The sequence below is a fragment of the Rutidosis leptorrhynchoides genome, chromosome 8 (assembly GCF_046630445.1).
Source record: "Rutidosis leptorrhynchoides isolate AG116_Rl617_1_P2 chromosome 8, CSIRO_AGI_Rlap_v1, whole genome shotgun sequence".
Lineage (NCBI taxonomy): Eukaryota > Viridiplantae > Streptophyta > Magnoliopsida > Asterales > Asteraceae > Rutidosis > Rutidosis leptorrhynchoides.
Genome location: NC_092340.1, coordinates 247,684,186 through 247,756,274, shown reverse-complemented (window position 1 = coordinate 247,756,274; position 72,089 = coordinate 247,684,186). Strand labels below are relative to the sequence as shown.

Genomic DNA, 72,089 nt, shown 5'->3' with positions numbered 1-72,089 from the left:
ACTGGCGTATGTGTTTCGGAGTTTTCGGGGTTTCCCACTTTTCAACAGTTTCTATCTTTGCCGGATCCACCTTAATACCTTCTTTGTTCACTATGTGACCGAGGAATTGAACTTCTTCCAACCAAAATGCACACTTTGAAAACTTAGCGTACAATTCTTCCTTCCTCAATACTTCTAACACCTTTCTCAAATGTTCACCGTGTTCTTGGTCATTCTTTGAGTAAATAAGTATGTCATCAATGAAAACAATGACAAACTTGTCAAGGTATGGTCCACACACTCGGTTCATAAGGTCCATGAACACAGCTGGTGCATTAGTTAAACCAAACGGCATGACCATAAACTCGTAATGACCGTAACGTGTTCTGAAAGCAGTCTTTGGAATATCATCTTCTTTCACCCGCATTTGATGATACCCGGAACGTAAGTCAATCTTTGAATAAACAGACGAGCCTTGTAGTTGATCAAATAAGTCATCGATTCTCGGTAGTGGGTAGCGGTTCTTGATGGTAAGTTTGTTCAACTCTCGGTAGTCGATACACAACCTGAATGTACCATCTTTCTTCTTGACAAACAAAACAGGAGCTCCCCACGGTGATGTGCTTGGTCGAATGAAACCACGCTCTAAAAGTTCTTGTAATTGGCTTTGTAGTTCTTTCATCTCGCTGGGTGCGAGTCTGTAAGGAGCACGAGCTATTGGTGCAGCTCCTGGTACAAGATCTATTTGAAATTCAACGGATCGATGTGGGGGTAATCCCGGTAATTCTTTCGGAAATACATCAGGAAATTCTTTTGCGACGGGAACATCATTGATGCTCTTTTCTTCAGTTTGTACTTTCTCGACGTGTGCTAGAACAGCATAGCAACCTTTTCTTATTAGTTTTTGTGCCTTCAAATTACTAATAAGATGTAGCTTCGTGTTGCCCTTTTCTCCGTACACCATTAAGGGTTTTCCTTTTTCTCGTATAATGCGAATTGCATTTTTGTAACAAACGATCTCCGCTTTCACTTCTTTCAACCAGTCCATACCGATTATCACATCAAAACTCCCTAACTCTACTGGTATCAAATCAATCTTAAATGTTTCGCTAACCAGTTTAATTTCTCGATTCCGACATATATTATCTGCTGAAATTAATTTACCATTTGCTAATTCGAGTAAAAATTTACTATCCAAAGGCGTCAATGGACAACTTAATTTAGCACAAAAATCTCTACTCATATAGCTTCTATCCGCACCCGAATCAAATAAAACGTAAGCAGATTTATTGTCAATAAGAAACGTACCCGTAACAAGCTCCGGGTCTTCCTGTGCCTCTATCGCATTAATATTGAAAACTCTTCCACGGCCTTGTCCATTCGTGTTCTCCTGGTTCGGGCAATTTCTAATAATGTGGCCTGGTTTTCCACATTTATAACAAACTACATTGGCATAACTTGCTCCGACACTACTTGCTCCGCCATTACTCGTTCCGACACCATTTGTTCCTTTCGTTCTATTAGCCCCTGGTCCGTAGACCTCACACTTCGCCGCGCTATGACCATTTCTTTTACACTTGTTGCAAAATTTGGTGCAGAACCCCGAGTGATTCTTTTCACACCTTTGGCATAGCTGCTTCTGATTGTTGTTGTTGTTGCGGTTATTATTGTTGTTGGGATGATTGTTGTAGTTGCTGCTGTTGTTGTTGTTGTTGTTGTTGTTGGGCCGTTTGTTGTAGTTGCGATTGATGTTGCGATTGTTGGGATAATTGTTGCGATTATTGTTGTAATTACTGTTGTTGTTGTATTGGTGATTCTTATCACCGTTTTCCTCCCACTTTCTTTTGACTTGCTTCACATTGGCCTCTTCAGCAGTCTGTTCTTTAATTCTTTCTTCAATCTGGTTCACTAGTTTGTGAGCCATTCTACATGCCTGTTGTATGGAGGCGGGCTCGTGTGAACTTATATCTTCTTGGATTCTTTCCGGTAATCCTTTCACAAACGCGTCGATCTTCTCTTCCTCATCTTCGAATGCTCCCGGACACAATAGGCACAATTCTGTGAATCGTCTTTCGTACGTGGTAATATCAAATCCTTGGGTTCGTAACCCTCTAAGTTCTGTCTTGAGCTTATTGACCTCGGTTCTGGGACGGTACTTCTCGTTCATCAAGTGCTTGAATGCTGACCACGGTAGTGCGTACGCATCATCTTGTCCCACTTGCTCTAGATAGGTATTCCACCATGTTAACGCAGAACCTGTGAAGGTATGCGTAGCGTACTTTACTTTGTCCTCTTCAGTACACTTACTTATGGCAAACACCGATTCAACCTTCTCGGTCCACCGTTTCAATCCGATCGGTCCTTCGGTTCCATCAAATTCCAAAGGTTTGCAGGCAGTGAATTCTTTGTAGGTACATCCTACACGATTTCCTGTACTGCTAGATCCAAGGTTATTGTTGGTATGTAGCGCAGCCTGTACTGCGGCTATGTTTGAAGCTAGAAAAGTACGGAATTCCTCTTCATTCATATTCACGGTGTGTCGAGTAGTCGGTGCCATTTCCTTCAAAATAGTTAAATGGAACAAGTTAATCATACAGAATATTAAGAGTAGTTAATAGTATTTCGTAGCATAATATGAACTCATTTATAAAAGCTTTTTCTTCATATTAGCGTTTTATAAGTTTAAATTCGGGTAGTACCTACCCGTTAAGTTCATACTTAGTAGCTAATATACAATTCAACTACTACAATTCTATATGAAAAACTGATTGTAATAATATTTCGCGTTCAAACTTTTATACAATATTTTACAAACTTACAATACCGCTTATTTTACATAAAGCATGAAATATAGCACACAATAACTTTGATACAAGATAGTTGTGAAGACAATTCTAGCTAGTACACAAGTCGTTCGGCAAAGGCAATAAAGACACGTAATTCATACGTCCAGAAACAAGTCATGCATTCTGGTTTTACTAGGACTACTTCCCATCCTTGGTCTTGTGCAACATAACCGTTATGGCCGTTGATAAGACAGCGTGTTGTAACGTCATCAAAGGGACGAGGGTTACGTAATGTCCAACAGTCCCGTAATAATCTAAAAACCTCATTTCTTACCCCAATTACCGACTCCGTCACTTGTGGAAACGTTTTGTTTAATAGTTGTAGCCCGATGTTCTTGTTCTCACTTTGGTGAGAAGCGAACATTACTAATCCGTAAGCATAACATGCTTCTTTATGTTGCATGTTAGCCGCTTTTTCTAAATCACGAAGTCCAATATTCGGATATATTGAGTCAAAATAATTTCTTAACCCGTTGCGTAAAATAGCATTTGGGTTCCCCGCAATATATGCGTCAAAGTAAACACATCGTAACTTATGGGTTTCCCAATGTGATATCCCCCATCTTTCAAACGAAAGTCTCTTATAAACCAAGACATTCTTGGAACGTTCTTCGAATGTCTTACAAACTGATCTCGCCTTAAATAGTTGTGCCGAAGAATTCTGGCCGACTCTAGACAAGATTTCATCAATCATGTCTCCGGGTAGGTCTCTTAAAATATTGGGTTGTCTATCCATTTTGTGTTTTTAAACTGTAAAATAGACAAGAGTTAGTTTCATAAAAAAAATACTTATTAATACAAGCAATTTTTACATATATCATAAAGCATAAGAACACTATATTACATATATTACACCACACGAATACAACTATCTTATTCCGACTCGCTCGTTTCTTCTTCTTCGGTTTTGGTTCGTTTTGCCAAGTTTCTAGGGATATATGATGTTCCCCTAATACGAGCCGTCGTTGTCCACATTGGTTTAGAAAAACCTGGTGGTTTAGAGGTTCCCGGGTCATTGTTACAACTTAAGGACTTCGGGGGTTGACGATACATATAAAGTTCATCGGGGTTGGAATTAGATTTCTCTATTTTTATGCCCTTTCCCTTATTATTTTCTTTTGCCTTTTTAAATTCAGTTGGGGTAATTTCTATAACATCATCGGAATTCTCGTCGGAATCCGATTCATCGGAGAATTGGTAATCCTCCCAATATTTTGCTTCCTTGGCGGAAACACCATTGACCATAATTAACTTTGGTCGGTTGGTTGAGGATTTTCTTTTACTTAACCGTTTTATTATTTCCCCCACCGGTTCTATTTCTTCATCCGGTTCCGATTCTTCTTCCGGTTCTGATTCTTCTTCCGGTTCCGACTCTTCTTCCGGTTCCTCTTCGGGAACTTGTGAATCAGTCCACAAATCATTCCAATTTACATTTGACTCTTCATTATTATTAGGTGAGTCAATGGGACTTGTTCTAGAGGTAGACATCTATCACATAATATCAAACACGTTAAGAGATTAATATATCACATAATATTCATATGTTAAAAATATATAGTTTCCAACAAAAATGTTAAGCAATCATTTTTAAAGAAAACACGGTCGAAGTCCAGACTCACTAATGCATCCTAACAAACTCGATAAGACACACTAATGCAAATTTTCTGGTTCTCTAAGACCAACGCTCGGATACCAACTGAAATGTCCCGTTCTTATTGATTAAAAACGTTCCATATTAATTGATTTCGTTGCGAGGTTTTGACCTCTATATGAGACGTTTTTCAAAGACTGCATTCATTTTTAAAACAAACCATAACCTTTATTTCATAAATAAAGGTTTAAAAAGCTTTACGTAGATTATCAAATAATGATAATCTAAAATATCCTGTTTACACACGACCATTACATAATGGTTTACAATACAAATATGTTACATCGAAATCAGTTTCTTGAATGCAGTTTTTACACAATATCATACAAACATGGACTCCAAATCTTGTCCTTATTTTAGTATGCAACAGCGGAAGCTCTTAATATTCACCTGAGAATAAACATGCTTTAAACGTCAACAAAAATGTTGGTGAGTTATAGGTTTAACCTATATATATCAAATCGTAACAATAGACCACAAGATTTCATATTTCAATACACATCCCATACATAGAGATAAAAATCATTCATATGGTGAACACCTGGTAACCGACATTAACAAGATGCATATATAAGAATATCCCCATCATTCCGGGACACCCTTCGGATATGATATAAATTTCGAAGTACTAAAGCATCCGGTACTTTGGATGGGGTTTGTTAGGCCCAATAGATCTATCTTTAGGATTCGCGTCAATTAGGGTGTCTGTTCCCTAATTCTCAGATTACCAGACTTAATAAAAAAGGGCATATTCGATTTCGATAATTCAACCATAGAATGTAGTTTCACGTACTTGTGTCTATTTTGTAAATCATTTATAAAACCTGCATGTATTCTCATCCCAAAAATATTAGATTTTAAAAGTGGGACTATAACTCACTTTCACAGATTTTTACTTCGTCGGGAAGTAAGACTTGGCCACTGGTTGATTCACGAACCTATAACAATATATACATATATATCAAAGTATGTTCAAAATATATTTACAACACTTTTAATATATTTTGATGTTTTAAGTTTATTAAGTCAGCTGTCCTCGTTAGTAACCTACAACTAGTTGTCCACAGTTAGATGTACAGAAATAAATCGATAAATATTATCTTGAATCAATCCACGACCCAGTGTATACGTATCTCAGTATTGATCACAACTCAAACTATATATATTTTGGAATCAACCTCAACCCTGTATAGCTAACTCCAACATTCACATATAGAGTGTCTATGGTTGTTCCGAAATATATATAGATGTGTCGACATGATAGGTCGAAACATTGTATACGTGTCTATGGTATCTCAAGATTACATAATATACAATACAAGTTGATTAAGTTATGGTTGGAATAGATTTGTCACCAATTTTCACGTAGCTAAAATGAGAAAAATTATACAATCTTGTTTTACCCATAACTTCTTCATTTTAAATCCGTTTTGAGTGAATCAAATTGCTATGGTTTCATATTGAACTCTATTTTATGAATCTAAACAGAAAAGTATAGGTTTATAGTCGGAAAAATAAGTTACAAGTCGTTTTTGTAAAGGTAGTCATTTCAGTCGAAAGAACGACGTCTAGATGACCATTTTAGAAAACATACTTCCACTTTGAGTTTAACCATAATTTTTGGATATAGTTTCATGTTCATAATAAAAATCATTTTCTCAGAATAACAACTTTTAAATCAAAGTTTATCATAGTTTTTAATTAACTAACCCAAAACAGCCCGCGGTGTTACTACGACGGCGTAAATCCGGTTTTACGGTGTTTTTCGTGTTTCCAGGTTTTAAATCATTAAGTTAGAATATCATATAGATATAGAACATGTGTTTAGTTGATTTTAAAAGTCAAGTTAGAAGGATTAACTTTTGTTTGCGAACAAGTTTAGAATTAACTAAACTATGTTCTAGTGATTACAAGTTTAAACCTTCGAATAAGATAGCTTTATATGTATGAATCGAATGATGTTATGAACATCATTACTACCTTAATTTCCTTGGATAAACCTACTGGAAAAGAGAAAAATGGATCTAGCTTCAATGGATCCTTGGATGGCTCGAAGTTCTTGAAGCAGAATCATGACACGAAAACAAGTTCAAGTAAGATCATCACTTGAAATAAGATTGTTATAGTTATAGAAATTGAACCAAAGTTTGAATATGATTATTACCTTGTATTAGAATGATAACCTACTGTAAGAAACAAAGATTTCTTGAGGTTGGATGATCACCTTACAAGATTGGAAGTGAGCTAGCAAACTTGAAAATATTCTTGATTTTATGAAACTAGAACTTTTGGAATTTATGAAGAACACTTAGAACTTGAAGATAGAACTTGAGAGAGATCAATTAGATGAAGAAAATTGAAGAATGAAAGTGTTTGTAGGTGTTTTTGGTCGTTGGTGTATGGATTAGATATAAAGGATATGTAATTTTGTTTTCATGTAAATAAGTCATGAATGATTACTCATATTTTTGTAATTTTATGAGATATTTCATGCTAGTTGCCAAATGATGGTTCCCACATGTGTTAGGTGACTCACATGGGCTGCTAAGAGCTGATCATTGGAGTGTATATACCAATAGTACATACATCTAAAAGCTGTGTATTGTACGAGTACGAATACGGGTGCATACGAGTAGAATTGTTGATGAAACTGAACGAGGATGTAATTGTAAGCATTTTTGTTAAGTAGAAGTATTTTGATAAGTGTCTTGAAGTCTTTCAAAAGTGTATGAATACATATTAAAACACTACATGTATATACATTTTAACTGAGTCGTTAAGTCATCGTTAGTCGTTACATGTAAATGTTGTTTTGAAACCTTTAGGTTAACGATCTTGTTAAATGTTGTTAACCCAATGTTTATAATATCAAAAGAGATTTTAAATTATTATATTATCATGATATTATGATGTACGAATATCTCTTAATATGATATATATACATTAAATGTCGTTACAACGATAATCGTTACATATATGTCTCGTTTCAAAATCATTAAGTTAGTAGTCTTGTTTTTACATATGTAGTTCATTGTTAATATACTTAATGATATGTTTACATATCATAATATCATGTTAACTATATATATAACCATATATATGTCATCATATAGTTTTTACAAGTTTTAACGTTCGTGAATCACCGGTCAACTTGGGTGGTCAATTGTCTATATGAAACCTATTTCAATTAATCAAGTCTTAACAAGTTTGATTGTTTAACATGTTGGAAACATTTAATCATGTAAATATCAATCTCAATTAATATATATAAACATGGAAAAGTTCGGGTCACTACAAATAGCATATATGAACCTAGTTTCAAAATTTTCGAGACTCAACATTACAGACTTTGCTTCTCGTGTCGAAGTTATATAAAGATTAAGTTTAAATTTGTTCGGAAATTTCCGGGTCATCACAGTACCTACCCGTTAAAAGAAATTTCGTCCCGAAATTTGATCGAGGTCGTCATGGCTAACTATAAAAATGTTTTCATGACGAATATGAGTTGGTGAATAGAGTTTTATTACCATTGAGTAATATGGATAAGATAATTCGATTACTCGAAGAATACGAGTGAAGCTATCGTAAAAGAGTGAAATGAGGAAATAAAGTTTCATCATATCTTTTGATGTAGTTACGGTTGAATTTAGAACATAAGGTGCGTCTTAACTTTTGACGTTGTCTTGGTTGAATTCCGGAATTCAAGGGATTTAGAGAAAATCTTCGAAATCTAAAAGATTTGATTCTTCGGCGAATAAGGAAAATAAGATCTCTATAATTAAATATTGTGATCTGCCTCGATTACTCTGTCTGATATTTCCTTTATAAATTTACCTCTTCCGTTCCATTTGTTTTCACCACTTCTATACTTTCCTTCTTAGTTCATACATTCAAAAGATTGTGAAAATGCTTAATCCAGTTCTAACCTTTGATATATTTTTTTTTTTAATCATCATTTCTGTCATCCTTCTTTTCAATCTTCCATCAGAAGAATCTGTTTACTTCTACTATTACCTTGGGGTGATACCAAGGTTGGAGAATTCGGATCTTGGAGAGATCTCGTTTGGACTTTTTTAGGGAGATCTCGGCATCTCGGAATAATCTCGAAGAGATCTCGGACGTTGACTTACGTTGACTTTATAGTTTTTTATACATAAAAACATAAATATATGTATATTTATATACGTTTTTACGAGATTTTATAAAAATATCCAAGAAATGAGCGAGAAAATCTTAGAAATTACGAATTTTACAAGAAAATATTACAAATTAGCAAGAAAAATCCGAGAAATCATGGCTTTGACTAAGTTTGACCCTGTTGACCGATAAATCTCGGGAGATGAACATCTCGTCTCGGTTGCCTTCTAAAAACGAGATCTCGGGGGAGTTCTCGGGGAGATCTCGGGAGATTTACAACACTGGGTGATACTATCTTAATTATACCGTGTCTTTATATTGCTATTCGTATTAATATCCATGATTTGTAATTTCTGCGTTGTTGTTGAATTTTATATCTTCCCTTATATTTCAATGTCCCTGCTTCTGTCTCCTATAATTATTGTCATCCACGGTTAATACTCCCTCCTATTTGCTGCGATTTATACTCCAATTTCTATTTCAGAGCTTTGTCCCTTCGTTTCTTCTTCTGACGATTTGGCATCTCTTGTAATGGTGCAGAATTCGCAGATATAAGTTTCAGAATGAACATTATTAATGTTCTAAATAAGAAGGAACGTAATAGCACGATTTGATTTGTCAAATTACCAGATTCACTGAGAATAGAACTATCAAGAATATACTTTCTTGATATGTTCAGAAGTTAAGTAGAATGACAGAGTTATGTAACATTGCACATGATGACGTTATGATCTGTGAATCATCACGTCCCATTAGAAACTCAGCATGACTTACAGTAATATAATCACGTTGATCAAGTGTCATTATATTATACTAACTCATGCATCAATTCCCAACATTACTTCAATAACATTCATATTTTAAGCTCGAAAGTTTACAGAATATAGAAACTAATAGTTTCTATACGATGTAATACTGATAGCACGAAGAGATTAATGATTTCAGATAAGAATAGTTATAAAAATATCTCCAGAAATATGGAGGATACTTATAATGAAAGATACGATAATATCTCAGAATATCTAAGATCAGAGGATGATAGAAACTATTGTATGCAAGGGTTTAGAGTAAGGAGCAAGATATTCACTAAAGACTTTAGCAGACATTGAATCATTTGGTTTCTTTGAAGTCAAACTTATTCTTTGTGATTTGTCCACGGCTTTCTTCATAATTTCGCATAATCTGCTTTTCGGTACTAAATTTTCTATTGAATGTTTCCAATATAATGATACACAGGAAGCACGTAGAGGTATATAATTTCGGACGGGAATATTTATGAAAATATCCTCAGAAATATCGAAGATATTGATGATGATATTTTGGAATTTCTAAGTTCGATGGTTGATGGAGGAAGATTTTCTGCAAGATTTTAACATGACTTCGGAGCGAGATATTCTCTAAAGATTTCAACGGATCCAGAATTATCTGGATTCTTTGAATATAGGGTATGGTCCTTGTATTTGTCCTAGTCTCCTTCATGGTTAACTCTATCCGTCTTCCAGTTCCAACGTTTCTGAGCTTTTCCAACATATTATTCTCTATCACCAAACTTACGACGATTAAGGTCATTTACGGTTATCTACAGTTTCTGCTGCTTCATTCAGCTTTTTCAAAGTTCAATGTATTAATTCATAGGCTGGGTGCTTTTCCAGATTTCAGAATGGAGGATCATTATTCTAAAATATAAATGTTATACATATAACTGTTGATGTAGATATGCTGTGAGTTTTCAAAGTACTGATTGCCGATTCCTCTACATTTACTGCTACTATATCTGAATCATTAGTTATCGATCTGAGGTGATTTCAAGAGAATTGTGTTTTTAGATGATTAAACGCTGACGGTAATATGGTGGAATATAAAAGGTTCTCCGGTAACAATAAAAGAGCATACATATAAATCAAGGTGATAATAAGGTTGTTTTGAACGAAAAGTCGAAGTTGATTTGCTGGAGCTGTGACAAAATTTGCTACTTTGAAAGGAATTACCAAGTTATTTTGGGTAATAATAACACTAAGGAATTAGCACAACTATGTGTTAAACGTTTACTCAGTTTTCGAGAGTTTTTCAGATGCATAACTAAATGTATCAATCTTTTCTCCAGTAGATGAAGTGCGGTTGATTCATCCTATCGATTGAGGTATTTTCAAGAATCATGAAAGGTTTGAACGCAGATTGTAATTATGATGATACGAATGAGATTTAAAAATGAAATCAAGTGGCAAACTTGAAGATTGTTTAGTTTCATATGTTATAATCAATATTTTAATTTATTTTAATTGTCCAGTGTTGGTAGTCCACAGTTGATAGTCTACAGTAACAGTCCAGTAATTCATATATAATTTAATATATAATATTCGAATTAATTAATACGTTTCGTGACCCTTATACGTCTCAGACTCGATCACAACTCAAACTATATATATATATATATATATATATATATATATATATATATATAGATGGGTCGATATGATATGTCAAAACATTGTATACGTGTCCCGATATTTAAAGTGCGTAAAATAAATAACAGAAATTAAATAACGATAAATAAAGTGCGTAAAGTAAATAACAGAAATTAAATGACAATAAATAAAATTGCGAGAATATAAATTGCGATAAAATAAATTGCGATAATTAAATTGCGATAAATAAAGTGTAATACGGAATTAACAGTTAGCTAGGAACAGTTAGCTAGGATTTTGTTAGCGTGGTTTCTTAATAAAATTTAATATTGTTAATTAGTCTGTTTCTAATCAATTTTTATTGTGTCCATTATTTCTTCATTATGCCACTTGTTGGATTCTGATAGGTCAAAATCCAAATATGAAATTGAATTTGAATGAAAAATAGTTATTCTTTGGTGAACGGATACGTATCTCGGTGGTTGTAAATAGGTTAGTGAATAACTGTTAAATCAGATTCGAAGAATATACAGTGTAACTTATTAATGTGAAATTTAAATATTCCTCGGGTATTACCTACCCGTTAAAATATTTTCACCATTAACAGTTTGTACAAGAGAATTTTTAATTACAATCTTTATGAAAACATATATACATATATATTTTCTTCAGATATAATCATGAATTTAATGAGTTAATGTGATATTAATCTCATTTGAATTACTATTAGAATAAGAATATATAATCTCTAAAACATTAGAGATTACATAATCGCCATGTCGAATGAAAATAGAATAGATAGAACGATACGTAGAACGATGATTATACTCGAGGTACAGAATGAGATGTCGAAGCTGGTGATGCGGATGTTGTTGTTGGTGGTACTAATGCTGTTGGCGCTAAGGTTGGTGATGTTACTGATGTTGGTGATACTGTTGGTGCTTGCAAAGTGTGTACCGTGCTCTCTAAAGTTAACACTCGAGCTCGGAGTTCTTTAACTTCTTCTACTAACCCTGGTTAGTTATCAGTGTGAGGTAGAGATCGGATATCTTCTCTAGTTCCGTTAATGGTAGTCTCAAGACGAAAAATTCTGGCAAAAAGGGTATAAACGGTGTTGGTGAGCGGGTCGAGTACTCCAAGGTTAGGTGGTAGATTCGGTTCATGATATGGAGTACCTTCTTCCCTTTTCCATAGGGTGAGTATGTCGTGAACCCACCCCCATTTTCTCCAGTAATCACGGTAGTTGATTGGTTGGTGTGCTTCTGTCACGCTGTCTTCAGAGTCAGAGGAACTTGGTCGATTCGTAGAGGCCATCTTACACGATCTCAGGAAAGATTTTTGGTATGAAGAGTTTAGTGACAGCAATTCATAGTTGGATGGTATTCTTAATGCATAATTTACATAGATATATATAGTACCAGGATCCCTTAAATTAAGGAGAAATTTAGAAGAGATAACAGGCAAGGTCTACAGTAACAGATACGCTAAGATATGAATTGTCAGATACACTAAGATATGAATTTTGTCTATACACTATTCATGCAGTCAATGCAGTAAAACGTGTCTAGACTAAGAATAATGAGTAAATGATTTCCTAAGGATGATAAGCAGATGATTTTCGACAAAAATGATAAGCAAAACTTTTGACATTTAGACACGGTCGAAGTCCAGACTCACTAATGCATCCTAACGACTATCAGTTAGACTCACTAATGTAAGACCTGGTTCGTTAAGACCACCGCCCTGATACCAACTGTAGAGACCCGTCCTAATCCATCCGGACGAAGTCCATATCGATTATAAATGATTCACAACAGTTGATTACATTGCGAGGTACTTGACCTCTATATGTTACATTTTACAAACATTGCATTCATTTTTGAAAAGACAATCTTTCATTACATCGAAAGTTGACGGCATGCATACCATTTCATAATATATCTATCTATAATTGACTTAATAATAATCTTGATTAACTCAACGACTTGAATGCAACGTCTTTTGAAATATGTCATGAATGACTCCAAGTAATATCTCTAAAATGAGCAAATGCACAGCGGAAGATTTCTTTCGTACCTGAGAATAAACATGCTTTCAAATGTCAACCAAAAGGTTGGTGAGTTCATTAGTTTAGCCTAAATAATCATTTCATAATTTTAATAGACCACAAGATTTCATATTTCCATTTCTCATAAACATACGTCCCATCCATAGAGACAAAAATATCATTCATATGGATTGAACACCTGGTAACCGACATTCACAATATGCATATAAGAATATCCCCATCATTCCGGGATCCTCCTTCGGACATGATATAAATTTCGAAGTACTAAAGCATCCGATACTTTGGATGAGGCTTGTTGGGCCCGATAGATCTATCTTTAGGATTCACGTCAATTAGGGTGTCTGTTCCCTAATTCTTAGATTACCAGACTTAATAAAAAGGGCATATTCGATTAGATAATCCAACCATAGAATGTAGTTTTGATTACTTGTGTCTATCTCGTAAAGCATTTATAAAAGCAGCGCATGTATTCTCAGTCCCAAAAATATATATAGCAAAAGCATTTAAAAAGGGATTAATGAAACTCACCTAATGTATTTTGTAGTAAAAATACATATGACTATATTGAACAATGCAGGGTTGGCCTCGGATTCACGAACCTCAAAAAGGCTAAAACAAGTAACTGCCCGTGACGGAACTCGAACCCATGACCTCTTGCTAGGACGATAACGCCTTGAACCATTACCCTGACTCCGTTTTTCTGATCTACTATGAAACCCATTATATTTAATTCATTCACGTTGACCCAACAGGAAATAAACCTTGGCCCAACAATTGATTGGATCTCGGCCCAAGAAGATGTTTTTTTTAACCCTCGGCCCAAATCAGAATGTCCAGGAAAAAAAAATCGTGGCCTGTATCACTATGATTTACGGAGTATATGTTTCATCAGTTTACATAATTATGTCGTACAGCTCATAATTCCACTTATCCTTCTCACTATACTAACCGACACTTCCAAGAGTAATATTCCCATTGTTTCTTTCACTTTTTAAAACAACCCAGCATAAATAAAAAAAATATCGACCAATTAAGTTAGTAAATGGTTTTCGCAGTAGCCACACTAAATGAGTTACAGCAGGTTTCGAGTGAAGAAAAAACATTCACTGGTTCGATGAGTTGCAGGTGGTTCAAAGGATGGCGGTGAAAGGTAGTGATGTTTCCGGTTTGTGACAAAAAAAATATATCGAGCAAGTGGGTTCTCCGGTGGTGATTTGTGGCGGTTTTTAAAAAAAAAAACAGAAACCAGGAAGATAATATTAGTGGTACACATGGTGAGGAGGTGGTTTACGATGGTGGTTCATGGGTTGGTTCTCGGCTACAAGAGGGGACCGAAAGGTGGTTGTGGTGATGATAATTTAATGAAGCTAGGTGCATGTGGTGTTTATTTATCGTGATCGAACTGAAAACAATTAATAGAGCATGTGAACAGAAACAGAAGATATGGGGCAAGTTGGTAGGGTTTCGTGTAGCATCACCAAGGAAAAGGTGCTCGGTTTAGTTGTGTTTGAATAGAAGAAACGAACAGCAACAAATATATGGGTGTTCTTGTGAGCAGAAATAGTGATACCTTGGTGAGTGTCGAACCAGAACAGAAACATAATATCGTACAGCGGTATGGGTGTGTGGTTGTTCACGATGGTAATACATAACGGTTTTGAAATGATGAAGAAAGGTGGTTCCTAATGGTGGTCGTGCTCTCGGTTGTAGTGGTCATGTAGAGGTGACGGTTTTGAAATAGAATTAATAGATGCAGCAGAAGGTGGTGTATTGGTTTTAATTGATTATGATAATGATAATGCTGAATGGCTCTCCTCTATTATCATGGTTAAATTAGTTATGATTTTTGTTTGATTCTGTTTACCACTTTGCATCAAATATCAATGGAATAAAATGTGACAATGATGTGTAACAACCGCAATCAGTTTTAGGGTAATATGTGATTCGCAAATCTTATTATTTAGTAAATATAATAGTAATAGTAATAAGTGTATTAATTATTATAATAAATAATAATAATACTAATAATAATAAAAATGATAGTAATCATATTATTAATGTTAATAATAAAAGGTATTATTTTCTAATAACAACCTTAATATTAATAATAACAATTTATAGATATAATAGTTCTTAATGCAAATAATAAATATATCTAATAATAATATTATTATTAATTAAAATCATTATAATTTATGATAACCTTTTTAGTATTTATAAATTTTATAAGTATTAACACATACATGTAATAATTAGACATAGAATTCATATATATTTAGATATATAGATTCATTTTAAATTTACACTACATTTTATTTTGTTTCCTATATTACATATTTAATTTTAATGTTTAAATTATATATATATATATATATATATATATTTTTAAAATTTTAAATTATTATATATATACTTGCATTTATATATATACTTACATATTTAGTTACAAACAATTGTTCGTGAATCTTTGGGAATAGTCAAAGGGTAATAGCATATATGAACCTAGTTTCAAAATTTTCGAGACTCAACATTACAGACTTTGCTTCTCGTGTCAAAGTTATATAAAGATTAAGTTTAAATTTGTTCGGAAATTTCCGGGTCATCACACTTCACACGAATAAACTTATCATGGCATGCAATATCGGCTCTATAACTATCGAGCCAATCCATACCAACGACAATATCAAAGTCGCCCAAGGTCATTGGAATAAGATCAATTTTAAAGGTTTCGGCACCAAAAACAACATCACAATTTTCACACACATCGACCACTAGCACCGTCTTGCCGTTCACTATTTCGACTTCTACCGGACGACTTAACTTAGCTAACGGTCTATCAAGTTTAGGCACAAATCTAGGAGACACAAATGACAAATTTGCATCGCTATCAAAAAGAATGCTCGCTGGATTAGAATTAACCATGAAGTACCTGAGACAACTTCGTTCGATTGTTTGGCTTCATCATTAGTCATCAAGTAGTTGCGACCCCTAGCCGTACCCACCGCCTTCTCTAACCGCTTCACATTATCATTTCGCAGATCGGGACACTCCAGCTTCTTATGCCCCTCTTTGCCGCAATTAAAACAAGTGACTTTGTTTCCGGAAGATGGTTTCGGACACTCACGAGCCATATGACCCGGTTGCCCACAATTGTAGCACGTATAAGAAAACCCGCCGGTAGTGCCCTTCTTTGCACTATTGACACTTTCGGCCCCCCTCTTGCTCTTGCTCTTCTTGCTTGAGGCGTTAGAGTAACTAAAACCTTCAAATTTTCTTTTGGAAAACATGAAATCACTCTTTCTTGGAACCTCCGACTCAAAACCCCGAGCCAACTCGAACAATTCATCAAAAGACTTAGCCATACCCCGACTAATCTTCCCCTTGTACTCATCATTCAAAGTGCGGTAGAAATCCTTCATGAGCTTATGATCATCACCCACATATTCCGGGCAAAAACGAGTCTTTGCCAAGAATGTAGACTTGAGTGTAACCAAGTCCATTGACCCTTGTTGCAAATGGTGCAACTCGTCCCGGATTCTATCGAGATCGGATGAAGTTCGGTATTCTCTGAAAAATTCTTTCTTGAACTCCTCCCATGTCAAGCCCATACATTGTTCTTCACCATACAAGTTGATTTTATCGTCCCACCACAACTTAGCTTCTTCGCGTAACATGCTAGAACCATACCTCGTCTTCTTTTCGGGAGGACATTCCGTAGTACGGAAAGCTCCCTCAATATCGGAGATCCAACATGTACTTTTTAAAGGTTCCCGCACCCCATTAAACATCGGGGGTTGAGCATCCTTGAAGTTCTTGTAGTGGAAGTCCCGCCTTCCTTCACCTCCTTCACCGCGAGGATAGATATTCCTAGCGTCAAGGGCCTCTTCGATAGTGGCCTTCATTCGTTCATTAATTAGATCGGTTATTTGCTCATCAACCGAATCTTGAAAGACCTTTCGAACGTCCGCAAGAAAATCCGCTTTTAACTTCTTAAAGACGGCCTCGACCTTGGTTGAGAACTCGGCGTCCCCGCTTGTACTTCCGTTATCATGTTCGGGACCGTTTCTCGTCTTCATTCTATAAAACGAATTAGGTTAAACCACTAAATGGAAGGACAAATTATATATATATACATACACATACGCCACACTACTCCATCTCGCTCAACAATCGTCGTACATTACTTGTTTGACACGATTTGCGCCCGTAACAATGGTAGCTAATCATTGTTACGCGAGCACGTCGCATTAACTTGCTAGTACAACGTCCATCTCGCTCGATGCTCGCTAAACATACATAACAAATAGCGCATGATTAGTTTACATAAACCTATGCACAAACTAATCCCGATCCGACCCAAGGTCCTACAAGTCCCGCATAGCGCACACACAAAAAGTCTAAGTCTAGGCGCCTATCTCAAGTCACCTAAATCCTTTAGACCATGCTCTGATACCACTTGTAACAACCCAAACCAACCCTCGACCAAACCACGCGAAAATACAAAATAAAAAAAAAATTCTGTGCAGCATACCCGCGCGGCGCGCCAGGTAGGGGCGCGGCGCGCCAAAGTGGACTGTCCGAAAAGTTTTTAAATGCGAAAAAGATTGACTAGTTCCCGACACTTTTAGACGAAACGCTTTTTACCATACATCCAAATATGTAAAACTAACCTGTTTCAAACATAAAATCAATATTTTACAAGCGGGGCCCACACGACCCAAATTACAAGTTTAGTACAAGTTAAGAGTTTCGACCACCAAAAAGTTTAAGTTCCAAACTACGCAATGAGCATGGTGTTTGGGATTAAACTACCCAACTATCGGTCAAACTCCAAGAGCTACTAAAGCCAAAAGCGTCCCCTAGCATCAAGCGGGATCTCTAGTCCAAAACAATGCCCTTACCCTTGTCCAAAACCGAACCTATAAAATGGTAAACAACGAGAGGGTAAGCAAAGCTTAGTGAATGCAATAATTATACGAATACATATATAATTATACCTACTTGCATACACTTACACACCAACCCGCAAACACGCTAGCATACACATTTAGCTTATCGTCACGATAACAAGCTATAAATCTCCAATACCATAAGCTAGCATAACAACCGCATATGAATATAACTCGAATAATATAATATGCTTACAACACAAATAACCATGGTTAACCAATAGTACAAGGGAACGACGCTCGCAAAAATGCCATCGGTGTTCACAACATCCGTTAGGGCACTTAACACCTCGCACCACTAACCCCTAGGGTTGCACCTTAACACCTCGGCACATCACCCCGAGTGGCATCTTAACACCTCGATGCATCACTCATTAATTTACGGAGTGGCGTCTTAACACCTCGACACTACACTCCTAGGTGGCATCTTAACACCTCGATGCTACACCCGAGTGGCATCTTAACACCTCGATGCTACACTCTTCACGTGAAACATGGTGTCTTAGCACCTCGACACTACACATTTCACGCTACAACAAATAGACATATTATATACATACGCATATAATTATTCCACTCACCTCAAAGTCTTGTGAAAAGATACCCGAGCTTGCAAGACCTCAAAGTAACGTACCTATCATATAATACATATCATCAAACGCAAACTCAAGTCGGTCAACCAAACCCTTTTCACCATTCTAAGCCATTTTGACCCAAGGTGCAATTTCAACCCATTTGCACCCTTAACCCTAAATTGGGTCAACATACACCAAAACCCTAATCATTCGTCAAGATGGGTTTAAAACACATTTAGGTCGCAAGGCTAACTCATTTTCATACTTGCTAGGCCACTTAGGTCATTAAAGACTCATATGACCCATTTCAAGGTCAACACACCCATTTGGGTCATCCATACCCAATAACACCCATTTATATATTATTAAAGTGTTCTAGCAACTAACTAACCAAATTTAAGACTCAAAAGTCCAATTAACACATTCAAACCCTAGGTTAGTCATCAATGAGCCTTCATAACCCATATTCACCAAAAATCCCCAAAATACTAACAAAATGGGTCTTTGGTTCATCACTAGCCCAAACCCTAACCCTTAAAGCAATTAAAGTAAGAAATCGGGTTTTATAACTTACCAACACAATCACCACGTAGCTATCGACTAGATGAACGACTTTATAACTTGCACCAAGACCTGATTCAACCTCTTTCACCCTTTAATGGAGCTTTCTCTCTCAAGGATTGCACTCTCTCTCTAGAGTTTAATTGGAGAAGATAAGGTTGTTGGGAATGGAGTGAATGAAGCTCCAACACTGATCCAAGGCATTAAATTCGGGCTCCAATGTGTTTTGACCAAAATGCCCTCAAAATATCTATTTTAAAAGAAGAGGAGAATCTGTCGCAGACAGATGGCGCGGCGTGCCACCAGGCCGGGCGCGCGACACCTCCAGTTCAGCTTCTTTCTTGCTTTTAAATATATAACCAAAACCCCGTTTCAAGTATCGAACATTACACTTATATACACTACAAATACTCGGGTCTTACAGAGTAGCTTCATGTAATACAATCACTTCGGCATGATTTGATGATGTTGCAACAAGTGTTTGTTTTTGAGAACGCCATGATATTGCGGTACCTCCATTTAGGAATACATATCCAGTTTGAGATTTAGCATTATGTGAATCAGATAAATAACCTGCATCTATATAACCAACCAAATCTTGTTTTGAATCGCTAGAGTAAAATAATCATAAATTAGTAGTTCCTCAATGGTATCGAAACATGTGTTTGATCCTATTCCAGTGTCTTTTTGGAAGGAATTGAGCTGAACCTTGTTAACAAATTAACTGCTAAAGAAATGTCAGTTCTTGTATAATTTGTAAGATACATAAGAGCCCCAATTCACTAAGATATGGAACTTCTGATCCGTAAAGATCTTCATAATCTTCAAGGGGATGAAATGGATCAGTGTCAATATTGAGTGATATATCAACCAATGGTTTTGTCTTTAAAAATGTTTTAAAATCTTTTCGGTATAAGTTGTTTGATGTACAAGTAAACCATTAGGCATATGCTCAACCTGCAAACCAAGGTAATACTTGGTTTTTCCGAGATCTTTCATTTCAAATTCTTTCTTTAGAAGTTGAATGGCTTCATGGATCTCTTTATTTGTACCTATGATGTTAAGATCATTGACATAAACAGCTATGATCACATAGCCGGATGTTGTTTTCTTAATGAATACACATGGGCAAATAAAATTATTTGTATACCCTTTGCTTATCAAGTAATCACTTAATCGTTTATACCACATGTGACCCGATTGGATTTTGCATTGGATGCTTCTGATACCTTAAATCCTTCAGGTATCTTCATATATATATATATATATATATATATATATATATATATATATATATATATATATATATATATATATATATATATATATCACTATCAAGTGATCCATATAGATAAGCAGTAACAACATCCATTAGATGTATTTCTGAATTTTTAGAAACTGCCAGGCTGATTAAGTATCTAAAACTAATTGCATCCATAACAGGAGAATAAGTTTTCTCATAATCAATTCCTGGTCTTTGAGAGAAATTTTGAGTTACAAGTCTGACTTTACCTTGTAAGTTCATTTTTCTTATTTCCTTTTTGAATTAAAATTCATTTGTATCCCATACGTTTCACATCTTTAAAAGTGATAACGATTGATCCGAAAAATTTTCTTTTATTGAGCGATTCTAATTCAGCTCGTATTGCTCCTTTCAATTGAGCTCAGTCATGTATATTTTGACACTCAATGACAAATTTTGGTTCTAGATCATCATCTTTATTCATGATGTCATTATATGAAAAATTCTCATCAATATTTGTCATTCCATTTTGGTTCCATAATATTGCATAATTTATTGCAATTTCTGTATTTATTATCAATAGCCTCTGCAGAAGGAGTATTGATATTTGGTTCTTCTTGAACACTTTATTTTACCTCATTATCAGCTGATTTTATTTTCGAGGATTTTTATCTTCGGAACCAATTGATCTTCCACGTTTCATGCGTGGCAAAGACTCAAGAGTGACATTATTGCCAGCTTTTGGAATTTCAATTCGAGTTGGAGCATTTACTGCTATTATATATGATTTAGTCACTCTTTTTGTATCTTTAAATGCATCACGTAATCAATTTGTAAGTTCTTGCATATGCATTATTTTTGAACTTTCGTTTCACATTCTTTTGTGCGAGGATCAAGATACCTTAATTGATGTTCACACCATGAAACATCATTTTATTTATTTTTCATTTCTTACCCTAATCTTGAGAACAATTTTTCATTACAATGACAATTAGCAAAACTTGCTGTAAAAACATCACCCGTCATGGGTTCAATATATCTTATAATTGAAGATGTTTCATATCCAATATATATATCCCCATCCTCCTTTGAGGGCTTATTTAGTGCATTGTGGTGGTGCAACTAGAGCATACACTGTACAACCAAATGTTCTAATGGTGGGAAAAATTTGGCTCTCGGCCAAAATCAAGTTGTCGGGGAGAATATATATGACTCGCACTTCGTCTAATATGAATTAATGTCGCAGCATGTAAATTTACATGTCCCCATATAAATATTGAGAGTTTTGTACTCATTATCAATTGTCTAGTTATTAGCTGCAAGCGTTTATCGATTGATTTAGCTAAACCAATTTTGTGTATGCACATGAGCAACTGGATGTTCAACAACAATCCCTGTAGACATATAATAATCATTAAATGCTTAGATGTTAACTCACCAGCATTATCAAGTCTCATCCTTTTTAATAGTGTGTGTTCTCAATTTAATAATTTGTGCAAGAAACTTTGCAAATGCCATATTACGGCTTGATAACACACAAACATGAGACCATCCGCTAGATGCGTCTATTAGAACCATGAAATATCAAAATGGTCCACATGATGGATGAATTGGTCCATATATATAACCTTAAATTCTTTCAAGAAACATCGGTGATTCTTTCTCAATATTCTTTTCATTAATCACCATATGTGCTTTTCATTAATCACCATATGTGCTTTTCATTAATCACCATATGTACTTTTCATTAATCACCGTATATGCTTTTTCATTAATCACCATATGCGCTTTTCATCATATATCCTTTTCACCATATGCGCTTTTAATCATATGCGCGGTGCTTTTCATCATATGCACTTTTCATCATATGCGCTTTTAATCATATGCGCTGTGCTTTTCATCATATGCGCTTTTCATCATATGCACTTTTTATCATATGCGCTTTTAATCATATATCCTTTTCACCATATGCGCTTTTAATCATATGCGCTGTGCTTTTCATCATATGCACTTTTCATCATATGCGCTTTTAATCATATGCGCTGTGCTTTTCATCATATGCGCTTTTTATTATATGCGTTTTTAATCATATGCGCTGCGCTTTTCATCATATGCGCTTTTCGGTGCTACATAGATATTTCTCATTTTTATCATTGACTGATAATCATATTCATTATGATATATATGAGAGAAACTTAACAAATTTCTCTTTGATTTGGGATAAAACAAGACATTGTTTATCAGAATATTCGTATCATTTGGTAACATGAATTTTGCCTTTTCTATTCCTTATATTTCAAAATATAATATACTCCAAAAGATTTAAATCGTATACTTTTCATGAGCATCCATAATCTATTATGAAGTATGACATAAGACTCATAAAAGTGTAACATATCTTTAATTTTTTTTATTTTTTTTTAAAACACATCATAATATACTTATCACGGCAGGTAAAAAGTTGTTCATAAAAACAGGGCGAGACAAAAAACATATATCAAACACATACACTTCATAAAAAAATCTATGTTTTAGATAGCATCAACCAATAGCAAATCATACACATTACCATTTATACATAAAAGATTAAACTAAGTTTTTTTCAATTTCCAATATCCTAATATATAAATCAAATAATATACTGGATGAAACATATAAGTTTATACTCCGTATATGTGTAGAAGACCAACATCCAAACTAAAACGAATTGGATTGACAAGTTAACTAGAATAATTAAATAATTAAATGATCTCATGATTATCAACAAATAATAAAATAATTCAATTTATTTTATTAGGTGTATTATATAAACGAAACGATTAATCATATCATGCAAATTTATGATCACATGCAATCGGTATGTATACCAGAAATCGAAAACATAGCTTACAGTGAATACATATAACATGTGTACTAAAGATAGCATGTGTATTACAGATCAATGTATATAGCATCAAACATGGCTTTATGTATTTGACCTATTTTTTTCTTCTTTGGACCAAAGTCAATAATTTAACAATTTAAATAGGTACAGATATATAGGTATATGGGTATTAATGATGATTTTATATTTTTCTTACTCGGTATTATATGTATTGAAAAGTGTGACATAACACCATCTTTCTTTTTCATGTTCATTTCATCTTCACAAGTCACAACTTAACCTTCTAATCTGCTGTGGTTTTTCATGTAGTTTTTTTTTTTTTATATCAATCAGTAAAACTATTTTTCAATTTGTGATCACTTAACTATTACTCTATAATAGTCTCCTATTAAAAAAATATAATGGTATGGTATTTTATAAAGATCGTAAAACTTAATAGGTAATCTATTTAAGTTTGTAGGTAAATTATATACGAAACTGAAACATATAGATTACACAAACATAATATTCATATAACGATCATGTAATCATAAACTAAAAATAAATTGATCTAACCGATTGAAGGTTTGAACCGGGCTTGTGTTTGACACAATTCCCTTAAACAGATTCGTCGTCTGTTCTCAGGGTACACCGGTTCGAAGCAGCGTACTGTCGGACTTGAACACTTGCCAGTGTATTCGTTGAGGTGGAGATGGACGGTGTTGTCATCATCAAAAAGAAGGAGATTGGTGTTACCACCTAAGAGTTGAGTGAAATTAATAAGAGTTAGATTAAAGTAATATAATTCAAGCGGTATAACCGACCATATATAACTTAAATAACATAAATATAAATGTTAGTAAAGTTAATAAAAGTTAGATTACATAAATATAATTCAGGCGGTATAATCGACCATATATAACTTAAATAACATAAATATAAATGTTAGTGAAGTTAATAAAAGTTAGATTACATAAATATAATTCAGGCGGTATAACCGACCATATATAACTTAAATAACATAAATATAAATGTTAGTGAAGTTAATAAAAGTTAGATTACATAAATATAATTCAGGCGGTATAACCGACCATATATAACTTAAATAACATAAATATAAATGTTAGTGAAATTAATAAAAGTTAGATTACAGGAATATAATTTTACTTATGATGATAATAATATTTACCTTACTAATAAATATTAGAAGATATCGTTAAAGAATTTCTTACCTTGATTAGTGACTTGTGCTTGCTTAGATAAACATTGATTATATGGAGCACTTCGTGCTGATAACGTGTTATAATTCAGTAGGCTTATAACTACCTTTATTGGATTGGTTCTTGAATATAGACTTTGAAAATCTTAAGAACGAGAGTATATGAGTAAAGAGAGAAATTTTCTTGTAAGAATGAGCAAGTATTATGCTTGCTTGAAGGTCTATTTATAGCAAGAATTCAAGTACTTTAGGTAATACAATAACATTAATTTTGTGTATTAAAATTGACTATCCACTCTATTATATTTATATTCTATATATTATAACAAGATTATTATTATTGTCAAATTAAAAAGACAAAATTTTGCGTTCAAAAATGAACGTGTGAAGAAGATTTTTTTTCGTTTTGAAATATATCCGTGAATCTAAAATTTTGATAACTAGCATATGTTCTTAGACCAATCCCACGAGTTCCTTAATACTTTTTCAGTGTCACATCAACTTTCTCCCACCTCCTTCCTCACCACGTCCTCCCATAACACACTATTGCCAACCATGACATACTTTCTCAAATTTTATTATTTTTTTATTATTAAATTTCAATATTATATTCATTTTTATAAATAATACTATTATTAAAATAAAAACAAACTTAAATTGATAAAAAAACGATTACAGTTTATTAAAAATTCTAAAAAAATTAAAAATTACAATAATTAGCAAGTCCTAAAAACTTAAAAATTACAATAAAATAATTAGAAAGTCCTAATTCAATTACTACTTTATTTTAAAATCATAAAACTTAAAACGTACGATTTATTTCGAAGGAGAATCTTGATGAGATGAATCACCTTCATATGGGTCAAATGATACATCATCATCATCAAATTCCAAATACAGAGAAATTCGATTTAAACGGAAGAGGAGAGTTTCTTTTATACCGTTCCATTGTTCCGCGGTCCGAAGGTAGAGAGCGGACAATTCCGGAACACGGTCGTCGTCATAATATAACACGTCTGTATGTTCAAACGGTACATTTTTCTTCAAAAATTCAAGAAACTCATCTAAACAAACATCTCGAATGTCGATGTCTTCAAACAAAATTTTTAAACCACGTTCATAATCGTACAATTAGGATTCGTATAGTCGAATCCACTGTCGTAATAAACATCGAATGAGACGATCATCGGGAGAATTGTCACCATTTTTGAAGTTATGTGTGTTAAGTATGTGTTTTTTATTTTGAAGTGTTTGAGTTGGAAGTGTTTTGTGTAACGACCCGTCAAAATCGTCATTGACGGCGCCGTCAACTCAGGTCCCGTCACGTGGTCATAGTCCCTATTAGAGACGCGTTTGACCAAAATTATGTCTCATTCATTTGAAACGTATAAGACTTTCAAAGTTTAGTTTACCAAACGGATCGACAACAAATTTAAGTTTACAAAAGTAGTAATGTAAAAATGAAATAACTTGCGACATAATTAGTTAAAAATCACGGTTGCTATAAATAGCGTAAGTATGTAAACATTTGTTTGAATCCAAAGGTGCTATCACTAGCGTATGCATGTATGCTTGACTCTAAGCAAGTAATCAAAGTGTATGCATGTATGCTTGACCCCAAGCAAGTATGAGTGTATGCGGAAGCATGTATCAAATAGCTATTCATGAACCTGAGAAACATATAGAAAACTGTCAACGAAAAACGTTGGTGAAATCATAGGTGTTTGTAAACATTGTTTTTGAACCACAAGATTTTGTATTTCCATAACGTTGATTATCTGAATCGTTTGCATTCCAAAAGTATGTTCGCGAGCACCTAATTATCAAGACTTAACTGTTTTGTACCCTGTTACGTAGTGTTAGAACATACACTAAACCCGAAAATATATTTCATCCGCTAACGGTAGCGAACCGTCCGAATGAGGCTCGTCAAGCCCATGTGATCACATAATATAAGTTATCGCTTACACCCTGCAAGTGTAACTAATGATAATTGAATTGAGGTTTTTGTTCTAACTCGCTGTGGAATGTTTGTTTTCGTACTTGTGTTCAAAGTATAAAGTATGTAGTATAAAACTGTATATGTTTCTCATCCCATGATTTAAAAGTATAAAAGTTGTTGAAAGATGGGACTATGATCTCACCTCGAGTGCACGAGTATAAATGTACTTCACAAAGTAAACGTGTGTATGAAAGTTGTTTAGCCTTGACCTAAACAAGTAAGTTGTATCAATTAACCGGTCACGACACAAGGTCGGGCGAAATGTGTTCAATTAGTCCTATGGCTCGTTACGAATCGATATATATAGCATGTGAATCACGTTGTCAAGTTTCATGCAAGAAACAAGTATAAAAGCATGTTAGAACGATTGCCTAATCGTTTGGTTAAGTTTGACTAAAAGTCAAACTTGGTCAAGTCAAAGTCAACGAAAAAGTCAACACGTTCGGGTCTGGTCTGGAACTATTTTTCTAAGTTATATAATCATATATGAGCATGTTGGGCAAGTTTCATGTCAATCGGAGGTGCGTAGCATAGTTAGAATTAAACGGGAAATTAGAAATTTGGACAGCCCTCGTTAGTTCATCTGGACGGCGTCCAAAATGGCTGGACGGCATCCAGATGTGAAAGCCAGGACGGCGTCCAAGGTATGGGACGGCGTCCCATTGAACTACAAGTTGCTGAAGCTGAAATTTCACAAGTCTCGAACCAAAACTCAAACAAACACAAATTGTGAACCGAAAACACTTAAAACATGTATCTTATATCGTTGGAAAGGTATTTTGACGAGGAATACAACTAATCACATATCATCAAAAATTACATCATTTAAATGACCAAATCCTCGTTGAATGATCGTTAAAAGTTCATCATTGAAGTTTCAAGTTCGTAAAACGCATTTTATGATTCGGGAAACCAATTTACATATATGATAAGCCGTTTCGAAGGTAATTAAACATACATTACAACTAAACACTTACCAACAACATTAACAAGCATTCAATGTATCAAAAGTTTATTTTAAAGGCTATCAAACCCTAACCAAGAATCACAAAATCAATAATCATGTTAGTGAAGTTTTCCAAGTCAACCTACACATCAAATTGAAGCTAATGATGCTAGTAACACATTTAATACATGAACATTAACATTTAAACAACATTTAATCATCCAAAATTCAAGATTAAGCACACCCATTTTTCATATTCAAGCTAGTTACTCAAAACAACAAATCGAGCAAACCAAACACATATTCATGTTAGACTTGAGCCATAGACACTAACTAACACCATTTCAAGTCAAAAACACGAATTAGAGAAATCTAGAGTTTTAGAAATGTTGCCCAAACGAGATGAAATTGGTATCAAATTGTAGAGGATGAAGAGAGGATTCCAAATATGTAATATGTTTTGATGTAAACTTCCTTGAAATGATTTAGATGATGAATGAATGATTAGGGTGTTTGAGTTCAAAAATGGAAGTAGAGAAAGAGAGAAAGAGATGAGGAGGTGAAAATGGAATGAGTGGTGGAAAGAGTGGGTTGACTAGTTGACCTAGTCAACTAGTTTGCCCACTTGGCAACTTCGGTCCCTCGTGTTTGAAAGCGGATGCGTGAATTAACCAAACGAATATTTTAAAAACGCTAGAGTAACCGAGAGATGTTAAATCAAATATCAGAAATATTAAGAATGTTAGTTAACGAAAGATACGAATTTAGATAACGAAGGATATCATCTAAAAAAAAAGTCGGTGTTAAAAATAAATTTAACGGAAAAATGCGGGATGTTACATTACCTACACCTTAAAAGAACGGGATGTTACATTACCTACACCTTAAAAGAAATTTCATCCCGAAATTTAGTTAGAAGTAGTAGTCGTCGTTTCTTCCTCGAACTCTTGCATTGCCAATTCTACGAATGAGTGAAGGTACTTCCTTGGGCATTTCAACGAACTTCGACAGTCGGAATTTTACGTTGTTTTAAAGTTTGGTTTCACGATTCAATAATTCAACCGGTTCTCCCAGGAAGGTAAGTTTATCATCGATAGTAAGCTCGTCAAAGAGGATATCAAGTTCTTGTTTCGTAAGACACTTCTTCAAGTTTGATACACGGAATGTAGGATGGACGGAGCTCAATTGAGTCAGAAGATCGAAACGGTAAGCAACGGGTCCAATACGCCCCAAGATTTCAAAAGGATCAGAATATTGCGGATTTAGCTTTCTACGTTTCCTGAAACGGATTACACCTTTTCAAGGTGCGACTTTTAACATTTCGCGGCCACCCACTTGGAATTCGAGAGGTTTACGTCTAACATTGGCATAGCCCTTTTCGGTGACTACGAATCGTCTTGAGCCATTCTTGGATTTAAAAAATTTCTCGATTGTTTCATGAATGAGTTCGGGTCCGGTGGTTTGCTTGTCGCCTACTTCGGTTCAACAATTAAGAAAACGACAATTGCGGCTATATGAGTTTTCAAAAGGTGTGGCGTCAATACTCATGTGATAACGATCACTGTAAGAGAATTCGGTTAAAGGTAAAGACTTTTCCCCAAGTAAATTTGAAATTCGATAACACAAATTCGTTTTATGGCTTTTGAGGTTTGAATCGTACATTTACTTGGTTCGTTGGTTTGTGGTTGATATGCCGTACTCATGTCTAAATGTGGTCCCGAGGCTTTTTGTAAGTCTAGAAGTGAAACGAGCATCTCGATCCGAAACGAGGTACATTCCTTCAAGATATATTTGAACAAGTTTTCGTTTCTCAAGAAATTCGCAAGATTTATCGGTTTCTAAAAATGTTTGTTAGAGAAAGTTTCTTATCGGTTTCTGAAAATGTCCGTTAGGGCTATTCACCTTCGTGGTGAAATACTAGTATAACGTGAAGAGTCTCTCCCTCCATTGAGAATTTAGAATAAAGATTTCCTTATACGGAAGTATGAGTGTAAGGCGGGAGAAGTTTCCACCTCGATGTGAGCATGCCAAGCATTTTGTAGTTCGTCGATAAAACTGCGCGAAAACGAGATAGTATACACGTGTAACATATGTTTGAAGTTGAAAGAATTGGTCATTCGTTCAAAAGCATAAATAGGATTTGGAAATATCAAGATGTGTCCCTGGTATGGTTGTTATCAATATTCTCGAAGTTTTCGGATGGCAACAAGGAAAAAAAATAAAGTCATGTACATGGCACATGATGGTGATTAGGTTGATCGAGTCCAATCACCATCACGAGTCATTAGAACTTTGGTATGACTTACCATAATAAAACTACGTTGATCGAGTGTCGTTATATTATGCTAACTCATACCTCCATTCCCACATCACTTCATAGAATCAAGTTCGTGTAATCGTGAAGATTTAAAATGAACAAAGTATAACAGCATCTCTAACGTGACTCGTATTAAATCGAAAACTCTGAGGATGCGTTTCCCGAGGGAAGTGTATAACTGGTTGTTCACGTCGATGGGGTTCGAGTCAAACAATAATGTCTTTAGGTACGAAATGAATAACGAATTATGATAACGAATAGTACACAACCGTAGTGCTAAATAATGATGACGATACTCATCTAGAGTAGTGGTGGTAGTAACAAGAAGTGGTAGATAGTGAAGAACACCGGTGTAGCATCGGTAGTGGTTAATGATTGCCATACTGGTGGAAGCTTTACAACACTTATGGATAGTAAGCTGGAACGGTGGTGAATAACAACCTGGGAGACAAAGTTCCCGAACTAGTGTAACGAATGAAGTCGTCGTCATCCTTACGTGTGTGAATCTTGAATTTATGTGTGTTACCAGAAAGTGGCAGAATACGGATTCTCATGACGAGAGTTAGGTACAATTAGGAGGTTTACCTAAGAAAGTTTCAAGTATAATGCACAAGTAGTCAAGTAAGTGCTATCTATAGCAAATGCAAGTCAGAATGCAATGGTTAACTATCCAGTTGTAGTCTAGATTCACTAATGCGTCATAACGACTCTGTCAGACACACTAATGCATATCCTAGTTCCCTACAACCAACGCTCTGATACCATCTGTAACGACCCATCAGAATCGTCATTGACGGCGTCATCAACTCAGGTCCCGTCACGTGGTTATAGTCCCTGTTAGAGAGGTGTTTGACCAAAATTATGTCGCATTCATTTGAAATGTATAAGATTTACAAAGTTTAGTTTACCAAACGGATCGACAACAAATTTAAGTTTACAAAAGTAGTAATGTAAAAATTAAATAACTTGCAACATAATTAGTTAAAAATCACGGTTGCTATAAATAGCGTAAGTATGTAAACATTTGTTTGAATCCAAAGGTGCTATCACTAGCGTATGCATGTATGCTTGACTCCAAGCAAGTAATCAAAGTGTACGCATGTATGCTTGACCCCAAGGAAGTATGAGTGTACGCAGAAGCATGTATCAAATAGCCATTCATGAACCTGAGAAACATATAGAAAACTGTCAACGAAAAACGTTGGTGAAATTATAGGTGTTTGTAAACGTTGTTTTTGAACCACAAGATTTTGTATTTCCATAACGTTGATTATCTGAATCGTTTACATTCCAAAAGTATGTTCGCGAGCACCCAATTATCAAGACTTAACTGTTTTGTACCCTGTTACGTAGTGTTAGAACATACACTAAACCCGAAAATATATTTCATCCGCTAACGGTAGCGAACCGTCCGAATGAGGCTCGTCAAGCCCATGTGATCACATAATATAAGTTCTCGCTTACACCCTGCAAGTGTAACTAATGATAATTGAATTGAGGTTTTTTGTTCTAACTCGCTGTGGAATGTTTGTTTTCGTACTTGTGTTCAAAGTATAAAGTATGTAGTATAAAACTGTATATGTTTTTCATCCCATGATTTAAAAGTATAAAAGTTGTTGAAAGATGGGACTATGATCTCACCTCGAGTGCACGGGTATAAATGTACTTCACAAAGTAAACGTGTGCATGAAAGTTGTTTAGCCTTGACCTAAACAAGTAAGTTGTATCAATTAACTGGTCACGACACAAGGTCGGGCGAAATGTGTTCAATTAGTCCTATGGCTCGTTACGACTCGATATATATATAGCATGTGAATCACGTTGTCAAGTTTCATGCAAGAAACAAGTATAAAAGCATGTTAGAACGATTGCCTAATCGTTTGGTTAAGTTTGACTAAAAGTCAAACTTGGTCAAGTCAAAGTCAACGAAAAAGTCTACACGTTCGGGTTGGGTCCTGAACTATTTTTCTAAGTTATATAATCATATATGAGCATGTTGGGCAAGTTTCATGTCAATCGGAGGTGCGTAGCATAGTTAGAATTAAACGGGAAATTGGAAATTTGGACAGCCCTCGGTAGTTCATCTGAACGGCGTCCAAAATGGCTGGACGGCATCCAGATGTGAAAGCCAGGACGGCGTCCAAGGTATGGGACGGCGTCCCATTGAACTACAGGTTGCTGAAGCTGAAATTTCACAAGTCTCGAACCAAAACTCAAACAAACACAAATTGTGAACCGAAAACACTTAAAACATGTATCTTATATCGTTGGAAAGGTATTTTGACGAGGAATACAACTAATCATGTATCATCAAACAATTACATCATTTAAATGACCAAATCCTCGTCGAATGATTGTTAAAAGTTCATCATTAAAGTTTCAAGTTCGTAAAACGCATTTTATGATTCGAGAAACCAATTTACACATACGATATGCCGTTTCGAAGGTAATTAAACATACATTGCAACTAAACACTTACCAACAACATTAACAAGCATTCAATGTATCAAAAGTTTATTTTAAAGGCTATCAAACCCTAACCAAGAATCACAAAATCAATAATCATGTTGGTGAAGTTTTTCAAGTCAACCTACACATCAAATTGAAGCTAATGATGCTAGTAACACATTTAATACATGAACATTAACATTTAAACAACATTTAATCATCAAAAATTCAAGATTAAGAACACCTATTTTTCATATTCAAGCTAGTTACTCAAAACAACAAATTGAGCAAACCAAACACATATTCATGTTAGACTTGAGCCATAGACACTAACTAACATCATTTCAAGTCAAAAACACGAATTAGAGAAATCTAGAGTTTTAGAAATGTTACCCAAACGAGATGAAATTGGTATCAAATTGTAGAGGATGAAGAGAGGATTCCAAATATGTAATTTGTTTTGATGTAAACTTCCTTGAAATGATTTAGATGATGAATGAATGATTTGGGTGTTTGAGTTCAAAAATGGAAGTAGAGAAAGTGATGAGGAGGTGAAAATGGAATGAGTGGTGGAAAGAGTGGGTTGACTAGTTGACCTAGTCAACTAGTTTGCCCACTTGGCAACTTCGGTCCCTCGTGTTTGAAAGCGGGTGCGTGAATTAACCAAACGAATATTTTAAAAACATTAGAGTAACCGAGAGATGTTAAATCAAATATCGGAAATATTAAGAACGTTAGGAAACGAAAGATACGAATTTAGATAACAAAAGATATCATCTAAAAAATTAAAAAAAAAGACTGTGTTAAAAATAAAGTTAACGGAAAAATGCGAGTTCAACTCAAATTCGTGTTTTTGACTGGAAATATATCCGTTAAACTCAAATTAAATTGTTGCACCCGTACTCGAAAATGCTCAGGGATGATATTTGTGAGGGCGATGGTAACGAGGGCGGCACCAATGCCATCGGCGCCCTCGTGTGACATACACAGAGGCGGAACATAGATTAACCCAAGGTGGATATCCGTCCACCCTCGATTTTACGGAATAAAAATTTTTACACTAAAAAAAAAATTTTAATTAAATAAGATTTTTTTTAGTGTTCGTCCCTGCTGAATATAAAAGATTTAAAAAATTTTTACACCCGCCCCACCTGTATCCGAGTTCAAGTTCCGCCGCTAGACATACATGATGACATAGTCTATCACTCCGTTCGGATTGGTCTTATACCATATATAGAAAATGTAAATATATATTGGTAACTAAGAAACTGGATTTGTATTACTTAACCGATCAGACTAGTTTAAATCTAAATTCTTACATGTACTGATGTACGTACCCTTCACACAAAATAACCTCAAATCAAAAGATAAGTTAACAAACTGGTAGAAACTTATGAGTCTTGATCGAGACTATTTTGGTCCATAGTGACTTTAGATAGACTCGCATGCTAGAACAATGGAGATTGGAGGTGTTTGGATGTTTGAAATACTCCACGATCATCACTTGAAGATTGTTAATCTTCAGGTGCATAACAATCACATCCTGAAACATTCCTATCCACATGAGCAACTTATGACATAATCATACTCCTTGAGAGCATATTACATCATCAACAACAAAATCCAATCTCGCAAAAGTAGGGTATGAGAAAGTCCGATGTAGACAATCATTCTCGTATCCTAAAATAAAAAGAAGTCATTCCTCAATCCAGAGTGAAATACCCTAAGAGCATTTCTCTACCTTGAGAGCATATTACATTTGATGTAAAAATATGACTTAACCTGAATGGCAGTAGCTAACTCTTCAACTAAGTGATAACATTTATAGTACTTTTGATTTTAGTTTCATGCGCCTTCCAGCATACGCGCTCAACGCAATTAACATTCACAGTTTATATTTTAAAGTAATAACTTTAAAATGTCACTCTTTTAAAAAAGGAGAGTAGTTTTCATGCGCCCCGTCGCACATCCATCAAATTTTTATTGTAAGTGCTCAATTGCACTTTGGTTCATAATCCTTGTCATGAATTTCGTGCTGATTGACTAGGCGTGTCAAATCAAACGACATTAATGAAGCTCATGCGCCATCGTTCCATTTTCATAACATCAACTGTTGTCACGTGTACGTCTGAGATCAACTTATCTTTTGCTCTATAAAAATACTTTTAAACAATGAAATTACTCTATTTGTTGTTTCTTTTATTAGCATATCCGACATTTTTACATATTCATCTTCTTCACTCGTGTATTATCCAATCATCAACTTCAAAAGTCGGTTCACCTATTTCCTTCCTTAATCGTTACTTCAGTTCGAAAATTTTCATAATATAATCATTATGACATCGTCAGGTAAAAAATCCCCAAATTGAGCCTTCTATTGACGAAAGTATCACTCTAAATTATTTAAGAGTTGATAATATTAAATCTACCATTACTAATACTCATATTCAACAATTAATGGAGTTATATCCTCCATTTCATGATTTGAAACTCATTGCCCCTTTTATTCATGATCGAACACATCACTCACCAAAAGACAAAGTTTATGAAAGTTCGTATTATTATGGCAATTTTAAGGTTCCCGTTTCTAATATCTTTCTTGGTGTTCTGGACTTATTCAGAGTAGGAATAGTTCAACTACATCCTCATGCTATATGTAGAGTTGTTCTATTCGAGTTTTTTTGCAAAGCTTCTAATCAAATCCCCTTGTTGAATATATTTCATAATCTTTTTAAACTTGCGCATGTTGACGAAAGTTGGTTTATTTCCATGCCATGAGCTAGCTTTACCAAAGCATTAATATCCAATATTGTCGGTTGGAAAGAAACCTTTTTCTTTGTTGATCCGGAAATTTGTCAACATATGCCCTAAGCTCTTGTTTGGCAGCATCAATCATTCACTAACTTTAGCATATGCAAAAAGTTAAATCCTGAATCAAAAGCGTTGTACGTACTTTGCAAAAATGCAAATTTACATGTGCGTCGTTATAGTAACACGCCCTTTTATATGGGTGATATTTCTTCGTTTTGGCCATGGAAACAACATGTTCCTCGTACCGATGACGCAAATGGAAATGGTATAACGCACTTTGTCTTTATCTTACACTAAAATGTTTATTTATTCAAAATTCGCAAGTTGGATTTGCCATATGCAGGAATGATTCTTCAAGACTTTGCAAAGGCTGGAGATATTTCAAATATTATTTGCAAACGTGTTCCTATGGACAACACTTCAAACCTTTGTTCTGCCATCGATGGTATCACAAACCACTAAGGCACACAAAACGAAAAATTGTTGCCATTAATGCAAGTTCAAATGCTAAGCGCCGAATATCCAAGAAACAACTTCATGCGGAAGATTCATCCTTTGTTGAAATGGATTCTCTTAATTCCAATAGTATTTTTCTTTTCAACACAAATTCAATTACTTAATTCTCTTATTTGATAATGACTGTACGTACTTACGCAAAAGCATTGCTTTTTGCAGTTCCTGCTCGCTCTATTATTGATATTGATGAGGAGGATGTAAAGGAAGAAATAGCTTCGCTTATTCATAGGCGTCGTCAAGATACTCCTGCAACTCCTAATCTAGAAATGCTCAACCTTGAGGAACTACTCTGAACACCTATAAATCCTATCAATTCAATACGAATTGACAATTTTACTGCACATCTAATCGCTTCCAACGATGCCGCGAGTCGACTGAAATGGCTTAGCTACCTTCCCTTCTATCCACGAACTCTGACCCGGAGTTCTCAATAGCACTAAAGCGCAGAAACCTTTAAGCGTGTTGAATCAGTGTCCTAAAATTGAAGTAAATTTGGAATGAGAAAATTGGTATATGATTGGGAACCGATAGCATCTACTTTTGTGGATCAGTATACTTAATATCACAGATCAGCCTGAGATCTTCTATCATATCCCGTACTTGACACTCATCTATTCTTAGATCATCCGTACAAGCTATAAAGACCAGACCCATGTATCTATTAAATGCAACCCCGTGATAGATCAGGCATTCCAATATTCCATCATACGCAAATCGTATATGGCTTCTAAAGAGATCCCTCACTGCGATAAATTGAATTGAGACTCAATGCCATGAACACCAAGCCATCCTCTTTTTTGAGGGTATAATCACGCCTTTCTGCCTACAGTCTAATGAACCTATTATAAGGTAGCAATAGAGCTCTAAGAGGTGGGAGCGACCTCGTAGTTTACTATTTTTGCTAGGTCTAGTTCGGATAGTCCTCCTCCGGCTAGCATGGAAATGAATAGATGATGATGCGGGCTAGTGGTTGGGTATGCAAGTTAGGACTGATTAAATTTCTCATTGTCATCTACCGCCATTTCGTTCATCCCCGCTATTCACACATGAAGATCGTCGTATGTATGCTCGACTTCAAGTGTCGGTGCTATAGTATATGTATGAGTACATTATGGCAGGATCAGTCTAGTTCTCCCGTGTGCAAGGGATGTTTCCTCTTGATGTTCAGGATCATTTTAATCAACTTAATCATGTGACTGTACGTAATGCTTCCGTTCAAGAAGGTTTCATGTTTATGGGAGCTTTTGTTAATCTCCCTCGTCAACCAGTTGTTAATAATGAAAATGTGCGCGTTGCGCATCATCAAACAGAAGTTGCTATGACCAACGTTGCTGAGCTTGAAAAAATTGTTGTCCAACGAACTTGAAACAGAGAAAGAAAGTTCAAGTTGCAGTCCTCAAAGTTGAAGTTGCCGAATCTACTAGCAATGAGTTACGCAGACAAGCTTTTGCTTTTGCTTAGAAAGAACAAGAACTTCTATCTTGTATTGCAAAGATGAAGGCTAAAAATGTACAACTTGTGCAAGAACATGATATTGCGCTTTTATGACAAAGAAGTTTATGAAGCTAACTTTTTTAAGTTACAATAACATCTTCCCGATTTTGCCAACAAGGTTCTTGATTGTCGAATCACTTACTACTATTGGACCTCTACTATTCGAGTTGCAACTTGCGCCAAACTATTTCTTTTACTTGGAATGCTATTTTCGATAATGGGTCAGACTTTAGACTTCAAGATTACCAACAAAATGAGAACCAAATATGTTAAAAGATGTGGTCCAATAGTTTTGTGGTGGTTGGTGTACGTGTTCATGTGTTCCAGACTCTAAGGGCTGTTGTGATGAAGTAGCAAGACTTTGTGGGTCTGTAGTTCTGCTTTTCTCAAGTTGAAGGACCGTTATGTAAATACACTATGCACCAGAAATTTGATTATGTCTAACACACATGCACCTCTTGAGAATTCTCTCTGTTTTTCATCATTTATTCATTACATTATCACCTTCATCTTAATCATTATGTTATGAAGGTTTGATTCATGTATTTTTGTTTTTTTTCTTATCTCAAACACCTAAAATAAAAGGGAGATGATTCTCACACACACTTTTTTGATCCTCACACACCTATTTTAACCTTTTGCTCTTCTAATAATACTCAATTGGTGTGTGAGGATCAAAAAAGTGTGTGTGAGAATCATCCCCCAAAATAAAATGGAGGAACCAAGGACAGCGAGAATATAATACAATATTCAGTTGCAAAATCATTTTAAACTGCTAAAGTGAAGATGCAGGACCTTAGACTTATTCTAACGCAGCATCAGTCAACTGATATGTCACAATTTGACGGATGAAAACGAAAATAACCCAGCGTCACTTTTTGACGCAATCAAGTGTGGGTCGAATTTTTGACGGACTGGAATGAGAGCGTGAGATTAAATTGTAGCCAATCACAGGTTTTCAACATTTATATTTATTATTTAATTTATTTTTTTCCCACTCAATTTCCAATCAGATTATACAACATCACCCTAAATATATTTGACACAAATACTTGACATTTTGGGTTAACGGGGTCAAATACAGTCACAGTCAAAAACCCACTTTTTCACCAAAAGTGCACAATTTAACTCTGACATCACCGATAAGGGTTAGGAATAGTCTTATAGAACTCAATAAATAAATATCCACAAATTCTAAGTAAAAGGTCACCCATTTTGAGCTTCAAAAGTAATTTAACCACTAGAAACAGACATGAAAACCTAGTTAGGGTCTCCAATAATGTCAAAAAAGAGGTTTTTTACCATTTAACAATTCCATTAAATGATCCAAAACATGAGTTGCACCATCACGCAGACCAGAGTGCATGTATTCGTTAGTCACCCACAGCCTAATCCCTGCTATCTCTGCAGCTGTCTTCAACGCAATGTTAATGTTAACAAACATATCTTCATAATAAACAGCTGCAGCAACAGGTACCTATCAAGTATTCAGAAACAAATCATCAAATTCAAAACAAAGAAAAAAAACAAAATAAACAAAGAGATACACAAATCTTCTATCCTAAATGCTAAAAGAATTTATTGAATAGAAACTTTTCAACCGTTTGTGCTTCCACGTCCCTATTTATCAGTGACGATTTCAAGATCAGAACTCAATGGGGCCCTAAAAAATTTTTTAGTACTAATTATATTTGAATACTATGTGATTGTTTACCTAAAAAAAATAACTACAAATTCGAAAATATATAGGGTCCGAGTAGTTAAATTCAGTGGTGTCCTATACAACTTAAAAGAAAACTATAAATCAGAAAAATATATGGGGTCCTATAATTAAATTTAGCGGTGTCCTACACAAAATCAAAGGATAAATTCTACAAAAAAATTTTAAACTAGTTTTGTCCCGAGGGTCACGGGTCTCAAACTACACTCGCCACTGCTATTTATCAGTGGTTGCGTCCATAGAAATTATCCGACTTGCATTAGATAACTTATGAACTAGCAAAATGGGCACATCGGCAGCATGGGTCAAACTGTACATACATGGCAGGGGTCCTTTTATGTATTCAGGGAAAAAAAAATCACTAAGCATTTCAACTCATACTACAAACTAGAGGTGTCTAATTGGACGCTCAGACACCTAGGGTAGCTTGTGACATCCCGCATGTTTTTTTATTGGCGTCTTACTATGGGTGGCAATATGGCCGGGTCAGCATGGTTGATACCTTTATTTAGATATATTCGAAATTAGCTGAATCAAGTGTACCTTGTTATTATTAAGTGCGGTTTTGTCATATAACGAAGGCCAATCCTTCTTCTCAGCCAACAAATTAGCAGCTTCTTTAAACGGTCTTAACGCATGAATTTCATCAAACATCCACGGGAACACCATCTGCATAACGAAAAGGGTATAATGGTCATATCCTTTAAAATATGTGCTATAAATGAATGTTCCTTACCTCTCCAATGAGCAAAACACGTCGTCCTTCTTTAGCAGCCTTTACCGCATCAAGCTTATTTTCATGTTCTTCCCTTACTCTGTGTGCAGCCCAACGTGATGCAGCTCCCTTCACGTTACAATTAATTGGTAATGTAATAAATACCGGATATATATAGAAACAGACATTCGTAAAACAATATAGAGTTTTATTGTGGACCCACCTGACAATATATAGACTCATGCATAAGAGCATATAATGGATTTGTATCAAAAGATAGCCACTTCTCGAACTGTAACACGCGGGATAAGTCAGAGAACAGAAATTATATATAGATAAAACCAAATACAAAGAGACGAAAAATGCGATCTTACGGCATTCAAGAAGTAATAGCTGATTTGCTTCTTCGCTCCAGGAACTATTACCGGATCCCATACTCTCTCGAACCTAAGCAAATAGCACAAGACAGATCAATTTGCACACCAATATTTAATGATATGCACCCTATATTAGTAATGAATAGAATTGAGTGAATGATGATGTCATACAAGTAATGTAACCGCTCGAACCCCGTGCTGGACCCTAAACCCGTCAAGCCAAGAAGTTGTAGCCCCCGGGGGGTCAATATACCACCAGATGGGAGAGGAACCTATAAACACACACAACAAAAAGTGAGAAACGAACGGGATTAATCACAACATCACAAATGAATCAAAAAATGATGATGTCATATTTGTTTATAAAACTCCTCACCCCGCCTCCTTCTGATTCTGCTAAATGAGCTACGACATCACGAATGATGTCAACGTCTTGAGGGTATCTTTGGTAGTATTTCTCGTTCTGGGTGATGATTGGACCGATGCAAGCGTTGTACACAGTTTCGGCTGTGCATCCATCTCCAATTGGTGGTATTCCGCCAGTTAAGTAGACTTCTTTCAGCCCTTCGGGTGCAAAACTCAGGTACGTCACTCCGCAAAAGCCGCCAAAACTCTATGCAACAAAATAACAAGTCAAAAATTGTTCAAATTCAAACTTGGTCAACGTCTGAGTACTTCCCGTGTTTCCGGGTACTCACTCAAAAGAACCGAGTAGCGATTTGGTAACGCAAGATTAAACACTATATTTGAGCCAAGTAAAAAAGGGCTTAAATTTGATTATATCGTGTCAGTAACTTTGACCTGTTGACTTTTTCAAGCATTGCCTGAAAGCTGGTTAACTTTCAAGATTATCCAAAAAATACTTACAGAAAGTTTGTACATATTTGTGGAGGCAGACAAAGTGTGTTTCCGTAAATATAAACCGACACACGTTGTAAACCTTTTGATGCAATTTGTCACGCTAAACACAAATACAAAAACAAGAACAGTTTTTGTACCTGGCCCAGAACCTTCCAAGGACCTTCATTGGGAACAAGTTTTTTTCTAATAAATTCAGCATCATTTACTATATTATCGGCTCGAAAGTATTTCAAATAGTCAACCAACTCTTGTGCACACTTCATTTGTAGCATAGACGATGTTGTTAACGGAGTTGATAACCCTGTTCCTCGCTGCATTTTAGAACATCAGATAACCTTAAATTAGATAACAAATATAGTAATGTGTTTACGTACTGTAAAAAATACAAAAAAGTTACAACGAAGGCATTAAAAATGGACCTGGTCCAAGAGAATAACTCGATGTTCTTCGCATGCTTTACTCAACCACCCGCTTGATTCAGTAGGTCTTGGCGCCTCAAAACCTGGCCCACCTTGTAAAAATAAAAGGTACGGCATGGCTTGATCTTCTCTTCCAACTGCACAACGAAAATGACATATTACACATAACTAAAAGTTTGCTTCTCTTATAGAAATTGAAACAACATGAATCACAAATGATAAATTTGTTTTCTAGCTTTCACAAAGCTATACCTGGCAAACACGGGTCAGGTTGGGTCGGTTTGGGTAACGGGTCAAAATGGTTCTGGGTGGAAATGGGTCATGGGTCAAACGTGTAAAAAAATTTGAACGGGTCCAAACGGGTCAGGTTGAGTCAGTTTGAGTAACAGGTCGAAACGGGTAACGGGTCAAATGGGTCAAATAGGTCCAAACAGGTCATATACTTTACATTTGATTTTTACATTTATTATATTATTTTAGTTATTATTAATACTTCTTATTCTTATATACATAAGAAAATATAAATATACATAATAATAATTGATATTGTTATAATATATAAATATATAAATATATATATATAAATGGATAGTCAATTATTGATACACAAAAGTAATATTATTGTATTACCTAAACTTGTGATATTTTTGCTATAAATAGCCATGAATGCAAGCATTAAACTTGCACCATTTCTCACACTTACAAAGTGTTTTCTTTCTTTCTCTCCATTATCATCTTTGTTCTTACACTTCATTATTAGTATTCTTAATCAAGAATCAAATCACTAAAGGTAGTTATAAGCCTACTGAATTATAACATCAAGAATCAAACCACTAAAGGTAGTTATAAGCCTACTGAATTATAACACGTTATCAGCACGATAATCTTAATACTAATTATGGTTGGCTCTGCCACCTAAATGATATATGGTCGGTTATACCACCTGAATAATATATGGTCGACACTGTCGTCTAATTATCATTTATGTTACTAACATTTATATTTCAATTATCTAACATTTATATGGCCGACACTGTCGCCTAATTATCATTTATGTTACTAACATTTATATTTCTATTATCTAACATTTATATGGCCGACACTGTCGCCTAATTATCATTTATGTTTACTAATATTTATATTTATGTTATATAACATTTATTAATGATTGCTTACATATGGTCGACACTGTCACCTACTTATCATTTATGTTATATTAAATTTATGTTTAATGTTTATATACTTATGAATATAAAGTGACTATAATTTATCATGTTGTTTGTTTTAATAGAAAATGTCGAATCTGGAAAAGCTTAAATTTACTCCTTTAAAATCAACTGGAAACAACTACATGCCATGGGTTATGAAAGTAAAAATGCATCTTAAATCAATGGGCATTCTTGAAGCCATAAATGAAAACAACACTTGTTCTGAAAAAGAACAAGCAACGGCATGTTGCTTTATTCATCAACATATTGATGAATGCTTACAAAATAATTATGTGACTGTAGAAGATCCCCATGTTTTATGGGAAGGTCTCAAAAGCAGATTCAATAATCAAAGAGAAATTTTACTTCCAGCTGCTATGGAACAATGGAGAACATTAAGGTTCCAAGACTTTAAGAAAGTAAATGAATATAGCTCAGCTCTGTATAATACATGTTCACAACTTAAATTCTGTGGACATGAAATAAGTGATGCAGACATGATGGAGAAAACTTTCTCCACAATGAATGCTGCAAACATCACAGTGCAAAGAAATTTGAGAATGCTAAAGTTCAAAACATATCCTGAACTTAATTCATATCTCTTAGTTGCAGAGCAAAATGATGAGCTATTAATGAAAAATCAGCAATCCCGTCCTACTGGTACACTTGCAATCCCTGAAGCAAATACTACAAATAATTATAAACAGGGACAAGGACGCGGGCAAGGTCGTGGTTATAATAACCATCACCATCATCATGCCAAAAGCCATAACTATGGTAGAAACCATCCTTATGGTAATGGTAATGGGCGAGGACGTGGTCGTGGTCGTGGCCGTGGTGGTCAAAGAAATAATAATCCACGAAAATATAAATATCAACCACAAAACAAGCCCACTAAACAAGATGTTGAAGAAAATTCTTCTAAAAATTCTGAAGAATCTTGCTACAGATGTGGTAGAATGGGCCACTGGGCTAATACTTGCCGAACATCTAAACATCTTGTTAAGATGTATCAGGATTCGCTGAAAGATAAAGAAAAGGAAGTAAACTGTAGCGACCCCGACAAATCGTCAAGTGACGGCGTCGACTACGTAGGTCCCATTACATGGTCATAAGTCTTTAAGACAACGTTTGACCAAAATATGTCGCATTCATTTCAATGTAAAAGGGTGTTTCAAGTTTACAAAAGAAGTTCGACGGCTAGTTACATTACAATGTTAAACGTACAATTGAAACCTATGCGACACAATTTAAAAGTAGCCAAAAAGATGCTCCAAATATGCATGTATACACGACATCCAAGCAAGTATCAAAAGAGTGCGGAAGCATGTATCACTTAAGCATTCAAAACCTGAGAAAAACATAGAAGAATCTGTCAACGAAAACGTTGGTGAAATCATAGGTTTAGTAAGTAAAATGTATTGAACCACAAGGTTCTTTATGAATTGCTTAACCAAAATCGTTCACATTCCAAAATAGTATTTGTATCACGAGCACCCAATTATCAAGGCTTAACTGAATCTTCCCTCTGAATTTTTGAATTTAGTGTTAGAACTTACACTATACATTGTTGAAATTATATTTCATTCACTAACGGTAGCGAACCGTCTGAATGAGGGTTTGTTAAACCCGTATGGCCACACAACATAATTACACGCTTACACTTACACCCTGCAAGTGGAACTAATGATAATTGGATTGAGGACTTTTGTTCAAACTCGTATGCATCTTTGTATTCGTATTTGTTCACAATGTAAAAGCATGAAAAGTATATAAGTATGAAATGTATGTGTTTCTCAGCCCACGATGTAAAGAATAAAAGTGATTAAAAAAAAAAGTGGGACTATGATCTCACCTTGAGTGCAAGAATTAATAAAGTACTTCAACAAGTAAACGCGTGCAAAGACAAAGCTAGTCTTGACCTAAACATATATGTTATATCAATAACGGTAAACACAAACGGTCAAAGATGTTCAATTAGTCCTATGGCTCGTTACGACTCGATTATAAAGCATGTGAATCAAATTGTCAAGTTTCATGCAAGATACAAGTAAAGAATCATGTTAGAAAGATTGCATAATCATTTGGTTAAGTTTGACAAAAAGTCAAACTTTGGTCGGGTCAAAGTCAACGAAAAAGACAACATGTTCGGGTCGGGTCCCGGACTATTTTTCTATGCTAATTATTCATATATAAGTATATTAGAACAAGTTTCATGTGAATCGGAGGTCGATAGCTAGTCAAACATTTCGCGTGAAATGTGCCAAATGAAGCAGAATCTGGTCAGGCTAATCCGCGCGCCGCGCGGGGATGGGGCGCGCCGCGCCACTATCTGGGCAGACACTTTTCTGTTTTTCACAAGTATGCACGAGCTAAAACCAAATAACCACATCTTATGATCCGCAAACAATTAGAACATGTATCTTATATCATCGGAAAGGTAATTTGACGAGGAAAACACCTAGACACATTTCATCAAGCAATTCAACACTTACAACAACCCAAAACCGCATTAAACGTTCATAATCAAAGTTTCAAGTTCTAAAAACGCATTTCATGATTCGGGCAACCAATTTACATGTATGATATGCCGTTTTGAAGGTAATCAAGCACACATTGCAACCAAACACTTATCAACAACAATTCATAGCATTTGATGCACCAAAAGTTCATATCAAGCTTATCAAATCCTAATCCAAGTTCACAAAATCACTAATCATGTTCTTGAAGTTTTCTTAATCAACCTATACACCAAAACGAAGCTAATGATACTAGTAACACAATTAAAACATGGACTTTAACAATCTAACAACATATGAGCATCCAAAACACAAGATTAAGCAAGCATTTTTCATATTCAAGCTAGTTACACCAAAAACAACAAATCGAGCATACAAATTACATACACGACATCACAATGAGCCATAGACACTAATTAACAACTTTATAACTCAAAAATCTCAAGAACACATAAAATTAGTGATTTTAGAAAGTTACCCAAATGAGATGAAGTTGGTATCAAATTGAAGAGGATGAAGAGAGGATTCCAAATATGTATTTTGTTTTGATTGAAGTTTGCTAGATCATGAATGGATGATGAATCTTTGTAATGGAGAATTTAAGAAAAATAGGGAAGTATTAAAGAAAAAGAGAAAATGGAGAGGATAATGAATGGAGGAGGTGGTTTGACCACTTTGACCTAGTCAAAGGTTTGGTCTTTTGACAAGTCTAGTCCCTCTAGTTTGTAATCGGGTGCGGGAATTAACCAAACGAATTATTTTAAGTTACACGAGAGTACGGGAGACGTTATAATCCAATAACGAAAATATTGTAAGAATGTAGCTAATGGAGGATACGAATCGAGATACCGAGGATATAAAATAAAAAAAAAAGACGGCGTTAAAAATAATTTAATGGAAAAACGCGGGATGTTACATTATCCACACCTCAAAAGAAATTTCGTCCCGAAATTTAGTTGGAAGTAATAATCGACGTCTCTTACTCGAGACCTAGTGTTGTAACTCTACGAAGGAGTGAAGGCACTTTCTTGGACATTCCACGAATCCGGATAGTCGGGGTGTTACGTAGTGTTGAGGTTTGGGTTCACGATCCATGATTTCAACCAGTTTTCCCATGAAGGAGAGTTTGTCATCAATGTTTGGTGCATCTAGAAGGATTGCACATTCCTGTTCCGCAGGACACGTTTCTAAGTTGTTACACGAAATGTAAGGTAAACGGAAACTTAATTGAGTCGGCAGCTCTAAACGGTAGGGAGCGGTTCCAATGCGCCCCAAGGTTTCAAAAGGATCAATATTGCGGATATAACCTTCCTCGATTTCCCAAATGGATTACACCTTTCCAAGGTGTAGTTTCTCAATATTACGCGGTCACACACTGGGACTTTGTGAGGTTTTCATCTAAGTTTGGTATAACTCTTATGGCGACTACGGGTCGTCTCGAGCCCTTCTCGGACTTGAATGATCTCAATTGTTGTTTCTTGATGAAGTTCAGATTTCGGTGTTTGCTTGCCACATGCGTTGGTCCAACGAATAGGGGTATGACATTTGCGGTCCTATAGGGTTTCGGAAGTGCGGCGTTAGTACACGAATGGTAACCGTAGTGGGAGAAATCAACTAAAAGCGACCATACAAGTTTGAAACATGTCCTTCCATGATGTAATTCGTTCGTTTGTTCAGTTCGTCGGTTTGTGGAAGATACGCGGTACATATGTCTAAGCGGGTTCCCAAGGTCTCTTGCGAAACTAGAAGCGATACGAGTATTTTGATCCGAGGTAATTGGCAATGGTACACCGTATTGGAAAAGAACTCCGTAAGATATGTTTGAACAAGTTAGTTAGGGTTCGAAAATGTTCGTTAGGACTATTCACCCTCGTGGCGAATACTAATGTAATATGAAGAGTTTCTCTATCCATTGAGAAATGTTACAAGGAGTTTCCTCATACGGGGGTGCGAGCGATGAAGATAGAAGTGAAATGAGAACTTAGAGTAGAGTGAGTTTACATCTCGAGGTTGTCATATCGTGCATCTAGTTGTCAAAAGTTGAGGTTTGAAAAAGAAATAAGATAGTACACGTAGTTTTATAGTTCGGGGTTGAATAGTAGTTGACCGATTATCCGAAACACAAGGACGTTAAGTCAAAGAAGAGTGAAGTATCATTGGATCATGGGTTGTCTTAAGTTCCAGTAATATCAGACGGTAACGGTGAAATAACAGAGGTATGTAATGTGGTACGTGATGACGAGAAAATTGATCGGATCCAATATTAAGTATTCAAATTTTTCGTGCTAAATAACGATTTTCAGTTTTCCTTTATTTCGAGTTGAGAAAGTATGCCTTTTAGGCGTTCAAGTAGAATTATTTCCATATTTGAGTTCCATCTGGTGCTATACGAATTAAGCTAGCAAGGTTGGTGTGAATAATCATGTTCAAGATTCGGGCACGTAGAGGTTTAGATTTCTACCTTAATGAGTTATCGAGGGTAAAGAACAAGCATCACGAGGAAAAGTCGAAATTGAATCTTTGGTAACAACCAGTGAGATCTAAGATTTTACGAGTATAAGTCTGAGTTGGGAGAGTTCCCTGATTACGTGTGGCTTGATTTCGAGATTGGTTGTAATGCCTCGATCATTAGCATCATGGTCTAGAAAATTGGACTTTGTTCAACAAAAATTCCCACTCGGAGAATTTGGTATAGAGTTGCTCTTTTCTCAACAGTTCGAGCGTAAGACGGTAAAGTTGTTCGTTTTCCTTCTTCACTTGAATAGGTTAAGATATCATCAATAAATACGATAACGGATTTGTCTAGATAAGTTTGCATATGCGGTTTAGGAGGTTCATGAATACGGACGGAGTCCTAGAATGGTACTAAGATAGATTTACAACTAACGTTGCGAGTTCGAAAATGGCTTAGGAGACATCGTCACCGGAACGGATGTCGTTTTAGGACGCACCCGGGATTCATGCAAAAATCATGAGGTCATGGATACAAGGAAGAGGGTATCGGTTTCCAACCGAAAATTACTTAGTTAGCAATCATCTAAACACAATTGTAGGGAAAATAGTTTCTCCTTAACGAATAGGTTTTGAGCTCCTTAGTTCTATAGGTGTCAAGTCGAAATTCTTAACGTATCCCCTCCGATAAAATTTATAGGCACACAATATTTCCATCGGTCACTTAAATTGCCTAAGTAGGGTCTAGGGGAAAAGGTGGAGTGCAAAGGGTACGAGTCAAAGTCTTGGTTATAAAACGTCTAGCTGTAACCGAATTGAATAAGTATGAAATATACGGTTGGTTGTGAAGAAACGTACCCGTGACTAGTCCATCGTCGTCTCGGGCATCCTAGGTGTCGATGTTGGAAGTTCAACGGCGGGTGTTGGGGTTGATTTTCTTATTTGGGCACGCACTCCTAAAATGACCCGGTTGGCCACATTCAAAACAAACACCCGTCTTGGGTGCATTGGGCTCCTTTTGAGCGACAGGAGCGGTATTCCTACAATCGTGGGCTACATGGCCACTTCTTTGACACTTCAAGCAAAATGGTTTGCCACATTCGCCTAAATGATGTTTGTAGCACTCGTTACAATACGGTAGGTGTCCGGTATAACCTTTCTTGCCGTTGGGGATGAAGGGCTTCTTGGCGAGGTTGTTGTAATTGCTTGATTGGGGGGCTTCCCATTTTCTTTTGTTGTCACCCGACTTATCCTCGGCTTTAGGTGCCGGCACTTCAATCTCGTCCACTGTTTCAATCAATTGACGGGCCATATTCAAAGCCTCTTGGTGGTTAGCGGGTTTGGATGACATTACTCCTTGTTTGATGCTCTTGGGGAGACCATCCATGTAAAGTTCAACCCTTAAAGATTCGGGGTTCACAAGATTTGGGCACATCAAAGCAAGTTCGGAGAATCGTTGATTATAGGCCTTAAGGTCGTTCCCGACCGCTTTCAGAGCTCTTAGCTCTTGTTCGAGCCTTCGGGTTTCTTCGCGAGGAAAATATTCGGTGATCATCTTTCCTCTTAAGTCGGCCCAAGAGAGTGCGTGGACTTCGTGGATACTCACCGATTGTACATACGAATTTCACCATGTGAGAGCGATACCGGCGAAGGTGTGAGTGGAATATCTAACCTTGTCTTGGTCTCGACAACCGCTTATGCTAAAGACGGCTTCCGTTTGCTCAAACCATCGGGTGAGCACAACCGGTCCCCCGGTTCCATCAAAAGTGTGAGGTTTGCACCCCATGAAATTCTTATAGGAGCATCCTTCGTTGGAATTTCCGGCTCCATTGTTGTTGTTGTGATGATTGTTGTTATTGTTGTTGTTGGAGGAGTGACCGGCCATGGCCGCATCCACGGCAGTGGCTATCATACGTTGGAGGGCTTGTTCGGGAGTTTCGGGAGGAGCGCGTCGACGAGCCATTATTCCTTCAAAACACAAGAATATCGTTGGTTAGTATTCTCAATAATACTAACCGTGATATGGAATGAGGATAAAGAGAAAAAAAAAATTCCTTGACTCGCCTTAAATTCTTTATGTCATAATGTCGGAACGTCCATGTGAATCACTGTAATATAATCCCGGAAATTATATTACCCTGATTCACATGTGCATTTAACATTACTTTATAAAGTCAAGGTGGCGCGTCAACAAAATTTATCAACGTAAGATTAAGATCGAATACGACTTAGATATGATAGAAAAGTTCGAGTATAATGCACAAATAGTCAAGTAATTCCTACTTCAGTCTATATGCCGGTTGTAGTTTAGATTCACCTATGTACCCTATGACTCGGGGTGGACACAAATGAACTCTAAATCCCTACAACCAAGGCTCTGATACCACTTGTAGCGACCCCGACAAATCGTCAAGTGACGGCGTCGACTACGTAGGTCCCATTACATGGTCATAAGTCTTTAAGACAACGTTTGACCAAAATATGTCGCATTCATTTCAATGTAAATGGGTGTTTCAAGTTTACAAAAGAAGTTCGACGGCTAGTTACATTACAATGTTAAACGTACAATTGAAACCTATGCGACACAATTTAAAAGTAGCCAAAAAGATGCTCCAAATATGCATGTATACACGACATCCAAGCAAGTATCAAAAGAGTGCGGAAGCATGTATCACTTAAGCATTCAAAACATGAGAAAAACATAGAAGAATCTGTCAACGAAAACGTTGGTGAAATCATAGGTTTAGTAAGTAAAATGTATTGAACCACAAGGTTCTTTATGAATTGCTTAACCAAAATCGTTCACATTCCAAAATAGTATTTGTATCACGAGCACCCAATTATCAAGGCTTAACTGAATCTTCCCTCTGAATTTTTGAATTTAGTGTTAGAACTTACACTATACATTGTTGAAATTATATTTCATTCACTAACGGTAGCGAACCGTCTGAATGAGGGTTTGTTAAACCCGTATGGCCACACAACATAATTACACGCTTACACTTACACCCTGCAAGTGGAACTAATGATAATTGGATTGAGGACTTTTGTTCAAACTCGTATGCATCTTTGTATTCGTATTTGTTCACAATGTAAAAGCATGAAAAGTATATAAGTATGAAATGTATGTGTTTCTCAGCCCACGATGTAAAGAATAAAAGTGATTAAAAAAAAAAGTGGGACTATGATCTCACCTTGAGTGCAAGAATTAATAAAGTACTTCAACAAGTAAACGCGTGCAAAGACAAAGCTAGTCTTGACCTAAACATATATGTTATATCAATAACGGTAAACACAAACGGTCAAAGATGTTCAATTAGTCCTATGGCTCGTTACGACTCGATTATAAAGCATGTGAATCAAATTGTCAAGTTTCATGCAAGATACAAGTAAAGAATCATGTTAGAAAGATTGCATAATCATTTGGTTAAGTTTGACAAAAAGTCAAACTTTGGTCGGGTCAAAGTCAACGAAAAAGACAACATGTTCGGGTCGGGTCCCGGACTATTTTTCTATGCTAATTATTCATATATAAGTATATTAGAACAAGTTTCATGTGAATCGGAGGTCGATAGCTAGTCAAACATTTCGCGTGAAATGTGCCAAATGAAGCAGAATCTGGCCAGGCTAATCCGCGCGCCGCGCGGGGATGGGGCGCGCCGCGCCACCATCTGGGCAGACACTTTTCTGTTTTTCACAAGTATGCACGAGCTAAAACCAAATAACCACATCTTATGATCCGCAAACAATTAGAACATGTATCTTATATCATCGGAAAGGTAATTTGACGAGGAAAACACCTAGACACATTTCATCAAGCAATTCAACACTTACAACAACCCAAAACCGCATTAAACGTTCATAATCAAAGTTTCAAGTTCTAAAAACGCATTTCATGATTCGGGCAACCAATTTACATGTATGATATGCCGTTTTGAAGGTAATCAAGCACACATTGCAACCAAACACTTATCAACAACAATTCATAGCATTTGATGCACCAAAAGTTCATATCAAGCTTATCAAATCCTAATCCAAGTTCACAAAATCACTAATCATGTTCTTGAAGTTTTCTTAATCAACCTATACACCAAAACGAAGCTAATGATACTAGTAACACAATTAAAACATGGACTTTAACAATCTAACAACATATGAGCATCCAAAACACAAGATTAAGCAAGCATTTTTCATATTCAAGCTAGTTACACCAAAAACAACAAATCGAGCATACAAATTACATACACGACATCACAATGAGCCATAGACACTAATTAACAACTTTATAACTCAAAAATCTCAAGAACACATAAAATTAGTGATTTTAGAAAGTTACCCAAATGAGATGAAGTTGGTATCAAATTGAAGAGGATGAAGAGAGGATTCCAAATATGTATTTTGTTTTGATTGAAGTTTGCTAGATCATGAATGGATGATGAATCTTTGTAATGGAGAATTTAAGAAAAATAGGGAAGTATTAAAGAAAAAGAGAAAATGGAGAGGATAATGAATGGAGGAGGTGGTTTGACCACTTTGACCTAGTCAAAGGTTTGGTCTTTTGACAAGTCTAGTCCCTCTAGTTTGTAATCGGGTGCGGGAATTAACCAAACGAATTATTTTAAGTTACACGAGAGTACGGGAGACGTTATAATCCAATAACGAAAATATTGTAAGAATGTAGCTAATGGAGGATACGAATCGAGATACCGAGGATATAAAAAAAAAAAAAAAAGACGGCGTTAAAAATAATTTAACGGAAAAACGCGGGATGTTACATAAACTTTGTGGATAACGTCGATCCAACAGTCACTGAGAAACCATCTGATTTATATGAAGATTTCTTGAATGTTTAAGTTGTGTGTCTTTCGAAAAATAAACGATTTAATATCGTCTGTCTTTGTCATTATGTTTGCTAAATGTTTCAGTACTATATATTTGCGTTTAAAATATTGTGTAATATTAATGTACTCACTATTTATTTCTTATATATGAAGTTCAATATGAATTTTGCTGGAATACAACATCAATCAAGTGGTGGAGATCTCTGTATAGCAGACAGTGGAACTACACACACTATACTTAAATCCGAGAAATATTTTATTGATCTAAAACCAACGGAAGGAACTATACATACAATATCAGGACCTGCTAACTTGATAAAAGGGATAGGAAAGGCAAATTTCATACTACCAAATGGTACAAAATTTTTAATAAATGATGCCTTATTTTCTCCCAAGTCAAGCAGAAATTTATTGAGTTTCTCCGACATATACCTTAACGGGTATGATTATCAGTCAGTGACAACAGAAAATGAGAAATATTTAAGTATCACTGACAAGAGTCATGTGGTTGAAAAACTGCCAAGACTTAGTTCTGGATTACATTATACACATATAAATGTACCAGAAATACATATGGTAGTTAACGAAAAATATATTGATCCTGGTGTATTCAGTTTATGGCATAACAGATTAGGCCATCCAGGATCAACAATGATGAAAAGGATTATTGAATGTACTCATGGACATCCACTGAAGGATAGAAAAATCCATCATGATACAATGGTTCCATGTACATCTTGCTCTCTTGGAAAATTGATAACTAGACCCTCACCACTTAAGGTTGAAAAAGAATCACCAATGTTTCTTGAAAGAATTCAAGGTGATATATGTGGACCAATTCATCCACCATGTGGACCATTTAGATATTTCATGGTTCTAATAGACGCATCTATCAGATGGTCTCATGTTTGTCTGTTATCAAGCCGTAATGTGGCATTTGCAAAATTTCTTGTCCAAATTATTAAATTGAGAGCTCATTTTCCTGATTACACCATTAAAAGGGTGAGACTTGATAATGCTGGTGAATTTACATCTCAAGCATTTAATGACTATTGCATGTCTATAGGAATTGTTGTTGAACATTCTGTTGCTCATGTGCATACACAAAATGGTTTAGCAGAGTCATTGATTAAACGTTTACAGTTAATCGCTAGACCATTGATAATGAGAACAAAACTCCCTGTATCTATATGGGGTCATGCAATTTTACATGCTGTTGCATTGATTCGCATCAGACCAAGTGCAAGTCATAAATATTCCCCCCTACAACTTGCTTTTGGTCAAGAGCCAAATATTTCCCATCTTAGAACATTTGGTTGTGCAGTGTATGTTCCAATTGCAACACCACAACGTACAAAAATGGGTCCTCAAAGGAGGTTGGGAATATATGTTGGATATGAAACATCTTCAATATTAAGGTATATTGAACCTATGACAGGTGACGTTTTTTCAGCACGTTTTGCTGATTGTCATTTTAATGAAACATTGTTCCCTAGATTAGGGGGAGAAATGAAAAATAAAGAAAATGATGTTTCATGGTGTGAACCTCAATTAAAGTATCTTGATCCTCGCACAAAAGAATGCGAGACAGAAGTTCAAAAGATAATGCATATACAAGAACTTGCAAATCAATTGCCTGATGCATTTACAGATACAAAAACGGTGACAAAATCATATATACCAGCAGTAAATACTCCAGCTCGAATTGAAATTCCAAAAGCTGGCAATAACGTCACTCATGAATCTTTGCCACGTCAGAAACGTGGAAGACCAATTGGTTCAAAGGATAAAAATCCTCGAAAAAGAAAATCAGCTGATAATGAAGTAAAAGAAAGTGTTCAAGAAGAACCACAAATCAGTACTCCTACTGCAGAGGAGATTGATGATGTCAATACAGAAATTGCAATCAATTATGCATATTCAAAAATATTATGGAACCGAAATGAAATGAAAAATCTTGATGAGAAATTTTCATTTAATGTTGCATATGACATCATGAATAATGATGATGATCCAGAACCAACATCTATGGTTGAATGTCAAAATAGACATGATTGGGCTCAATGGAAAAAAGCAATACGAGCTGAATTAGAATCACTCAATAAAAGAAAAGTTTTCGGATCCATCATTCTCACTCCTAAAGATGTGAAACCTGTAGGATACAGATGGATTTTTGTCCGAAAAAGAAATGAGAAAAATGAAGTTACAAGGTATAAAGCTAGACTTGTAGCTCAAGGTTTTTCTCAAAGACCGGGAATTGATTATGAAGAAACTTATTCCCCTGTTATGGATGCAATTACTTTTAGGTACTTAATCAGCCTGGCAGTTTCAAAAAATTTAGAAATGCATCTCATGGATGTTGTGACTACTTACCTATATGGATCACTTGATAGTGATATATATATGAAGATACCTGAAGGATTTAAGGTACCAGAAGCATCAAATGCAAAACCCAAAGAAATGTATTCGATTAAATTACAAAGATCTTTATATGGGTTAAAACAATCGGGACGTATGTGGTATAACCGATTAAATGATTACTTGATAAGCAAAGGGTATACAAATAACCTTACTTGCCCTTGTGTTTTCATTAAGAAAACAACATCCGGATATGTGATCATAGCTGTTTATGTTGATGATCTTAACATCATAGGTACAAATAAAGAGATCTATGAAGCCATTCAACTTCTAAAGAAAGAATTTGAAATGAAAGATCTCGGAAAAACCAAGTATTGCCTTGGTTTACAAATTGAGCATATGCCTAATGGTTTACTTGTACATCAAACAACATATACTGAAAAGATTTTGAAACGTTTCAATATGGACAAGGCAAAACCATTAAGTACTCCTATGGTTGTTAGATCACTCAATGTTGAAACTGATCCATTTCGTCCATGTGAAGATCATGAAGATATTCTTGGACCAGAAGTACCATATCTTAGTGCAATTGGAGCTCTTATGTATCTTACAAATTGTACAAGACCTGACATTTCTTTTGCAGTTAATTTGTTGGCAAGGTTCAGCTCTGCTCCTACCAAAAGACACTGGAATGGGATCAAACACATATTTCGATACCTTCGAGGAACTACTGATTTAGGATTATTTTATTCTAACGAATCAAAACAAGATTTGGTTGGTTATGCTGATGCAGGTTATTTATCTGATCCACATAAAGCTAAATCTCAAACTGGATATGTATTCCTAAATGGAGGTACTGCAATATCATGGCGTTCTCAAAAACAAACACTTGTTGCTACATCATCAAATCATGCCGAAGTGATTGCATTACATGAAGCTACTCGGGAATGTTTTTGGTTGAGATCAATGACACAAATCATTACTGATTCTTGAAGACTAGAACGCGATAAAAGTCCAACAATTATCTATGAAGATAATGCAGATTGCATAGCACAGATGAAAGAAGGGTATATCAAAAGTGACCGAACCAAACACATACCTCCTAGATTCTTCTCATACACTCAAAATCTCATTAAGGACAACGAGATTGAAATGAGATATGTTCAATCCAGCAAAAACTCTGCTGATCTTTTCACGAAAGCACTTCCAACTGCTATTTTCAGAACACACGTTCATAACTGGCATGAGACATGTTCAAAAGATGTAACAACCGAAGCGATGTCTACTTGAGGGGGAGTCAACTCCATGCTGCACTCTTTTTCCCTTAGCTAAAGTTTTTCCCACTGGGTTTTCTTTAGCAAGGTTTTTAACGAGGCAGTAACTTACAGTTAATCTTCAACAAACAAAATTGCTATCCAAGGGGGAGTGTTATAATATATAAATATATATATATATATATAAATGGATAGTCAATTATTGATACACAAAAGTAATATTATTGTATTACCTAAACTTGTGATATTTTTGCTATAAATAGCCATGAATGCAAGCATTAAACTTGCACCATTTCTCACACTTACAAAGTGTTTTCTTTCTTTCTCTCCATTATCATCTTTGTTCTTACACTTCATTATTAGTATTCTTAATCAATAATCAAATCACTAAAGGTAGTTATAAGCCTACTGAATTATAACATCAAGAATCAAACCACTAAAGGTAGTTATAAGCCTACTGAATTATAACAGATATAACCATTAATGCTTTCATAAATTATTGACGGATGAATCTTATATACTCGACCCATTTGACCCATTCACAAGACCCATTCGACTTGTTCTCTATTTATTGAACTTTGAATTTGATACCCATTTGACCCGTTCTTTTATATTTTGTATAAGACTCAACAAGTTGAAGAAAAACTCATTGGACCTTATTTCTAAGTTTTGGTTTATATTGTCAGGCCTAATTTTTTTAAACACCCAATTCAACCGAAAATTTGACCTAGTTGACCCAAATTTGAGGCAATGGGTCTCAATTTCCAGGTATATACAAAGCACAGTTAAACTAAAAAATCTCTACACAACAAGTTTTTGACTGACATTTATATAACTAGAGAATTCAGCATCAGTAGCTAGCGGAGACAGGGAGGGACATAGGGGTGCTCAGCCTCCCCCATTAGGCTCAATTCCAATGAAACATTAATAACCCATATTTAACAATTTTAACTCCTCAATTATTCATGTAACAAAATTTTTTGGGTTACCTATCTTTCAAACCCGAATTCAAAGTATTATTAAGTGAAACATATCGTACAAGTTGAATATGGCAAATCATACCGAAATGTATCCAAGTTTACCATCTTTTTTATGTGTCAAAAACTTAAAAAAAGTTCAATTGTATGTATTAAACTTCCCCAAAACTTCCTATTGTATATGTGTATGTATCCGATGACTTATTAATGGGGTAACTGGATTATAAACGATGTGGGGCCAAATACGATTTCACATCCTCGATTTACATTTATAGTGCAAGTTTACTTGTCAATTATTTAGATGGGCCATATCAGTTTTCGTACCGCAAATAGTAGCATTTTTTATTCTTTAATAGATATTAAATTTCCGTAAAGTAGTTATCTATATATGTATTAAACGATTAAAAATAGGTTTTGGCCTCCTTTCGATTTTATTTGGTTTGCCTCTTTATATTGAAAAATAAGTCTCCTTATCATCAAATCATGGCTCCCCTATTCGGCATTGAAGGTAGATGTATGCAATTAGAATCATTGTAATTCCGGATTCTTGCTAATCTTATACGGAGTATATATTTATGATTTATAAAATTGCTATTCTTAAGAATTTTTTTATTAATAATGTTTTTTAACAACAGTTTATGATCACCCAGGGGATCAAACCACTCATGTGTTCATCTCCCGCAGTTGCATAACCCGCCCCAACTGCTGCCCAGGAGGAAACCCGGCACAATCCGAGGGCATAGGCACTGAACCCCCCTCCCTAGTGCCTCCTCAACGCGATGTGCGGAAGGCACCCTTGGTTGGAATTCAAGGGTTAAGGGGCAACCTTTGTATGCAATGATGCACCACACTGGAGTCGAACTACTAACCTCTCGCCAAGAGAGACAGACCACTATCACATGAGCTACACAAGGTTAATAATCTATTTGGGAATGCAGTTTTAATATGATCAGTAGAAAATGTATATGAAACTTTTAATGATTAATCTAAACTTTTATTATAAATGGATAAATAAATAAATTATTTATTACATTTGTTTTTACAAACGTAGTAGTCATATGAATCACCCCTGCATCAAAACCTTTCTTATTTAATGGAAGGTGATATACACAGAAATTGAAATTTTGATGTAAAAGAATTTAATTACTTAATGATAGAGTTGAATCTACTTGAATAAATTCATTGATATTGTTAATTATTATTAATCTTAAAGAAGGAATAAAATAAGGGAAAACTGAAGTTACCGGCAACGGCTTCGCGAACGAAAACGGAGATCTTCGGGGACTGAGAACGAGAATAATCAAGTGGGACAGTAAAGTGATGATCTCGAAGACGGAGTCCGGGAACGGAGTACCATTCTCCGGCCACGTGCTTTAATTCAGAGTCCATTTTGATGATGATGGTGAAGGGAAAAAGGAAGTTGTCGTACGGAAAGAAGTTGTTACTGATTAGAACGAGACATCCTAGGAATGAATAACATGTTTGTTGTTACTTTTGATTTGATTTAATTATCCTTATCGTTAAGACCAATTGTATCGGGAGCCATTCAACGGCGTTGGGATCGACGTGGCAGCACCAAAACGTCGGAGACGAGCAGTATCGCCGGGTTGGAAGTTCGCGTTTTCGACGCGTTTGACTGTGTCCAACAGCTACCCCAACGGCCATTTTTGTGAGGTGGCGAATTTCTATTAGTTGAAACATTTTCAACCATTGGAAAGAAAAAAAAAATTTTAATTTTGTTTTAATTATCTCTCTATATATATATATACCTAATCTATTTAATCATTTTACACACAAATATATCTTTCTTTCTCTATTTCTATTATTATTTGAAAAAACACATAAAATGGAAAATGCATACAAAATGTTCGATTTTATCATTGATGATTCCGATGATGAAAAGGTGGTTAATTTTGTTAAGTGTTTAACGGAAGAAGAGGTGGAGGGAGAAGCGAGTAGTTCACGAGTCCCTCGAACACGGGTTTATATTGCAAGGGATCGTGAAGATGCGGCTGTGAGGTTATACAATGACTATTTTTCGGAAACACCCGTGTATCCGGAAAAAAGTAGTCGTTTATTTCATTCATTAGCAAACATACGATTATATTATTTTCCTAAAAATTGAAAAACAACTTAGTTCCTAAAACGATTACATTATTTTCCTAACGGCTATCTTCAACAAACACCTTCATCAATCAGATAAGTAATCGCGGATATCATATTGCTGAAATCCGCTGCTCGAAGATGAAGCAACTTCTTTTGGCGATTCAGAAAGAGAGTAGCTTTCATCCCTAAATTCGGTATAAATCGTAATTGCTTGCCTACGTACCAAAGCTTTTCCAATCAAAGCATAATAATCGTGGTCATCTTCAAGTAGCGTGGCGGGAACTCCGGGTTTTTTGAAATACCATACTTGTCTGACTGGGTATGGTATGTCTCGATGGAGAACATCAAGCAAACTATAAAAATAACGATACTCACGTACATTAATATAATAATCACGTGTTTCGTGAGGTGTATAATCCATCAATTCTCGATCAAATTCACCTCCGTAATGAACTTTTACGCAAACATTCAACTGACTCATTTTGAAATTTGAGAGAAATTATATAGATTTTTAGGAGAAATGAAGTGTGTGTTATAGTTTGTGATGCGTGGGTGTTTATAAAGGGAAAAATAAAGTCGTTTGAATAAAAAAAAATTCAAACGGTTGGAAATATGGCCGTTGTATTTAAATAATTTTTCTAAAATATAAATATAATCATATTAATAATAAAAATAAAATAAAACAAATAAATAAAAAAGAAAAATACAAAATTAAATGTCACATCAGCATTCCACTAACACAACACCAACTCACAACACCACACAACTCCACTCAACAACACAACACGTCATAGTCATCAAAAAAGTGCAAAAAGTCCACAACACGAACTACCACTACAAATAGTCTAATAGATCATCGTAGATGAAACAAAAAGAATTTAATCTAATACGTTATTTTTTTTTTCTTTTTAGCGAAAAAAATGAATTGTAAAGAGATGTTTCATCAAATCGATGAAGAATCAAAAGAAGTTTTACAATGACGGAGATAAGTTCTCGATATGTGTATATTTTTTAATACACTTGATATGTGTATATTTTTTATTCTTTATTCTCTGTGTCTATACTAATAATGATTTTTTTTTAACAATTAGCCATTAAAGGTTGCCGAAAAAAAATCCAAAATGACCACAACAGCTCCTTTTTTCTCTCATCCAAAAAAAATCCTTCGTCCTTCAAACCTTCATTCCCTAAATCAATTCCAATTAAACAATTTAACAATCTAAATCACATTCCCCATCCCTTTCAATCAAAACAGTCAAACATATCAATCCCAAACTATCTTAAAAAATCAACCATTTTCATCGGCAACCTTTCCAAGCTCGTCGATCCTACAATCATCAACAACACTTTTCAAAAGTTTGTCATCATCACTGGAATTTCATGGAAACTGGACCGCTCTTTTGCATTTGTTCGCTTCGAAAATTCGTTTCAAGCAAATTGTTCAATCAACCTTAATGGCAAATATCTTAAAGGACGAAACATATATGTGAGTTTTGCCAAAAAGGAGTTAAACACAAAAACCCTTCCAGACCCCTACATTCAACTTAATACATATAAAATTTCCAATTCTTCCGTTTACATCTCTCCTAATCAATCAACCTGTGCACGTCTAAACCTAACAGCAATGGTCATTGACAAAAATCCTATTAAGGAAAGTAAATTAATTAATTGGCTCAAGAGCAGATCTATAATTGTAGAATCAATTTGTTCAGGGGGCTCGTTCGCTTACATCATCAGTGTAAAGATGTCGAAAGTTTCAAACGAATGAATTTAGGTCCTTCTTTGAACGTATTGGAATTTGGAAGTACTTCCAATGGTACAAAGAACAAACAGGTTCACAAGAATTGTAAGAGTGGGTATTAGAGGTATACCCTTTGACTGCAGTTCTCCTGAATGTACAATTGAAGCTGTGAAAAACATTGGAAGAATCATTCATGTCGATCGGGACACACACAATCTCGTTAATCCAGAAATCACATACGCCCTTATCGAATCCAACGATCCTGGTAAAATTGGACAATTCATTTCTGCATATTTAGAAGATGATACGAGTTGTAAATTATGGATCGAAGAAATCATTCAAGATGACCCAATTGAAATCATCTCTAAAGAATTAATTAAAGATCATAATAAATTCTTGACATCTTCTACTGATCAGAAATCAAATCTAGGCAACAACGTTATTCACTCACCGTAATCGGAACAAGTCATCCCTGAAACTCCTCCGGTTTCTCCACCTGTGGGCCCACAGATTTCATCCTTGAAATTTCCAACCGTTGGGGCCCAAATCCCTATGTACGAAACTCCCAAAAAGTAAACCAACCCTGTTTCTTTTGAACCAAAGGATTTGCACTTGTCAATGGAAAAGGTAAATTTTGCTTTGTCTAAAGAAAAAAACAAAACTGCAGATGTTTTTAAAAAGAATCTTTCTGTTTCTTTTAACTCCTCAGCCTTGAAAGATCGGAAGCACAAACTTGTCATTTTAAAAGAATCAGAAAAAGAGATTAAAAAATCTCTTTTCAAGGTAAAAAGCATGGGTGATGAACCTGACATGTTGGCAAAAGCAGATAAGGTACAAACATCTCCCATTAGCTCTATGCAACGTTCGCCTTACAACCTAAACCTAAATGACTACCCTACCCTCTCTAACAATTCACCAAACAATTCTTCCCACTCTCTTTCCAACCGCTCTCCAAATAATTTTACCAGCACCAACATGGACGAAACCTTTGCTGCAAATTTAAAATCTTCACAATCCTTAAACAGTGAGCTGAATGAACAATGTAAATGTCAAGATAGCAGTTGCAAAGCTGATTATGAAAAGCTCAAAGCAAGATGCATTCGATTAGAGTCCAATGATGTCTCTTTCCTCCATTTTAAGAACAAAGGCGGCAAATATCGAAATCAAGTCGGTTGATAATATTCCAAATCTCTCTGGTATGTTCGATACTTCTAGTGAAATTCAACATGTTGTTGGTAAGGATTCAAATGTAAAAGATAACAAGGTTAATCGAGTTCAATTTGGGGGTAAAAAGCTCTCTTTCAAAGAAGAAATGGCCAATTTTGGTGAGATGATGCAAAACATGGCCGACGACGAGACTCCAACATATAAATCTAAACCATGAGGATGTGCCTGGAATGGGGTGGTTTTATTTGGTTTCAAGTTGAGGTTTCAGCATTTAACATCAATCCTCAATGCTTTCAATGGACTTAAAGCTTTGTAGTTTAAAGTACATAAAAGAAGATCGTTCTAAATGTCCTGTGCAAATTCGGTGCACAATCAATGCTTACAAAAATTTGGAGAAACACACTTCTGTTATTGATTCAAAGAGTGTCCGAGGAATAGCACCTTTTGGCTCCTTCATTGATGTTTCAATGTCGTCATCTTCTTGCCCCTTTTCAATTCTCAAGCCTCTCATATCCTTGATCTCTGCCATTATATTCAATCCCACTTTCAAGATTTCACCTTCATCCTTCATTCCCTAATGTTTCTTCAATCAAGATTTAAAGTACACCCAGATTGACTTCCACCTTGAAATCCCACTGTCAATTTCATCATTCTTCCCCAATGTTTCTTCAATCAAGTTTTTTTTTTTTTGTTTCAATTTCCCCTTTCGCAATTCCATTCCCTTGAAATTCAATTAATTTTGGTTCTGACTCCTCCCCCGTTTCCCTAGTTTTAATTAAATGGATGCTCAATAATGCTTTGTACCGTGTTCAAGGTTAATGGTTTTATTATATCGATTTGCTTCTTCTCCGGCTTCAAGGTTTCTGTGAATCGAAGAGACGGTTTATTCAAAGTTTACTTCAGTTCTGGTTATGGATCGGGGTTCTTCAATAGTGTTTTACAATCTTAATGTTTTTTTTCCCTCAATTGATCTTAATCCAAGTGGCTATGTTTGTAATAGATTGGGCTCATATGCCCACTCTAATTTTGGATTACTCTCAATTGTTTGGGTTTGTCTTTTCAATTGGGCCTTTGTACCTCTTACATTGTATTAGTTTCTAGTTTCATTAGTTTGATGAAGCTTTTAAGATACCTATTTTCTTCGCCGTAAAAAAAACAGTTCGCCGTAAATTAAGGCCATAAATTAATGATTGCCGTTAAGGCGTATAATATGGAGTACAATATCAATCGTTATTTTCATACCCCCCAAATAGGGCCGGGGGTAAATATGACTTTTCTAATATCATCACACAGTTATATAAACGAGAACGGCTCTAAATGAGACGTTTAACAAAATCAATAATTCAATTGCAGCGGAAAACAAAATGTTTTACATGGTAAACCCAAATGTAATAAATGTTTAACAAATGCTAAAATATAAATAATGTGGACTCCAATGCAACAGGAAGCAACATAGGGCAGCACATAAGCTATTCTTCACCTGAGACAAACATGCTTAAAATGTCAACACAATGGTTGAGTGAACATCATAGGTTTAATAATTAATAAGTTTAGACCACAAGATTTATTTCAAAACACCAAAATATCCAATATGCCATGAGTTATAATATCGAGTTAAACATTAACCCCTGACACTGTACGGGTGTCGGCAATCATTATTATGTACTCCCTTGACGATCGGTCAATGGGTAGAGACGTCGCTCTCAATAGGCCTACTCACAATAATTAAGCTTGCAACATTTTAATTCCAGCAATTAACGATATTATGGCGGGGATTTGCATGTAAAGATATAAACAATACAACTTATCAATAGTCTCACGAAGTTGCATATCAAAAAGTCTAGGCACTTGTGTCTAAATTGTAAATCATTTGAAAGTAAGCATGTGTCTCACCCCAAGATTTATAAAATACAATAAAATATGTAAAAACGGGGCTATGAGTTCACCTTATTAGCACAGAAGAGTTATTCCACAAGAGAAATGAATTGAGCGGAAGAACGTGATCGAGATCTCAACCTAGAGATAGAATGTACAATCAGATTTTGCCTAAAAGACATAAGTATAGTAACTATACTAATGAAGATGGTTTTCTAAAATAATTTCCATTTTCGGAAAGGTTACTATTTATGGAAAGTTTCCATTCATAGTAACTTTTCAATTATAGAAAGTTCGGGCTATAATCTTTAGCAAGACGTTGTACAACTTTTCTCAAATCTCGTTGCTATCATACAAGTCACTCTGATGATCAGTTGTTATCGGGCGCCCAAAATTCTTGACCAGAATCTATGTCTTGGCATTCGAAATTCACAAGCAGTTCCCATAAGGCAACAAGGATCACCCTAGGCCATATGTAGCGGTGAGGTTCGTATATAGTGCACGTTATCTTGATTATAACCTTCACATGTTATAGGTGTTTAAACTTGACTTTATTATATAGCTAATTTTATTATATATATATAGTTACTATTTGTATTATATAACTATTAATAGTTTTATAATTATATATGCATTATTATTCAAGCTACAATTACTATCTTGTGACTTGGACTAATTAATATTTATAATACTAATCACTATCTCAAACAATATATATAACATAAATGTATTATATTATTTGTTATTTAATTTACAAGATACTTATTAATATAGTACTTTATTAACCCAATATTATCCATAAATACCTAAATAATTAAATAAATATCTAAGAATCATATACATAATTTTTATAGTCTTAGTTAATTATAAAAATCAGTAGAAAATTTAAGAAAATATTTTTATTACAATTTTGTATTTATATATGTTTTTATTCTTAATTTAATCACAAAACAAGTTTAATTCTACATAAAATACTAAATAAACATAAATAATTATTTTTAAAATTTTTATAAGTTTCTTACAGTTTAATAACCTTTATAAAAATATTTATAAAAGATTTCTTTATTTTTATATTTATTTCCTTATTTACCTTCTATTTACATAATAATAATGTTTAATTACATAATAATTAATAATTTGACCCATAAATTAATTTTTATAATTTTCTCAGATCTAGAAAAAGTTTATAAACTCAGAAATATTACTTATATATTTTTATTTACTATATATATTTTTATTACGAATTTCACCTTGTTTTTAGTATTAAATAACACATAATTTGAATTTAATTTTTATAAATTAGGTACTGAGCTAACTAATTAAGTTAAATATCATAATTTACTGGAAAAGTATTTTTATAATTTAAATAGCCTTTTTTCCTATTTTTATAAATATATACTATATATATATATATATATATATATATATATATATATATTAAACAAACTGTTTTAATTATTTAAAATATAAAAACATATTAAAAATTAGAAAAATAATTTTTCCTAGATCTCATATTACTTATTAATAATTAACATGTACAATTTATAATTTATTAAACTCAATACATAATTATTATATATATGTTTATGTTCGGCCGAGAATAAACACAAAAAAATAAAAATAATACAAAAATGAATTAATTTACTGTAAAATTAATTTTTATAAAACTTATTAATCATGTTAAATTATCATGTAAAAAGTTGGATTTAACTAAGCTTGTAATAATTAAAAAAAATATTGATGTTGATGTTTTGTTTCGGCCGAAAGAAAAAAAAAAGAAAGAAAAGAAAAAAAAAGTCGAAAGAAAGAAAGAAGAAAAGAAAAAAAACTTACAAGTTAAATTTTAGGGTTTATGAAAGAAGCTCCCAAAATTTTGTGATGAAAAATAATGAGCTTTATGGGTGTATTTATACTTGAAAAATACTTGATGAACAAGAAATTACATTCCTTATAAAAATACAACTTAATTTCTTTTTTTTATTCGGCTGACTTTAGGCCTTTTTTTATTTATTAAAAAGGAATAATCTAGAATATCTTGTATTTTATTTTCTTTTATTTAATTATCCTAATTTAATATATATTTATATATAATTCGGTATATACATATACATATATATTTATATTTTTCTTTTACAAATTTACATTTGTAACCCATTACTTAATGATTTTATATATTTACTCATAATTATATTTTATTTATATTTTATTTACATTAGTATAGATTATATACATTTTAATACGTAATATATACATTTAATAATAATAATATTATTATTATTATTATTAGGGTTAGGGTTTACACTAAATGATTAAGGTTAGGGTTTAGTTCATTAATTACGAGTATTAATTACTTCATTTAATATGTCTGGATAGCAATCCTAATATAAAGTACGAATCAACAATGAAACCCTAGGGGAATTATAGTCATTACAGAGTGGAAAAATGAGGGTTGTTTTAGTACCTCCCCGTTAATTTAAACTTCGTCCCGAAGTTTCAGGAAGACTTCTCTGATGTATCAGCAATTGGAAAAAGATGAGGATATTTCCCCTTCATCTGGTCTTCACGTTCCCAGGTATACTTGGGGCCTCTTCGTGAATTTCAACGGATCTTAACAATAGGAATAGAGCTCTGTTTCAAGCCTTTAACCTCACGATCTATAACCTCTATCGGTTCTTCAACAAAATGCATTTTATCATCAATGCGGATATCATCCAATGGAATAACAAGTGTATCATCAGCAAGACACTTCTTAAGATTCGAGACATGAAATACATCATGCACATTACTAAGCTCAGTGGGTAATTCTAATCGATATGCCACAGGACCAACTCTTTCAATAATCTTGAAAGGTCCAACATAACGTGGACTTAATTTGCTTCGCTTACCAAAACGAACGACGCCCTTCCAAGGGGATACTTTCAACATGACTTTATCACCAACTTGGAACTCTAAATCCTTCCGACGTTTATCAGCGTAGCTCTTTTGTTGGCTGCGGGCAGTTTCTAATCGTTTCTTAATCTGAACGATCTTTTCGGTAGTTTCATGAATGGTTTCAGGACCAGTTAACTGTCTACATTTGATAGTGCTCCAAATGAACATATATTTAGTAGCAATATCCTCCCAATATGTAAATTATTTAGTTGTAATTTTCCTATTGTAAGTTGTAATCGTTTATATTAAATAAGTACGAAGACAAAAGGCGAAAACGAAGATTTGAAGACACAAACGTCCAAAAAGCTCAAATGTACAAGATACAATTCAAAAGGTTCAATTTATTGATGAGAAACGTCTAAAAATGACAAGAGTACAAGTTACAAAATGCAAAGTACACGATATAAAATAGTACGCAAGGACGTTCGAAAATCCGGAATCGGGACATGAGTCAACTATCAACGCCCGACGCAACGGACTAAAAATTACAAGTCTACTATGCACAAGAATATAATATAATATATAAATAATTATATTAATTATTTATATTTTATATTTATATATAAATTATGTCGACAAGCAAGGTTCCAAAATTATGTGAGCTGGATTTTCAAACTCCACGACTCGCGGAGTTTGCAGGCTTAAAACTCCACGACTCACGGAGCTGTCAGAAATCAAAACGCCTATAAAAGGCCATGCATTATGCCGAGTAAAAATATAATAAATAATAATAATAATACTCTGTAATAAATAAATAAATAAATATATATAATATATATATATATATATATATATATATATATATATATATATATATATATATAGTATAGGGTAGTTTTATATTAGATTAGTTCGGGTTATGTAAAGGTTATTTTACGGGTTTTTGAAGTCGAAATTATGTCCGTGTAACACTACGCGATAAATACTCAATGTAAGTTATGTTCTCCTTTTTAAATTAATGTCTCGTACTTAAGTTATTATTATGCTTATTTAATACCGAAGTAATCATGATGTTGGGCTAAAAATATTAAAATTGGGTAATTGGGCTTTGTACCATAATTGGAGTTTGGATAAAAGAACGACACTTGTGGAAATTAGACTATGGGCTATTAATGGGTTTTATATTAACTAAACAATACCTTGTTAATTTAATATACAAACTTATAATTTGACGTATTTATATATAACCACATACGCTTGACTGGGTACGGTGGGCGGGATATCTATAAATACCAATAATTATTCATTTTACCGGACACGGAACTGGATTAATAGTTAATAGACTTGTTGAAACAGGGGTGAATTACATTCAAGGGTAATTGGTGTAATTGTTAACAAAGTAGTAAAACCTTGGTTTACACACAGTCGATAACCTGGTGTATTCATTAAACAAAGTATTAAAACCTTGTTACAATTCGAATCCCCAATTAGTTGGAATATTTGACTTCGGGAATAAGAATAATTTGACGAAGGCTTTCGCTCTTTATATTTATGACTGATGGACTATTATGGAAAATCCGTATGGACATATTAAATAATCCAGGACAAAGGACAATTAACCCATGGGCATAAAACTAAAATCAACACGTCAAACATCATGATTATGGAAGTTTAAATAAGCATAATTCCTTTATTTTCATATTTAATTGCACTTCTAATTATTGCACTTTTATTTATTGTTATTGTATTTAATTGCACTTTTAATTATCGTACTTTTTAATTATCGCACTTTTATTTATCGAAATTTCATTATCGTTATTTATTTTACGTTTTAAATTAAGTTATATTTATTTTACATTCGGTTTTAACTGCGACTAAAGTTTTAAAATCGACAAACCGGTCATTAAACGGTAAAAACCCCCTTTTATATATTATTAATATAATATATTTTGTACAAATATAATTGTTTAAAAATATAGTGTGCAATAAGCCCGCTCCCTGTGGAACGAACCGGACTTACTAAAAACTACACTACTGTACGATTAGGTACACTGCCTATAGTGTTGTAGCAAGGTTTAAGTATATCCATTCTATAAATAAATAAATATCTTGTATAAAATTGTATCGTATTTAATAGTATTTCGTTGTAAAATTTAATAGTATTTTATACCCCTTAGCTTTAACATCAAGTTTTTGGCGCCGCTGCCGGGGACTCGGCGAAACGCTATATTTTTAATTTATTTTTGTAATGTCCAGTTCTTATTGATTAAAAACTTTCCATATTAATTGATTTCGTTGCGAGGTTTTGACCTCTATATGAGACGTTTTTCAAAGACTGCATTCATTTTTAAAACAAACCATAACCTTTATTTCATAAATAAAGGTTTAAAAAGCTTTACGTAGATTATCAAATAATGATAATCTAAAATATCCTGTTTACACACGACCATTACATAATGGTTTACAATACGAATATGTTACATCGAAATCAGTTTCTGGAATGCAGTTTTTACACAATATCATAAAAACATGGACTCCAAATCTTGTCTTTATTTTAGTATGCAACAGCGGAAGCTCTTAGTATTCTCCTGAGAATAAACATGCTTTAAACGTCAACAAAAATGTTGGTGAGTTATAGGTTTAACCTATATATATCAAATCGTAACAATAGACCACAAGATTTCATATTTCAATACACATCCCATACATAGAGATAAAAATTCATTCATATGGTGAACACCCGGTAACCGACATTAACAAGATGCATATATATGAATATCCCCATCATTCCGGGACACCCTTCGGATATGATATAAATTTCGAAGTACTAAAGCATCCGGTACTTTGGATGGGGTTTGTTAGGCCCAATAGATCTATCTTTAGGATTCGCGTCAATTAGGGTGTCTGTTCCCTAATTCTTAGATTACCAGACTTAATAAAAAGGGGCATATTCGATTTCGATAATTCAACCATAGAATGTAGTTTCACGTACTTGTGTCTATTTTGTAAATCATTTATAAAACCTGCATGTATTCTCATCCCAAAAATATTAGATTTTAAAAGTGGGACTATAACTCACTTTCACAGATTTTTACTTCATCGGGAAGTAAGACTTGGCCACTGGTTGATTCACGAACCTATAACAATATATACATATATATCAAAGTATGTTTAAAATATATTTACAACACTTTTAATATATTTTGATGTTTTAAGTTTATTAAGTCAGCTGTCCTCGTTAGTAACCTACAACTAGTTGTCCACAGTTAGATGTACAGAAATAAATCGATAAATATTATCTTGAATCAATCCATGACCCAGTGTATACGTATCTCAGTATTGATCACAACTCAAACTATATATATTTTGGAATCAACCTCAACCCTGTATAGCTAACTCCAACATTCACATATAGAGTGTCTATGGTTGTCCCGAAATATATATAGATGTGTCGACATGATAGGTCGAAACATTGTATACGTGTCTATGGTATCTCAAGATTACATAATATACAATACAAGTTGATTAAGTTATGGTTGGAATAGATTTGTTACCAATTTTCACGTAGCTAAAATGAGAAAAATTATCCAATCTTGTTTTACCCATAACTTCTTCATTTTAAATCCGTTTTGAGTGAATCAAATTGCTATGGTTTCATATTGAACTCTATTGTATGAATCTATACAGAAAATTATAGGTTTATAGTCGGAAAAATAAGATACAAGTCGTTTTTGTAAAGGTAGTCATTTCAGTCGAAAGAACGACGTCTAGATGACCATTTTAGAAAACATACTTCCACTTTGAGTTTAACCATAATTTTTGGATATAGTTTCATGTTCATAATAAAAATCATTTTCTTAGAATAACAACTTTTAAATCAAAGTTTATCATATTTTTTAATTAACTAACCCAAAACAGCCCGCGGTGTTACTACGACGTCGTAAATCCGGTTTTACGGTGTTTTTCGTGTTTCCAGGTTTTAAATCATTAAGTTAGCATATCATATAGATATAGAACATGTGTGTAGTTAATTTTAAAAGTCAAGTTAGAAGGATTAACTTTTATTTGCGAACAAGTTTAGAATTAACTAAACTATGTTCTAGTGATTACGAGTTTAAACCTTCGAATAAGATAGTTTTATATATATGAATCGAATGATGTTATGAACATCATTACTACCTCAAGTTTAGTAGGTAAACCTACTGGAAGTGACAAGAAATGATCTAGCTTCAAAGGATCTTGGATGGCTTGAAAGTTCTTGAAGTAGGATCATGACACAAAAACAAGTTCAAGTAAGATTTTTACTCGAATTAAGATAGTTTATAGTTATAGAAATTGAATCAAAGTTTGAATATGAATATTACCTTGAATAAGAAAGATAACCTACTATATATAACAAAGGTTTCTTGATCTTAGATGATTACTTGGAATGGATTAGAAAGCTTGGAAGTAAATTAGTAAACTTGAAGGGATTTTTGAAGTGTTCTTCCTATGATGATTATAGCTTGATTCTTGAAGTTATTTTTGATGAAGATGATGATTAACTACTGGAAAAATACGTTCATAATAGTGTGTGTGTGTGTTGAGAGAGAATTAGAAAGAGAATTGGAAGTGAAATGGAGTGAATGATGAGTGGTAATTGGTGAGTGGTGAGCGGGGTTAAAAGGAGTTCTAGTTAGTTGACTAGCTCATGGTAGAAGTTAAAATTGATTAGTCATACATGACATAATCAAGAGTGGAATCCCATGCTAGTTCCAATTGGTATATACTCATAGTAAGTACGTTTTGAAGCTGTGTATAATACGGGTAAGAATACGACTAGAATTCTTGATGAAAGAAAAGAATGGAAAAGTAACTGTAACCATTTTCGTTAAGTATGAGTGTTTTGATATATGTCTTGAAGTCTTCCAAAAGTATTTTAATACATCTAAATACACTACATGTATATACATTTTAACTGAGTCGTTAAGTCATCGTTAGTCGTTACATGTAAGTGTTGTTTTGAAACCTTTAAGTTAACGATCTCAATTAATGTTGTTAACCCATTGTTTATTATATCTAATGAGATGTTAAATTATTATATTATCATGATATTATGATATATTAATATATCTTAATATGATATATATACATTTAAATGTCGTTACAACGATAATCGTTACATATATGTCTCGTTTCAAAATCCTTAAGTTAGTAGTCTTGTTTATATGTATATAACTCATTGTTAATATACTTATGGAGATACTTACTTATTATAATCTCATGTTAACCATATGTATATCCATATATATATCGTCATGTCGTTTTTACAAGTTTTAACGTTCGTGAATCGCCGGTCAACTTGGGTGGTCAATTGTCTATATGAAACATATTTCAATTAATCAAGTCTTAACAAGTTTGATTGCTTAACATGTTGGAAACATTTAATCATGTAAATATCAATCTCAATTAATATATATAAACATGGAAAAGTTCGGGTCACTACAGTACCTACCCGTTAAATAAATTTCGTCCCGAAATTTTAAGCTGTTGAAGGTGTTGACGAATCTTCTGGAAATAGATGCGGGTATTTCTTCTTC

At 34.6% G+C, this 72,089-nt stretch overlaps 1 protein-coding gene across 1 annotated transcript; it reads right to left on the bottom strand.

Moving 5' to 3' along the window:
- Positions 1–38,184: 38,184 nt before the first annotated feature.
- LOC139862384 (uncharacterized) lies at positions 38,185–58,236 on the bottom strand. Its single transcript, XM_071850979.1, has 10 exons — positions 57,995–58,236; positions 41,123–41,259; positions 40,841–41,014; positions 40,219–40,455; positions 40,014–40,114; positions 39,840–39,912; positions 39,689–39,757; positions 39,487–39,594; positions 39,294–39,419; positions 38,185–38,507 (listed from the first exon to the last, which is right to left on the bottom strand). The coding sequence occupies exons 1-10, from the start codon at positions 58,137–58,139 to the stop codon at positions 38,313–38,315; spliced, it is 1,365 nt and encodes a 454-aa protein (XP_071707080.1). The 5' UTR covers positions 58,140–58,236; the 3' UTR covers positions 38,185–38,312.
- Between the last annotated feature and the right edge of the window lie 13,853 nt (positions 58,237–72,089).

What these genes read in the sequence shown, in the direction of transcription:
- LOC139862384 (XM_071850979.1), bottom strand. Translation starts at nt 58,139, where the DNA reads ATGGACTCTGAATTAAAGCACGTGGCCGGAGAATGGTACTCCGTTCCC. An exon ending in GAGTTATTCTCTTGGACCAG is followed by an intron (nt 41,015 to 41,122) that starts GTCCATTTTTAA and finishes TCTAAAATGCAG; the next exon opens with CGAGGAACAGGGTTATCAAC. An exon ending in TTCGAGCGGTTACATTACTT is followed by an intron (nt 39,913 to 40,013) that starts GTATGACATCAT and finishes CTATTTGCTTAG; the next exon opens with GTTCGAGAGAGTATGGGATC.